This window comes from Pinus tabuliformis, chromosome 3_2 (genome assembly GCF_031772625.1).
Source record: "Pinus tabuliformis cultivar Carrire ecotype Pingquan chromosome 3_2, CPIR1, whole genome shotgun sequence".
NCBI lineage: Eukaryota > Viridiplantae > Streptophyta > Pinopsida > Pinales > Pinaceae > Pinus > Pinus tabuliformis.
In genome coordinates this window covers 14777250-14849338 of record NC_142302.1, presented here as the reverse complement: position 1 = coordinate 14849338, position 72089 = coordinate 14777250, and positions in this window count along the sequence as shown.

The window sequence follows — 72089 nt, the reverse complement described above, 5'->3', positions numbered from 1 at the left end:
ATATGTATAAATGGATCACTCATCCAAGAGATCCGGAGGTTGGAATTGGGTAATTTCCAAAGAGGTGTTGCCGGTTTCTCTTTGAAGACATTGTTGGGTGATCTTTCTTTGTGTGAGGTGAAGAGGGCTTTCAAGATGGGAGGATGGCGCTGGGTCAGACCAAGTGGTTGTAATCCTCTCTTCTATGAGTTTTACTAATAAATCTATTTGAGTTTTCCTCCATATTCTTGTGTATCTCTGAATATTATGTTTGTTATATGCATTTGTATGGTCAATATATATATGATCCTATATTGTTTACAGTGAAATATCTATATGTTTTGATGGTATTATGCTGCTGTGAATCTACAGGTACTCCTTGAAGCTGGACAAGTAAGGAAGCAGCGGTGAGATTCTTTCAAAGAGAAAAGAAAACAAGCAAGTAGCCAAGCGGAAGATTGAGGTTGGTACTCTCGGCTTCTTTCCCATCTATCTCTCGTAAAGGAAAAACAAGTGACTTTAATCTATTTGTTTCTAAGATAGCTACCCGTCTTAGTGGAACTAGTAGCTCTGAATAGAGACTAGATTTCCTGATAACAAAATGGCGACTCTGCTAGGGAGCGATTAGTTTGATTGCTTGTCTCTATTTGTTTGATTCATAAACCACAGACGGAGCCTGAAGTCAAGCCAGCTAGCCTCCGTTCTGCATTTGCTATGCAAGTGCAAAGTAGATCAATGCTGCTTCAGTCAATCTCCAGGTTTGTTTATGAACTGAACAATTGACTTGCAAACATCCTAAGTGCCCTAGAGGTAGCTTGAGTAACCTCATTAGATCAGCCCTATACTTTGTAGTTACTGACTATCATTTTCTCGGCCTAAATCCCTGGACTAAACTACAAACTGTGATAAAAAAACCAAGTTAAAGTCTCGTTCCTTGACCATCACACCCTATCCTTTAGGAAATCTAGATACATTGCACCTCCCATGTGCAGTAGGTGGGATGCATCCCTGTTTCCCTGTGTTACAGGTGCGATGATCAAACAAGACTAGATCTGCTTCCAGATTTTGGTTTTTTCTTCACTCTCTTCAGTTTTATTCAGGAGTTTTGTTGTCTGTGATCAGTAGACCACTGTTGAAACCCCCTTATTTGCATCATCCAACCTCTATTGTAAAAAGGATTGCGAATGTTTTTATGTATTGTGTGCCATTTACAGTTCTCTTTTACAAAGAAGTAGCTTAATCAAACTGTCGTATTTTGATTTGGAAGTGTCGCACAAGGATAATTTTAGGGGCGAATTTTCGCCCTTTGGCGAAATTAAGGGGTTTTAAATTTTTAGTGGGCGAATATTTTGTATCATAGTACATTTTTACAAATCACCTCAAATAGCCCACCTTATTTTAAGGGAGAGGGTAAAAAAGGTAAATTTAGCCCTTGAAATTAGGACTTACAACCTTCCATTCGCCCATTTTCAAGAATAGGTTTTATTTAAGTGAATCCTATGGGCCAAATACCATATTTATAAAAGAGGTATGGTAAATTAATAAAAATATAAATAAATGAGAGGTATGGTAAATAAATAAAACATTTTTTATATTTACTCCATAAGTCACCTTATATACATGTAAGGGTGTAAACAAATAAAAATATAAGTAAAGTGGAGGTATGGTAAATAAATAAAACGTCTTTTTATACTTACTCAAAAGGTATGGTAAATAAATAAAAATATAAATAAACTAGACATATCGTAAATAAATAAAACCTCTTTTTATATTTAGTCCATAACCCTCGTTCTATTTATAAAGGCTCAAGAAAGAGATTTTATTTAAAAAATAAAACATTTTTTTATATTTACTCCATAAGTCACCTTATATTTACGAACACTCAAAAAATGGGTTATATTTAGGTGAAACCTATGGCCAAAAAACTATGGGACAAATACCATGGACTAGATTGTTATTAATACCATGCAAAAAACCATTATTAACCCTAATACTAGAATTAATAAAAATAAAAATGGCACATGGTATTGACCCATGGTATTCACCAAAATGGCACATGGTATTGACCCATGGTATTCACCTAGAATGTAGCCTATTTAAATGGGGGAATTAAACCAGCATGTAGCCTATGCTAAGATTCACTAGGACTTTACAAAGTTTTATTATTTAGTGAAAGATCTTACAAGATTTTATAATTGAGTAAAATATTCGCCATGCCTGGTGAGAGATTCGCCAAAAAATTATATATACATATTATATTATTGATAAAATCGCCTTCCATTTTTCCTATATACCATGGAGATTCACCCATTTATTATATTTATAAATTTAGGGGGGGTTCTTAAAATTTTCCCTGGTGTCGCAAGTGTCGTTTTTAGTCAAAGAAAAGAATACTACTGTTCTTGATAGTTGATTGTACTGTTACTCTTGTATTTGATCTGAATTAGTAGTATTTCGAGTGTCAAAAGCAGTTTTCAATTCAAAATCGTAAAGTGTCGTCTTGCCTTCCTGTCATTTTTTAAAAAGAAAATCGTTAGTACTGTCGCTTTGAAAGAAGAAATAATTCAGATTTGTATTTAGCATTCTTTTTGTCATTCACACATTAAGAAAGCGGAAAACAAATACATGCACGTGCATTTGCATTTAGACTGCTTATTGATTTTGATTTAGGACAATGCATCTAGTGTGTGCTCTCTGCTTTATGTTGAAAGGATTTCATTTCTCTTTCCTTAGTAACTAGGATTTTCATTGCAAAAAGAAGATTAAACGACTGTTTATCATCTTAGATTTCATTTTAGGAATTGTATATCTACATCATGCGGTGAACCTGAAAGGCAAATTTCTTAAGAAAGATCAACTGTAAAATAAATTTAATGAACATAAAAATGCTTTGGAACCTAACGCACAACATCTAGAAGTCTAGGCTAGAGACATATTCCGGTGTCGTAAAGCTTGGTAACTGTCGCTTTCATCGTAGGTTGAGTGATTCCTCCTCTTTGAGACGATAAGTGCCAGTACGGACTTGTGCTCCCACGTACCGTCGAGTAATATTGGGAGACCACAATAGGCTATATCATTTATCCTTAGGAAGCTGTCTCTGCCACCCTATCGATCACAATGCACTGAACACAACATTCGGGAAGATTGACTGCCGTACCGTAAAAAGTATTATGCAGTTTTGTGATTGGTTTGGTAATCCCTCTATCGCGATTTCCAGAGTAGTCTCTTTCGTTCCTTTTCAGAATCCTTAAAGGAAAAGGTCCATCTGAGCACTTGTCACTTTAGGCTCATTAAAAATTGAAGGCGACTAGAGTCATCTTTAGCTTTTTCTCGACTCTTAAAAAGTGAAAAATCAAGTTGTGTCAAAGCGTCTAAAATTCATTTAATACGGAATAACATTTTCCCCTCTTATTTTGAGTTGATCAAATAAATCCACAATCGTGGAAGAAATTCAATCAAAACCCCATCGTTCGCGGAGACTGATGAGTCAACCATCTTTGACTCCAGAAACCAAACCATTCCAGGTCAAGCGAACTCGTTTAACTGGGTCAAAGTCTCCTGGTTTGTTTGAAACTTGTGTTTCAAAATCCTCTGAGACTCTAGTTACTCCAACGATTTCTGGTATCCATGCCTCTACAGAAGAAGTTTCGCAGTTACAAGAGGACATTAGAACTGATCCTAGTGTAACAGTAGACAATTCTATTCATGAACCAGCTCCATCTAGGGTTGATTCAGAAGGTTTTACCCCTCCAACATCTGTCGCTGCAGAATCTATACCTTCTACGACACCAGAAATATTTTACGGACCTGACGGTCTGCCTCTTCCACCTGGATTGATTGCTATAGAATAGATTATGAAGGATCTGCCATCCAGTATTCCATCGCATTTTGGGATTGAGATCCACCTATATCCTTCTACTTCATAATTTAGTGCCCCTTCATCGCAAGTTCTTGTAGAAGCGCTGGGAATTCTTTTGGATAGACTCGATATGTCTGGAAAAACATTGACATCTAGGACTGTCTCGTTCGATACAGTGGTAGCAGAACCTCCTGCCACCACTCCGACGATGTTCGTTGGTATACCATCTATCCCAACTAGCTCTCAACCGCTAGAAGGAGTCCACCCAGGGACTATTTCGACAGTATGGTCTGTTCCTGTTTGTTCATTCGGAATAGTATCTAGAATCTCTTACGGTGAATCTCAACAAATTGATCCTTCACATCATCAATTTGGGTAGTCTAGTCTCCAAAAGCCAATCATTCCCTTGAGCACTGGATTGCCACCATATGAGAGTTCACAACCGAATTCAGGTCTAATTGGAATCACATCCAACGGTTGGATGCCATTACTACCTCAACAACCAAGAGTTGTATACTCAATGCAACTGAGTCTCCCTGTGTCGAACATCCCCACTACACTAGCTATTGTGACATTGTCGCAAGTACAAGCATTGCCTGTTATATGCCAACCTCAAGTTTCTCAGGTCGTTATACAACAGCCTCTTGTCTCCATGACACAAACACAATCGCCAGTTAGTGGCTCCTTAACTGGAGCGACTTAGGCTCAAACGGGTACTATTACCCCTCATCTTGGTCAAATGTCTAGTATTGGGCAACAACAAATGGTTTCACAACCATGGCTAGTGCAATATCAACAACCGTAATTCCAACAAGCTTACCAAGGACCTGAGCAACAAAACTTTGCAGGTAATGGGTAGCCGTATATTCAAAACGGTTATAACCAATGGTCTCAAATTGGTTATGCCCAACCACCTTAGCAAAATTATCAACATCAAATCCATTATGCTGGTATGCAAAGACCCACTGCTCAGGCGATCCCATCCTATCCTGGGTATGCTTCGCCAAATCTGAATCAATAGTTGCCCTTCGTGGTGACCCTAGAGTTACCAGATCTAAATCAGCTAACGAATGATCCAATCCTTATGCCCTTTGGTGGCCGGCAATTCCACATAAAATTCCATCAGATATTCCTAAATTTAATGGAAATCTGGGTGAAGACCCATCAAATCATGTGATGACCTTTCATCTGTGGTGTTCATCGAACACTCTCAATGATGATTCGATTCAGCTTCGCCTTTTTTAGCGAATGTTAACTGGTCTAGCAGCAAAATGGTATATCGAGCTTCCTAGAGCTTCATTCGATAACTTCAGTGCCCTTGCCACAACCTTTTTAACCCATTTTCAATTACCAATAAGGTGTGAAACAAGGACAGAGCTTCTTACCAATTTCAAGCAAACGACGGCCACTCACATATCTGATCATATTCATGAATGGCGACGTCATCGTAGAATGGTGAAAACATATGTTCCTGATTAGCTGATAGCTAAATGGTTTATTAAGTCATTTTTACCTTCCATTATAGAAGATGTGGCAAAGGGAGGGGTCATCACTGAAGAGTAGGTTATTACTCATGCGCAATATCTAGACTTGATCTATACTCAGTCTGGAATGCTCTACGACAAACTCCCTGATGCTCCCAGACCGGTGTTTTCTATTCCTCCTCCTCCTAAATCAAACAAAGAGTCTCATGCTGACAATGGCATGATAGGTACAACGAGCACGAAATCGACAAAGGCTACATCTAAGAAAGCCCATAAGGTTTCTGATCAAAAGGAAAATGAAAAACTTCTTGCCTCGAAGGTTAATGCCATGTTGACCGACAAAGGCAAAGAACCAAAGAAACCAGGGTGCAAGAAGAAAGGGAAGAGCAAAAAGAAGAAACAAGATGATTCGTCTCCTAAAAAATCTTCTGCAAACCCTTCTGGGCAAAAGAAACCTACTCATCCATGCCTCATATGCAATGAGGATCATTGGATGAGAGACTGTCCATATAAAGCTGAAGTGAAGAAATTCTTTAAGAATTCAAAAACCTCAGCAGTATTGACTAATCCATTTCCAAAACCGGGAACCAATCTAGTTGCTAATGACAATGCTTCCCCATCCCAAGTCCTTATGTTCTCCATTTCAAAATAGCAAAATGATACTTTGATATCGACAAGGAATAAAGATTACAGGAATCCACAGCTGTCGAACAACAAGGCTACTAATCAACCTAGTATTTCGACAACAACTTCGACTGAAGTTGTGCCACCCATCATTCCTGAGCTAACGATAAAGTCGCCAAAGGGAGTTCTACACAAATCCACATTTAATCCTCATGCCAGAGCGGCACAGAATTATAATATAGTAGAGGACCTGGCCTAGTCACCATCCGCTATGTTGACACTTGAGGTACTGCAAAATTGCCCCCCCCAAAAGCAAGCTGTATTATCAGCAATAGGTGGGATTGACCCAATGGATTCCAATCTTGTGGCCTTTAATCATAAAGGATATGACCCGCAACTACCAGCTCAGCTCGCTTTCCTCATTCAAGTGAAATCCCTCAACAAAACTGTTCATCGAACAATTATTGATGAGGGGGCATCTACATGTATTATGTCAATGAGTTGCTGGAAAAATTTAGGATCACCACCCTTGTCGCAATCATCAACGACGTTAAAAGCATTCGATGGATGAACATACACTCCATACAGGATTTTGAGTAACTTACAAGTTGAACTGGGGGGAAAATCAGTAGAAATTGACGTCGAAGTTATTGATGGAAACCTCAATTACAATATCCTACTGGGAAGGCCTTGGATTTATGCTATGGCTGTAGTTGTGTCAACATACTTTAGAAAGATTGCATTTCCTTTTCAAGGAGGAATTACAATCTTTGATCAACAAACCTTCCTCCCCAACAGTTCACGAGTTACGGGAAGCATCCCAATGATCTATGGAAGCTCTCAATCGCTTCAAAATGTCAGAGTAGGCCTCCTAAAGGACATTGCCTTAATGGGTACTTTCGCCCTACCACCTCCGAGTAATCTGGCGGAAGTGACCATGGTGGGAACCTGCAATATGATATATTCTATATCTAAAAGATTCGAAATATTCCTGAACAAATATTGTAGCAATCAATTTTCTTGGCCTGGTGGGCAAACCCAAATCAACACTCATCGAGTGTTTGGATAGATAGGTCTAAGGAATATGTCACCTCTTCAGATCCTTGGTCACATGTACATTCTACAAACCAAGGAATCATTCAGTCAATGATGATAGGAGAGGAACCATGGGAATATTACCACCATCGTTCCCATCTTCCGGATAACCATGAAGATTATTCCAGCAACCTTAATCATCCTTCAGTTTTTGATTTTCTATGAAATATTGTAAATACGATGGATTATGAGGATAGTCCTTTTACTGTGTCAACCTCATTAAAAAATGAAACAACTGCCTTTCCAAATCGAGTCTTTGATTACAATCTCGTAAAATCTAAGTCGAGTCTTTCAAAGAGTTCGAAGGTAAACCTTCATTCCAACCATCGCGTTGAATGCAATGAAGCTTGGGGGGCATGCACCTCGATTTGCGTCATTATGCTGGGGGCATGCGAACTTATAACAAGCATAGTTTCTCGTTTCAAGATTGTGTAAACATGAAACCGAATCTGAGCATATGTTGTCACATGGTTCAATCTCATTAAAAAATGAACCAGGCCACGAGCAGTGTTACCGCAGGGTTCAAGCTTGTTAAAAAATAAACCCATCATGAGTAGCTTTACGCGAGGTTCAAGCTCGTTAAAAATTAAACCTAGCAATGAGCATATGTTCCACCAGAGTTTAAGCTCATTAAAAAATGAACCCACCTTTGATAAATAACCAGTGTGAATGATTATCATCAGCTTTTGAGCCTTGGTCGTGCTCTTACCATCACCTCCACTCTGTTTTAGCTGATCATTCACCTCCATTTGATTGTTTACTCCTTTTGAGGAACAACTGCAATGAGTGATCCTATTAGCCACCTTCTTTACGCTACCGTTATTGACAAAGTTCCAAAGCTTACCTGGAACCAGATGCTATCTAAAGACACCACTTGTTCCTCAAAAAATGAGTCTCCTTTAAGCTCTTTTCATCTAACTTGTAAAGTATGAAAATATTGCTGAGCAATTGGCCTCTCTAGCTCATTAAAGTGATTGGAAGTGCCATCACTCCTCTAGATTTTAATATTTTTGGACCTGAGGGATTATTACACAGAAAGATCAAGCATTTGTCTTGTTCGGCTCGTTAAAACAATCGAAAATTCATCCCTTTCGCATTGTTTTATACTTTTTCGTACTTAAGGCATTATATTACACAAAAGGAATATTGAAGTTTCCTTTCCATCTCTTTTTAGACTCTCTAAAATTGAAAAGGACCGAGTTATCCTTGTCGTTAAACTAATTAAAACAATAGCGACAAACTTGTCCATTCAGACAAGAGCGAGTTTCACTATCGCCGGGCTCATTAAAACATAGCGACAGGTTTGCCCGAAGGGAAAATTATAGAACAAGCATATGTTATCCTCCTCAAGCTTGACAAAAATAAAGAGGTACTGGTCAGAAATGACTGGGGAAAATTGGGAAGAAAACTTGAAGAAACTTTATTGGTAGCAAGTCGCTCTTGAACATGACACTTTCAATCCATCACCATGATTGAGTCAGGTTGGGTTATTCCGTTCACCGGTCGTGTCACCATTGGTCCACCATACCATCCACTTTTGGGGTTAACGCTACCAATCCATTTCAGTGTCGCCAATATGTTCAAGAGAAGTCGCTCAGAGAATTCACCTACCCAGCTTGTGTCTCATCTACTGCAATACCTTCACGCTTCATTCTTTCATGACCGCCACCCTGAACCTTGTATCATCAAATCATTTTCACCTCTAAAAAATCATTTGCTCCATTCCGTGTCATAGATGTGGGATCCATTAATGCCCTCCTACGACGAGTCACTTCTTGTCGACATCAGCGCATTATCCAAGAAGCCGACCTAGGAACAACCTTTTCAGTACTTTGAAGCTTGCATGCCTCAATGGCAAGTTTCTCACTTCCAGTGACAGGTTTACATTAATGGCCTTCGACCGAAAGATTTTGCGTGGTGTTCGACATTGACTCATGTATTCGAACCACGTGAATTGTACTGCAGTACCTTGAGGGTCATCATCATCATCGGTGATTCCTCTCGCACCTATTAACAGCTTAATCATTGGCTGGTAATCAGGCGATGTCTTTCCATGTTCGACCTCAGAACATCTATTCACATGGTTCGACTTGTACTTCAGGTGAAGATTGAATGAGTTTCGAAGACCCCAGATCTAATTTCATCTGTCTGGGCTGTGATATATTTAGGAGAATAAAGATGTCAAATGTACATCATTACTGCATAGATAATCATTCAAACTAAGGGATGATGGCTCTACCAATATCATCAATTTGAACACAGACGATTGTCTTTCCTATGTACATGAAAATGAATTTATCAAAGCTGAGCATGGAAATGCATGCCTCAACTAGATCATGAAAAATATTATGAAGATAATGTATTGTATTGTATCTTATTATAGGTCACCTTCCAGTGGGAAAAACTTCTGTTACACTAAAATTTGTCACCATGACTATTTGCAGTTAGTATGGCTCCATCAACTGTCATACTATCCACCTTGGAAAGCCTCATACCTCTGCTCTCCATGTCAAACTCCAAGAAAGAGAGAAAGTCATTAAAAATCTATATATCTCTGGGTACGCAGTTTCTCTTAGCCTTACCCGCGTGTATGCACCCCAAGTTCACAATCCCTGCGTACTTGTACGCTCTGTATGTAAAGCAATGGGTGCGTACTCCTGTAAAGGTCAAAAGGCGCAAGTTTCACTCCAAAAAAGTTACTTGTGGTCATTTCTAGAGCATTCTAGAAGCTTGTTTGACGTGTATGAAGCGCCTCCAGATGGTTCATGTATCCCTACCAAAGAGGAACTTATCCCATCAAGAGGGGAGCTATCCCATCCAAAGAGGGGCTTATCCCATTGATGGTGGACCTGAATAACTTCCTCTAGAGCACTATAAATACAGGCATTGGGCCGGAGGGAGGGGAGGTTGAAAGCTGAACATTCCTAAGGGTAGATGCTGCTGGAATTAGGACTTCCTTGTAGAAGCTTGTGAGGAGAGATTACCATCTTTGCTTGTTTCATTTGGAAGTGGGTGAGCTGATCAGAGTAAAGGAGAACTCTTGTGGACCCTGGGAAGGACCTGCACAACACCAAGGCTCAGGTTGTAATGGTTCCTTTTGTTACCTTTGAATACAAATTAGTCCATTCTTCTCAACAATTTGTTATTTATGAGTTGTTTCATATACTCCTTGGTCTATATGTTAAATATGTTTTATTTTATGTGATATTCAGGTGCTATTTAATCGTTTCATTGTTAGTGAATGTAGGTTTCGAAGGGAAGGAGGAGCTCATCCGGATCAACGAAGCTGGACTACTACAACAGCGTTGGGTTACAGGTAGGATCTAAACACTTGATTTCTCATATTGTAAAGGCATATTTAGTGAAGGATTGCTCTTATTTGTCTTGTTTGTCACTAGAAAGTCTTAGGCTTCTAGGGAGGTCGGTTGTGTCCGCACTAACGACTCTTTCCACATGACAAAATGGCGACTCCACTGGGGAATCCATGAATGTGTTTGAGTTCTTTTTGATTTGATATTTTGGTCTGAGAAAAATCGCTTATTTTCTGGTTTTTGGCTGTCTGACTGTGTATTTGGGTGGGTTAGCTTAGAGTTAAATTAGATTTTTATTTTTCTTAGCTTTGCCAGCAGTACGCAGCCTTTGAGTTAGGCACAGTGCATACTTTTACGCATTGCGTCTTTGTGCACAGGGCGTCCCCGCACCTGTGTAAACTGATCACCTGCGTACCCCTGTCAAATTTGACAAAATTTCAATTTTCTTCTTTTTTTCCTTTTACATTTTGTTTTTAATTTGTTTTTCTGCCCAGATCCACTGGTTACCTGCCATAAATCTTCACCTAAGCTTGTTTCATTGGCATTCCTGCTTTAAGCTTTCATCAATTGGGTGTTTTGAGTCTCTTTTTGAGAAATTCCTGATTTGGTTTCCTTTGGTCATTACTTGGACGTTTGTCTCAGTCTTTTCACAATTTTGCATCTTTTTGCTTTTGTTTTTGCAAAAAAATTTCCCCCTCATTCGCCGGGGGGGGGGGGCGCTAAATTGTGTATGAGTGTTAATCGCCTTTGAGTGTTTTTATTTTTGATCTTTGGAAATCTCACCCAATTTTCTCGACTTGCACTTGATTGGTTCTTAGAATCATCTTGTGTTTGAGAATTCTCTTGCATAGATCACATTTGCATAATTAGAATTCTCATTTTCAGAATATGAATGAAAAATGTGCATAGATTACATTTGCATACTTTTCAAGTGAATTGTGCATAGATTACAATTGCATAGTTTACATTCTGAAATATCAATCGTAGATTTAGATCAGCTTTCTTTGATTTGAATTTACACAAAAATAAAAATAAAAAAATGGTTTGGAATTGATTTGCATTAGTTTTTCTTGATAAAATTAATGCATTAGAGAATTTGTTATATTTTCTCTTAGTGATCAATTTTTTGCATTGTTGGAAGTGAATGGAAACTCTCTCCTTACTTTAGTTAGGATTCATCGAATTGAAAAGATTACATTATCATATTTGATTGCATTCAGTTGAGTCGGGTCATAACACCATTGGTTTCGTATCCATTTACCCATTTGAGTAACAACAGCCTTAATAACACAGCGCTTAATTAAAATTCATCTAGTAATTTTTACATTTCTAGGGCTCTAATACACCAACATAGCTTAGGCTAGTGTCTTGGAGTAGGAGAGTAATTAACTCTCCAAGACAGTAAAACCAAACAAGTAGCTCATCTTGTGGTAGGTGTTATAGACAATTTTGTGCCTTGCAGCATCAGGCATGAATTGTCAATAATCCAAGGGATCCAAAGTCCCTAAACATGATGTTCCTACCCCTAGAGGAACAAGGTCAGCAAACCAACAGCTCTCAGATCAGTTCTCCACCTGAAAACACTCAAAAACAAGCAATCCTGAAATCAAAGCAGGTGCTCCACTAGGATTTTGCGCTGAAACCCAACTCCTCCATGGTGTACCTGCGTTGCAAAGCAGGTAGAAAAAAGGCCACCTGCGCTGAGCGAGATGGGACAAGTGGCACACTGAGTCATTGCTCTGGAATCTTCCAAAAATGACACTTGGATCAGGGATTTCGCCTTGTGATGAGTCAAAGGCTCTGTTTCTCCAAGTGGAAGCAAGGTTCTCCAAGTGGACTCAAGAACTGAAGATCAACTGAAGAGAGAGAGGACACAAGGCAGCTACACATCAGTTGCAAGCTGACTCATCCTTTCTTAATTCATCTATATATTGAGCTCTCTCCTATGAGCTCAGGAGGCTGGAATTTTGTGCAAAGTAATGATATGTTGTTGGTTTCACTATAGAGCTATTGGGTGATTTCTTGAAGGAGGTGAAGAGGAGAAATTCTTTCTGCTGGGAGGTGTTGCTGGATTGGGGCCTTCAATGGTTGTAACACTCTCAGAACTTTACTTCTTCCATTAATAAAAGCTATTGAGGTTCTTCTATATGCACTTGTTTCAATGATGTATTGTGATAATTGTATATTTGATTTATGCTAATCCTTGAATCAGTTATGATTGCATGCTTCTTGTAGTTTCCTTCTTTGTTATTTTGCAGGATCTCATTGTAGCTGGGCCAGCAAAAGAGCAAGGAGCTGGGAGCAAGCAAGCAAAGAGAAGAGTTTGGATTCGACATTAAGCGCAAGACAACGGTTAGTGCATTTCTTCATTCTCTCTTGCTTTCATAAAGAAGTAAACCTTAAGTAGTTTTCTTTACAGTTGTTGCTGAGGTACTATCACCCTTAGAGTGGGATAGGGTCATCCGAATCAGATACTTTTCCCTACAACAAACTGGCGACTCCGCTGGGGATCGTATCTGTTTGATTGTTTGTAGTATTTTTCTATTCATTTCCTGAACAAAAGAGTACCAAATCGAAAAGCTTTTGACTATATCAAAAGCGAAGTAGAGGGCAGCTACTCTAGCTCATTTCTGAGCATGTTCATGATTTGGAGAGCTGATCTACAAGGATCCTTGTAAGCTCTTAGTGATAGCTTTTCATCTTCCTTGTCATCCCTTAGTGTGTGCTTGACTGATAGCTTCTGATTTGAGCAAAAACTGTGAATTTTTGAGAAAATTGTGACCCAAAAACTGAGAAAATGCAACTTTCGTTTTCCAAAGCAGGTAGTACACAGGCTACCTGCTTTGCAACGCAGGTCCCGAAGGGGCTACCTGCGCTGAGAGCCAGACTGGCTGTGCAGCACCTGCGTTGGCCCAAATTTGCCTTGTGCATTTGGGGTTTCCTCCCTTTTTCTTGCCTGTTTTCACTATAGATTTTGCAGCCAGTTACCAGTCTTGTACCTGTTCTGAAACCAACCTTACTTGCCATCATTCCGCCTCTGTTATATAACGAAATTGTACTTGTTCTTTTGTATTTCTTACATCATTTACAATTTCCCATAACGAAAGTGAACTAGTCTTGCTTTGGCCTCTTAGATCTGAACCTGTGTTAGGCATTTTGCTGGTCTAAAGAGTTAGCTTGTTTGCTGTCCATAGCTGATTAGTCTTTTTACTTTCGTCATTATGGTTTGATTTCATGTATTTCCAGTGATTAAACAAGTAAATCTTAAGGTGTCTTTTGATTTTGGACTAGCTTGTTTACTTTCGCTTTAAATCGAAATCAAAGTGATATAACAACTTTCTTTTTGTAATACATCAACATTAAGAAAGGGAAAAGAAAATACATGCATTGTGCATTTTGCATTTGACTGTTTGCATGCTGATTTAGGAAATTTTGCATTAGTGTGTGCTCTATGATCTGTGTGAAAAGATTTGCCTTTCTTCTCCTCAGTAGTTAAGATTTTCAAAGTTGAAAGATTGAAAAGTTTGCTTCTCATCTTAGACTGCATTCAGGAATTTGTTACATACATCTCGTGGTGATCCTTAAAGGCAAACTGCTAAGCAAGATCAACATTAAAATAAATCCAATTTACTTAACAACGCTTTGAAACATAACGCAAACACATAGAGGTCTAGGTAGAGACGTGTTCCGGCGTCGTTAAACGTAGTGACTGTCGATCTCTACGAAGGTGGGTGATTCCTCCTGAGAGTCGGTGGCACTAATACGGACTTGTGCTCCCACGTACCGTCGCGTATATATTGGGAGACCCCTATAGGAACAAAGCCTTTATCCATAGGAAGCCGTGTCGGCCGCCCTACTGATCGCGATGCAGTGAACACAGCATTCACGAAGATCGACCACCCGTACCGTAAAACGTATTCTGTGGTTTCGCGAAAAGTTTGGCACACCCTCTGCCTAGAACTCCAGAGTAGTTTCTTTTGGCCTTTTTCAAACTCTATAACTGAAAAAGTCCATCCGAGCATTTGTCACTTCGGGCTCGTTAAAACATCGAAGGAGACTAGAGTCATCTTTAGCTTTTCTCGACTCTTAAAACATGAAAAAGCAAAGTTGTGTCTAAAGCGTCGTTAATAAAATTTATTTTAATCGGAACATAATCACCTGTTATTCCCACGTTGATCTTTCAGTTGAAAAGTATGGAGCCCACCAACCAAGGAAGTCACCTTGGCGGAAGTCCCAATCCCTTCTCCTCTTGGGGAGATGTTGGTGCACCTCATATGGCCACATTGTCACTTCCAGGATTGACAATTGGCCTACCTGTATGGCTCTTTTCAACTAGTGTAGTTCAAATCGCCACTAATCCTGAGCAGTCGAATCAACAGTCAGACCAGTCTCGAGCTACCCACCAGCCTTCCACCTCTTACAATTCTTCCTCTGATCCTTCATCTTCGCAAGGTAGAGCCGGCAAAAGTCAGCCTCCCATGGAGAATAAGGAAAAGAAGAAGAGAGAAAAGAAGCAGAAGGGGCCTATGGCGAAGGCGACTGGGGGCAAGCAAAAGACATCTGACAAAAATCCACACACTGCACCGACCGGGCCTAAATCGCCATGTGTCATTTGCAAAGGGACCCACTTCCACCGTGATTGTCCTTGTATTCCCCGGACACTAAGGGACTGGTCCCCCAGGTTGCACAATCCGGTAGCATCAACCTCTGATAGACATGTTGATTGCATTCCGTCAACTAGCGAGAGTGAAGGACAAAGAGGGAGACCAAGATCACCCTGCAGACTGTGTGAAGGCGATCACGCCATCCACTGTTGTCCATTCTTAGATGAGGCGAAGAGAGTTTTGGAAGATCGTCCGGTATCACCGTTACGACTTCCTCCTGGATACCAAAAAATCGTGCCTAATCCCTCGATAGTTGAAAATCCAGCTGGCCCGCTCAAGTGGTCAGCTGAAGTGTCCGTCATTGAGAATGAACCTACTGAATCCAGACCAGACGAAAGTCTAAAGGTCAAAATGGCAGTTGACCCGGTTCTTCCTTCAGAGGTTTCATCCTCAAATGACACCGTCGTTGAAGATTCATCTTCGAATGACACCCTCACTGAAGAGAATAAGGATGACACCATCCAGATTCTTTTCATCAACACAGACTCTGATGAGCATCAGGGCAACGTGCCCATTCCTTTATCGCAGGAAGGAACATCGTCAGGGTCGTATCCGGTCGTGTATTCGGTCCCACCACCAAGCAACCTGGTTGTGTCCTTTGATTGGAATCAACTAGGCAGACCCCGGTTACCAGCCAGTATCCCATTCAGAATCATCGTCCAAATGTACAGAATGGTGATGGCTAGAACTATCATTGATGAAGGGGCTTCTGTGAGTATCCTTTCCTCTATTGCTTGGAAAGCACTGGGTTCCCCGACGCTTTTACCTGAGATGAGAAATCTATCAGGTTTTGATAAAGGAACCAGTCACCCGTTAGGGATTCTCCCCAATGTTCCCGTTACATTGAAGGGGAAGACAGTTCATATGAACGTCATGGTCGTCCAAGGACCCTTGGTGTATAACTTACTCCTTGGACGAGACTATATATATTGCATGGAGGCAATAGTGTCCTCACTCTTCAGAGTTATGTGTTTTCCGCACGAAGGAAGAATGGTCAAGCTCGTAGACCAACTTTCATTTCCAGGATCACGCATCGCAAATAGTCAAATACCATCCCTTAACGGTTTATTCACTCAAGGAATGCCTCCACCCCCGATTCTACTTCCCGATGAATGCGAGTGATTCGGAAAGATGTAACTGGGACCCAGGGGGCATGCACCCTGGCCTGCCTTGGGCAGAGGAAACCTTGGGCATAAAGTTGATTTCCGCAGAAGAATATGACTAGTCCGTACCCCGTCCGAAGGAAGGAAGAGAGGGTTGTTCTAGAATAAGATTCTTTTGTCAAAGTTATGTGAGTGAGATAATCAGCTTCTCGCTCCCCTTGTCTAGGTAAGTAGGCTCTCCTGAGGAAGGAGATCCATTTGTGGCAGCAAGTAGCCACCATCTTTGAAGGCAAGCCTCACCCATTAAAACATATGTTTTGAAGGATAAGTAGGGGCAGCCTCCAAAGAAAGAGATGAAATTGCTGCAACAAGTAGTCACCATCCTTAGCAACCTAATGATAGACATCGCCGAAAAGAGAGTTCAGTTTGCAGCAGCAAATAAAACCATTTTTCGGATAATAAGAAAGAGGCAGCGCCTCGAAATTATACTTTATACCTGGGGGCATGCAAACCTTTTGGAATACAAGCACGGGACGACTATTTATTTTTTAAATTTTTAGGTCCTCCCTTTAAACCTGTAGGTCTAACCCGTTAAACTCGTAGGATTAGCCGTTTCCAGCTTGCATAAAGAAATGATGTGGGGCAAAAGTCAAAACTTGCCAAATAGGAGCATAGCTTCGTGAGATAAATCTCCTTAAAAAAAAAATAGCTATCTCACCTGAGGCGTTTCTTGTATTATGACTGGTATATTCGAGCAGTTTTAGCACACAGTTCATGCTCGTTAAAAAATAAACGCAAGATCCGAGCAGTTTTAGCACATAGTTCATGCTCGTTAAAAAATAAACATAAGGTTGAGCAGTGTTCAAGCTCGTTAAAAAAAAACGAACCCAGCCCGGTAAATAACCTTGGTAAATGTGACCTTTGACAGCCATTTAAAAGCCCTTGGTCGTGTTCTTGCAGTCTCACCTCCATCCGTTCATTTGGCCAATCGTTCATCTCCATATGTTTGTTTACCCATTTTGAGGAATAGCTGCGAAGAGTGATTTCACTTAGCCATCCTTGTGACACTGCCGTGATTGGAAAATTCCAACCTGTACCTGGAATCTGTTGCTATCCCTGTTTATCACTCGTTCCTCAAAAGACGAGTCTTCTTTGAGCTCTTTTCTCCTGACTCGTAAAATATGAAAAGTTTGCCGAGTTTTGGCCTTCCAGCTCGTTAAACGACCGGAAGAGCTATCCCTCCTCTAGATTTTAATCTTTTTGGACCTGAGGGATTATTGCACAAAAAGATCGAGCGCTTGTTTTGTTCGGCTCGTTAAAGCAATCGAAAATTCATCCCTTCTGTATTGTTTTATACTTTTTCGGACTTAAGGGATTAGATGACGAAAAAGGAATTCAGGAGTTGACTTTATGTACCTTTTCAGACTCTCTAAAAATGAAAAGGACCGAGTTATCCTTGTCGTTAGACTCGTTAAATTCATTAAATAGCGACAAACTTGTCTTTAGACGAGAACGAGTTTCCCTATCGCTAGGCTCGTTAAAACATAGCGATGGGCTTGCCCGAAGGGCAGGTTATAGAACAAGCATATGTTATCCTCCTCAAGCTTGATAAAAATAAAGAGGTACTGGTCAGCAATGACTGGGGAAAAATTGGGAGAACCTCACAGCTTTAATGGTAGCAAGTCGCTCTTGAACATGACACTTTGTCCTCCGTATCGCATTGGGTTGGGTTGTTTCATTCACCGGTCTCATCACCATGGTCGTCGCCACACCATCCACATTTGGGGTAATGCTACCAATCCATCACATCAGTGTCGTTATATGTTCAAGAGATGTTGTTCTGCAAAGAGTCAACCGTGTCTCATCCACTGCCATACATTGTCCTTCATCCATTTCATGACCGCCACCCTGAATCATACATCACAGTTTATTTTCACCTCATCACAATCACTAGCTCCATTCCGTGTCATTGATGTGGGATTCATTAAGGCCCTCCTTTGACGGATCGCTCCTTGTCGACATCAGCTCATTATCCAAGGAGTTGATCTAGGAACAACCCCTTCAGTACTTTGAAGCTTGCATGCCTCAATGGCAAGTTTCTCACTTCCGGCGACAGGTATACATCAATGACCTTCGACCAGAAGATTTTGCATGGTGGTCGACGCCAAGTCCTTTATTCCCACCATGTGAATTGTACTGTTGTACCTTGAGGGTCATCATCCTTATCGGTGATTCCTCTCGCGCTTGTTAACGGTTTACATCATTGACCGGTAATCAAGCGATGTCTTTCCATGTTCGACTTCAAGAAATTCTCACATGGATCGACTTGTACATCGAGTGAAGATCGGAAGAGATTGAAGACCCCGGATCTAGTTTCATCCATCCGGGTTGCGATATATATTCAGGATATAAAGACATTTGATATGTACATCATTGCAGCAGATGATCATCCTTCTCAAAGGATGATAATTTCAGCAGAGAATTATCAGTCTACCATCAGACGATCGTCTGTTCTATGTACCAAAATGAATTTATAAAGCTGAGCATGGGAATGCCCGCCTCAGCTAGATCATGAAAAAGTATGAAAAATAATGTATTGTATTGTATCTTATTACAGGACACTTCTCAGCAGATTGAATGAACTTCGGATCCTCCTAATAAAGCATTTCACCCGATAAACAACCTCATACTTTAGGGGGCATCTGTTATAGACAATTTTGTGCCTTGCAGCATCAGGCATGAATTGTTAATAATCCAAGGGATCCAAAGTCCCTAAACATGATGTTCCTACCCCTAGAGGAACAAGGTCAGCAAACCAACAGCTCTCAGATCAGTTCTCCACCTGAAAACACTCAAAAACAAGCAATCCTGAAATCAAAGCAGGTGCTCCACTAGGCTTCTGCGCTGAAACCCAACTCCTCCATGGTGTACCTGTGTTGCAAAGCAGGTAGAACAAAGGCCACCTGCGCTGAGCGAGCTGGGACAAGTGGCACACTGAGTCATTGCTTTGGAATCTTCCAAAAATGACACTTGGATCAGGGATTTCGCCTTGTGATGAGTCAGAGGCTCTGTTTCTCCAAGTGGAAGCAAGGTTCTCCAAGTGGACTCAAGAACTGAAGATCAACTGAAGAGAGAGAGGACACAAGGCAGCTACACATCAGTTGCAAGCTGACTCATCCTTTCTCAATTCATCTATATATTGAGCTCTCTCCTATGAGCTCAGGAGGCTGGAATTTTGTGCAAAGTAATGATATGCTGTTGGTTTCACTATAGAGCTATTGGGTGATTGCTTGAAGGAGGTGAAGAGGAGAAATTCTTTCTGCTGGGAGGTGTTGCTGGATTGGGGCCTTCAATGGTTGTAACACTCTCAGAACTTTACTTCTTCCATTAATAAAAGCTATTGAGGTTCTTCTATATGCACTTGTTTCAATGATGTATTGTGATAATTGTATATTTGATTTATGCTAATCCTTGAATCAGTTATGATTGCATGCTTCTTGTAGTTTCCTTCTTTGTTATTTTGCAGGATCTCATTGTAGCTGGGCCAGCAAAAGAGCAAGGAGCTGGGAGCAAGCAAGCAAAGAGAAGAGTTTGGATTCGACATTAAGCGCAAGACAACGGTTAGTGCATTTCTTCATTCTCTCTTGCTTTCATAAAGAAGTAAACCTTAAGTAGTTTTCTTTACAGTTGTTGCTGAGGTACTATCACCCTTAGAGTGGGATAGGGTCATCCGAATCGGATACTTTTCCCTACAACAATAGGATAAATCCAACTGTTACATTTATGCTCTGGGAAAGCTCCTCTTAAAGGAGAAGCACGAGACCGTGTCCGAACCAGTGAGGGGATCAATCCTCCTTCATTGGGAAAGACGCCAGATACGCACGTATTACAAATGGTAAACCTCGGATTATTGTCGAGGAGCCTAGGGTCACTTGTCGGTAAACCTTGGATTATTGTCAAGGAGCCGGCAAGGGGATTGAGCTTGTTACTCTGCCCTTGCGTGCTATCGGGTCGTAGACTGTTCCCCCAGGTGTATTTGTTGCTGTTGGTGACCTTAGTGACCATTATCTTTAGGGTTCTACCCAAGGTGACGGTGGAGGGAAGATCCCACTGTACCTGGAGCAGACGTTTGCTAGACTCACTTGGATTTTCTGGGGGGTTCACTTCACTCGAGACGGTTAAAGTGGAGGAACTTGGTCCAATCTATTCATTAAGCAGGTTGCCGGGGTAACTGTTCCACCCGCCACTTCTATATTGAATTCTGCGATGTTGGATTTCATCACCAACTAGTGTTTTCGGTCCGGAAGGCTACTGTTTGTGTGTGGTTTGACTCCTAGATTTGATAGCGCGTGTTAATTTATTTGTTTTTACTTTTAGAGACCATAGGTGTGAATTGTGAATTTTAATTGTTAGGTGTGAATTTTGAATTGTTAATTTTAGTTTTAAAAATTGTTAATAAAATTCACTGAAGTTGAATATAATGGCAAATGTTCAGGAATTTACCAACCTAGGAACCCCTCCTAACGAGAATCCTAGTACTTTTCCTTACTTTGGAAATGTTGGTCCTCCTTATATGGCTACTTTTTCATTACTTGGATTTACAATAGGTTTACCGATATGGTTATTTTCAACTTCGTTGGCCCAAAATACTCCAATTGTTCCATCTCAACCGGATGCTTCACCTCAACAGAGTTCACCATCTCAACATCACCAACCTTCTGTTGACCCTTTACCTTCTTCGCCTAATTTTTCTTCCTCCATTTCTTCCTCTTCGCCTGGTAAAAGCCTTGATGCTAGTAACCAGGAGGCTAAGAAGAAGAAGAAAGGGAAGAAGAAGAAGAAGAAGAAGAAGCAAGATAAGAAAGAAGTCAACCAACTAACCGTGGCTGTAAGTGTTAGTTGTGTTGAGGAAAATTCCGACATGCATCATAAACCCAAATACCCTTGTAGGCTTTGTAAGGGTGACCACTTCCTTGTCAATTGTCCTGGTATTCCAAAGGTCTTGGAAGTATGGTCAGAAAAATCTCATCAACTTTCCGTTGATCCATCAACCAGTGATAGTCAGGTTCCTGGGAAAAAGGGTAAAGTTAGGTTTCCTTGTAAATTATGCAAAGGGAGTCATCAAACTCACATTTGCCCTCACATGGATGAAGCCTCAACATTGTTGGAAAACCTTACTGTTCCACAGCAAGAATTTCCAACTGGTTACCGTAAACTTTCTCCCAACCTACCGTCAACTGACGGAGTGATTGATCTAAATTCAAGTACAGTCGATCACACTCTCCCATTGGAGAGTGAAACTCATGTCACTCAGGTTGATGATCCATTAGTTGATCAAGTGGTCGATTCAATTTCACATTCGGTCGATCCCACTTTCCATTTAGAGAGTGAACTTCATACCACTCAGGTTCTTCTTGTTACATTAGATTCTTCTATGCCGGGGGGCATTTCACCTGTTTCTACAGAACCCCCTCCAAGTACTGAGGTCTTTTCCTTTGATTGGAATAGGCTGACAGAACCTCGTCTTCCTTCCTCCATCCCTTTCCAAATCATTGTCAAGGCTGGTAGTAGGGACATACATCGTACTTAGGTAGATGAAGGTGCTTCTGTCAGTATTTTATCCTCAAATGTTTGGAAAGCTTTGGGTTCCCCTCGGCTTGTGCCTATTATGCAGAATCTGAAATCTTTTAACAGAACCATTAGTGAACCTTTAGGGATCCTTCCTAAGTTTTCTATTACCTTGGAAGGTAAAACTGTCTGTATTGATCTTATGGTAGTTCGAGGTCCCTTGGATTTCAATTTACTCCTTGGGCGAGACTATGTTTATGCAATGAAAGCTGTCGTATTGACACTCTTTCGTGTGATGTCTTTCCCTCACAATGGCAGTATTGTGACTGTAGACCAGCTTTCGTTCCCTAGTCTTGTTTCAACTACCAATAATATGACACCCCTAAATGTTCCTGATTCTAAAGTGGTATCTACCCTGCCACGGGTTAATTATGTGGCAACTAGTCCCATGTTTTCAGTTACCGATGTAAGTGAGCCTCTCACTATTTGCTCATCTTCCTTTGATTTAGATCCGATAATTGACATGGAAAACTCTATGGGATTACTTGAACACGATGTTCTTATCCCTTTTGATTCCCTTGACATGTGTTCCTTCCAGAGAACTATTCTTCCTTCTGATGAAGATCTCTTGGAAGCCATGATCAAGGTATGTCCATTGACATGTCTTTCTTCCAGTTGGAAGCCATGAATCAGTGTGTGTGATGAAAGTTTCTTTTACTGTGTCAACCTCGTTAAAAAATGAATCAGTGTGTGTGAGGAAAGTTCCTTTTACTGTGAAAACCTCGTTAAAAAATGAATCAGTGTGTGTGAGGAAAGTTCCTTTTACTGTGTCAACCTCGTTAAAAAATGAATCAGTGTGTGTGAGGAAAGTTCCTTTTACTGTGTCAACCTCGTTAAAAAATGAATCAGTGTGTGTGAGGAAAGTTCCTTTTACTGTGTCAACCTCGTTAAAAAATGAATCAGTGTGTGTGAGGAAAGTTCCTTTTACTGTGTCAACCTCGTTAAAAAATGAATCAGTGTGTGTGAGGAAAGTTCCTTTTACTGTGTCAACCTCGTTAAAAAATGAATCAGTGTGTACGAGGAAAGTTCCTTTTACTATGTCGACCTCGTTAAAAAACGAATCAGTGAGTACGAGGAAATTTCCTTTTACTGTGTCAACCTCGTTAAAAAACAAATCAGTGAGTACGAGGATAGTTTTTTCCTGTATCAACCTCGTTAAAAAATGAAACAGGCTAGCATGAGGATAGTTCTTTTACTGAGTCAACCTCATTAAAAAATGAATCAGGTAGATTTTAGGATATGTAGGTAGATTGTAGAAAGTAGGGCTATGAGGATAGTTCCTGTTACTGAGTCAACCTCGTTAAAAAATGAATCAGGTATGAGGATAGTTCTTTTCTTGTGTCAGCCTCCTTAAAAATGAAACAACTCCCTTTTCCAGTTAAATATTGAAAGTAAACCTTCATTCCATCCATCTGGTCGAATGCAATGAAGCCTGGGGGGCATGTACCTCGCTTTGCATCATTATACTGGGGGCATGCGAACTTTTTGAGCATAGTTCCTTGTCTTGTGTCAAGCTCGTTAAAAGATAAAACAAGGGTAGGTTAAGTAGGTAGATTTTAGAGAGTAGTCATGAGCATAGTTCCTTGTCTTGTGTCAAGCTCGTTAAAAACTGAATCAAGGTTTTTAGAGTAGAGTTTTTGTTAGGTAGATTGTAGAGTAGTTATGAGCATAGTTCCTTATCTTGTGTCAAGCTCGTTTTAAAAATGAAACAAGGGTTTTGAGGATAGTTCTTTTCCTGTGTCAACCTCACTAAAAAATGAAACAACTCCCACAAGTCTTTCCAAGATCTTGAAAGTAAAGCTTCATTCCATCCACCTCATTGAATGCAATGAAGCTTGGGGGGCATGTACCTCGTTTTGCGTCATTATGCTGGGGGCATGTGAACTTGTAACAAGCATAGTTTTTCGTTTCAAGCTTGCATAAACATGAAACCGAATCTGAGCATAGTTCTTTTCTTGTGTCAAGCTCATTAAAAAATGAAACAAATCCTCCTCTACTTGAATCGAGAGTTTGACTAGATCTCGTAAATGTTAAGTTGTATATTTAGGTTAGTCATTTCAGTTTTTTGCATAATTTTCTTACAGTTTTAGGTCGAGTCTTTCAAATGATCTCGTACATGAACCTTCATTCCATCCAGCTTGTACTTAGTTGAATGAAATGAAGCTGGGGGGGGCATGCGCTCTAGCAGTTACGCTTAGGGGGCATCAAGCACAGTTTTCTCTCTGTTTCAAGCTTGTGTAAAAATGAAACTACTCTGAAGCATAGTTTTTCTCTGTTTCAAGATTTTGTAAAAATGAAACCTATCTCGAGTCAATTTCAGTTATTTTCAAGACTCGTTAAACTCATGAAAATACCGAGATTATTTTGCTATCTTTCATTCTCGTAAAACAAATGAAAATGTCGAGTTCTTTCCATCTCTTCCTGCTCGTAAATTAAATTGAAAGTCGGCCATATGAGTACATTTTTATCATTTTTTCAAACTCATTAAAACTTATGAAAAAGTGAAAACCATGAGTACATTTTTATCATTTTTTCGAACTCGTTAAAACTTACGAAAAAGTGAAACATCAGAGTCATCTTTTAAGCCCTTTTCTGACTCCTAAAACATGAAAAGATTGCCGAGCGTTTCTTTTACACTCGTTAAAACGGAATTAAAAGACGGTCCCCTTATAGCCCTTTTCTGACCGTAAAAACAGGAAAATATTTCCAGATTTTTGTCGTTTCAAATTCGATACTGGAAATAAAACGACGTGTCCTTGATCGCTTTTTACTTTCAGGTCAAAGACACTAATCATGAAAGTACTCCTTGGTCGCAAGACTAAGCGGTTCTCTCAAGTATTATTTTATACTTTTTCGGGCTTGGGAGACACAAATTTACGAAAAAGTTCAACCTGGAGTCTTCTTAAGTTTTTTCAGACTCTCTAAAAATGAAAAACGCCGAGTTTCTCCTATACTGGACTCGTTAAAATTCCACAGTAAAGGACGTGTTCGATTACAAACAGGAACGGACCACTCCTTCTTAGGGTTCGAATCAAAACTAAGTTGGACTCATCCGAAGGATGAGCTTATAATCAAGCATATGTTATCCTCCTCAAGCTTGTAAAAAATAAAGAGGTACTTGCCAGAAATGGTGGGGGAAAAGAGAGAAAAATGAGCCCATTTGTTATCCTTTGTCTTAGAAGAAGCCTTATTACCACTCTTGAGCACGACACTTTACATTCACCTGGGTTGGGAAATCCTTTGCCTCACAGTTGATCAAACCACATTGAAAGTTTTCAGCCGGGTATTAACTTTGGGTCAAATGTCACTAAGCCATCTATCGTGTCGTTATGTGTTCAAGAGGTCTCTGCAATAACCATTCATCTGCAAAATACCTGTCATCCATTTTGACCATCCTTGAGTCAGTCCTTACAGCTACATTTCTTCAACTTGATCTATGATTTCGTGTTGTGGGCTTACCAGCAACGGGTCGCTTTCTATCGACATCAGCACATTATCTAGAAAGATGACCTAGGAATTGTCAGTACCTTGAAGTCTGCATGCATCAATGGCAGGTTTCTCGCCTTTGACGACAGTTTACATCATTGACTTTCGATCGAAGGATTCCGTGAAATGTTCGATATCAACTCATTTATTCACATCTCATGGATTGTACTGGGTACTTTGAGAGCCATTGACATCACTGGTGGTTTCTCTCACGCTTGTTAACAGTTTACATCACTGACTGGTAATTAAGTGGATTCTACCATGTTCGACATCAACTCATTTATTCGCATGGATAGAATCGTACCTGTTCGGGAAGTAGAAATGAAGACCCTGGATCTAGTTACCACCATCCAGGCTGCGAGGAGTTTTGTATTCATTATACAGTAGACTAACTATAAACAGATGGTTGCGTCCATACTGTGTCTACAAAAGTCTATGATTATGATGTACTATAGAATCATTCCTGTATCAGAGCAGTAGATAGTCAATTAAAGTTTTCAATCTGAGTATGGGAATGCCTACCTCAGCGATGATATGATCATATATATGTATTTTGTGTTGAATACTTGCAGGTTCCGACTGGGCTCTCCACAAGATAATCCTTGAAATGATAAAGTACTTCACCCTTCCTAGAAAATATGAAACCCTAATCTACTTCAGGCTTTGCACTTTAGGGGGCAATCTGTTACACTAAAATTTGTCACCATGACTATTTGCAGTTAGTATGGCTCCATCAACTGTCATACTATCCTCCTTGGCAAGCCTCATACCTCTGCTCTCCATGTCAAACTCCAAGAAAGAGAGAAAGTCATTAAAAATCTATATATCTCTGGGTACGCAGTTTCTCTTAGCCTTACCCGTGTGTACGGACCCCAAGTTCACAATACCTGTGTACTTGTACGCTCTGTATGTAAAGCAATGGGTGCATACTCCTGTAAAGGTCAAAAGGCGCAAGTTTCACTCCAAGAAAGTTACTTGTGGTCATTTCTAGAGCATTGTAGAAGCTTGTTTGACGTGTATGAAGCGCCTCCAGATGGTTCATGTATCCCTACCAAAGAGGAACTTATCCCATCAAGAGGGGAGCTATCCCATACAAAGAGGGGCTTATCCCATTGATGGTGGACCTGAATAACTTCTTCTAGAGCACTATAAATACAGGCATTGGGCCAGAGGGAGGGGAGGTTGAAAGCTGAACATTCCTAAGGGTAGATGCTGCTAGAATTAGGACTTCGTTGTAGAAGCTTGTGAGGAGAGATTACCATATTTTCTTGTTTCATTTGGAAGTGGGTGAGCTGATCAGAGTAAAGGAGAACTCTTGTGGACCCTGGGAAGGACCTGCACAACACCAAGGCTCAGGTTGTAATGGTTCCTTTTGTTACTTTTAATACAAATTAGTCCATTCTTCTCAAAAATTTGTTATTTATGAGTTGTTTCATATACTCCTTGGTCTATATGTTAAATATGTTTTATTTTATGTGATATTCAGGTGCTATTTAATCGTTTGGTTGTTAGTGAATGCAGGTTTCGAAGGGAAGGAGGAGCTCATCCGGATCAACGAAGCTGGACTACTACAACATCGTTGGGTTACTGGTAGGATCTAAACACTTGATTTCTCATATTGTAAAGGCATATTTAGTTAAGGATTGCACTTATTTGTCTTGTTTGTCACTAGAAAGTCTTAGGCTTCTAGGGAGGTCGGTTGTGTCCGCACTAATGACTCTTTCCGCATGACAACTTCGGATCCTCATTATAAATCATTTCAACCAACATCAAAATATTTACGACCTCATGCTTTAGGGGGTAAGTGTTATAGACATATTTGGGCACTACAACCCCAATCACATATGTCCATAAACCAAGGGCTTCTAAGTCCCTAAAAGTGTTGTTTCATACCCTAAAGGAGCAAGTTCAGCTGATTACATCATCTCCCGGAAGTTCTCCCTGAAAAACTACTCAGAACTGGTCAAAACTGGATCATCTCACTTGCTCCATGGCTAGGGTGCGATGCATCTCACCTTGTACACACGGGAGGTATGATGCATATTGAAAATTCCTTCTATAGGGTGCGATGAGCGAGAATACACAAGTGGCAGAGAAAGTTTGCTAAGTGGATGATCAAGGAATCTTCTAGAAACTTCTCATATGACACTTGCCTCTCAGAATTCACCCAGGGATGAGTAAGTGATCAATGAAATCTCCAAGTGGAATCAAGAACTATCAGAGAGATGACACTAATCAAAATCCCAGAAGCTGACTCACCCCCCTACAAATATCTATAAATGGATCCCTCATCCAAGAGATTCGGAGGTTGGAATTGGGTAAGTTGAAAAGAGGTGCTGATGGATTCTCTTTGAAGACATTGTTGGGTGATCTTGCTTTGTGTGAGGTGAAGAGGGCTTTCAAGCTGGGAGGATGGCACTGGGCTAGACCAAGTGGTTGTAATCCTCTCTTCTATGACTTTTACTAATAAAGCTATTTGAGTTTTCCTCCATATTCTTATGTATCTCTAAATATTATGTTTGTTATATGAATTTGTATGGTCAATATATATCTGATCCTATATTGTTTACAGTGAAAGATCTCTATGCTTTGATGGTATTATGCTGCTGTGAATCTACAGGTACTCCTTGAAACTGGACAAGTAAGGAAGCAGTGGCGAGATTCTGTCAAAGGGGAAAGGAAACAAGCAAGGAGCCAAGCGGAAGACTGACGTTGGTACTCTCTGCTTCTTTCCCATCTCTCTCTCGCAAAGGAAAAACAAGTGACTTTAATCTATTTGTTTCTAAGATAACTACCTGTGTTAGTGGGACTAACAGCTCTGAATAGACACTAGATTTCCTGATAACACAATGGCACGCCCAAGGGCGGTAGCTCGTGTTCCAGCAAGAGAGGTTGTAGGGAGGGTTGTCCTTCATGATTTGGACATAGTAGAGACCCTAGTAGTATTGCAGGATCAGATCGAGGGTCTTACCCTTGGTATTTAGGATGTGAGGACTGACAAGTTACCTCTGAGGCTACAACGCCATACTACTGGTGTTCTGAGTTGATGGACTAGGCTCCTACGTATGATTGCATAGGCGGTGACATGTTATCACTAGCATCATTAGTATAGGATGCTTTTCTGCATTTACTTTTGAGTTTCTTGGTCGCATGACCGATTTTGCCTTGTACAAAAAACATTATGTGAAACTATAAACAGTTATATATTTTTTATTTTCGGAGTTTATTTTGGTTAAGTTATGTGATCGAGTTGCAAATGTTGATATGAAATGCTTTTCCTTACAAATTCTGCAAATGTTTGTCTAACACATTATTTGCTAATGAATTAGTTAAAGTGTTTAAGTTTCTGGAAATGTGTTGATATTGAATGGAATCAAACTGCCTTTCCAAAATCTTGACTCTTAGGAACATACAATAGATAGTTGGGTTCTGAACTGAATAGACGCTAGTAAGCTATAGAATAACGAGTTGCGAATCTAGTCTGACAACAAGTCGACGTATGCCATGTGAAATGGCATCAGAGTGAAGCTCTATCAACGCGATGTACTCAACGATGTTGTTCATTGATTGACCAATACATATCCCTATGAAACTCACTAACTCACCGCTTGGATCAAAGATGGCCTAGGCTGCAGAAGATAGGTTCTGCGTTCTATGACTAGCTCCGTCGGTGTACCCAATGAATGTTTCCAAAAAATCTTACATCTGCAATAAACGCAAAGTGGATTACTTAATCAAAATGACAAGTCTTGACGAAAACAAAAATGAAACAAAATCATATCTATAAAGAGATTACTAAACTTGATCAAGCATAGTATCACTTAAGATACAACCCGTTTCAGGGTTGCGATAGTGGAATTCCATCATAATCTACTAGCTTGTAGGCTCCTTTTGCTAATATCCATTTAACAATGTAGGGGGCCATCCATAATGATTGGAACTTACCTGCTCCCAATTTATCAAAATCCCAATCGTAGAGTAAGATCAGGTCACCTTCTGAGAAGACACAAGGCTTGACATTTTTGTCAAATTGCGCCTTGACACATTTCTTGTGTGCTTCGTCAGCCAACGCGACGTCACGATGGGTTTCATCCAAGTAGATTAGTTCCAAGAAACGAGCCACTTCCTATGAAGTTTCAGGAAGTAGATCAATTGCAAGCTTTAGAGATGAAATCTCACATTGAATTGGTAAGACAACTTCCAGGCCATACACCAACTGAAAAGGGGTAAATCCGGTTGCATTTCTCACCGAGGTCCTATATGCCCACAAAGCTGAGTACAGGATTAAATGCTAATCCCGTTTGTGGACTCCAATCTTTCCTTGATAGAATTTCCCGAATATTGATCTTGCCATCTCTACTAGGCTGAGATCCATCTCTACAAAGCTTACGGATATAATCTCTCACCGATTCACCCCCATGAGCAGATCCCGACAGTGAAAGAGGGGCACCACGCCTCGATAACCCCGTCAAAACGTAGATGTCCTCAACTATCAGGGGGATAGATTTACCTCTAATCTGGAATACCTGGTTGATCGGATCCCACGCATCAAGGAAATACTGCAACAAACTAATTTGTTTCCTCATGCTAGATATACGGAGGAATTTGAGCAAACCACAGTTTCACAATGTAGTAACAGTACACCGATCATGTAAGGAAACCATGTCTTCTTCTTCATGCTCGCGTTCACAACATGTGATGACCATCTTGATCCAACAAATATCTAGAGTCACAAAAAAAAGATGAATTAGGATCCAAATTTGAGGAAAAATAGGCAAAAATTTCATGAGAAATTGTTGTGCAAAGTTTCCCTTCTGTGTCTATCGCACCCTACCTTTGGACTAGGTGAGATGCATACTGACTAGCCAATGAACAACTCAGTATGCATCACACCTTTTGATATAGGGAAGGTGCTATGATGGGAGAACGATTTCTTCAAACCCCAGGGGCTCAGAAGGAAGGGAAAACTTGCTCAAAATTAGAAAAAGATGAAATTAAAATGAAGAGCTTAGGGTTAGCTCCTACCTGGTCTTGATGGCATGAAGAATAGTCCACCGAATCTTCTGGAATCAGCTGATGAAGTTTGAGGGAGAAAACCACTCCAGAGCTCCAAATCCCAAATTTGAAATGAAATGGTAAAAATGAGAGGTAAACTACCTTTTATGTTACTATTCACATACTTCAAGTAAAATGTTAGTTTTCAATTCATTTTTTCAGGCATATATATGTGTATTTCTAATAAATTTGATGGAGAAATTGAGCAGGTTGAACAATCGAAGAAAGAATCTAATGTGTTAAATGGTAAACGGAAAATCATTGACCAATATCAAAGAGCAATGTTCCTGCAAGGTTCAAGCTCATTAAAAAATCAACCTGCACTAAGCACATGCTGGCACAAGGTCCAAGCTCATTAAAAAATAAACCCACCTTAGGTAAATAACCTTTGTGATCGCTTTGTTATCAGCCCTTTTGAGCCTTGGTTGTGTTCCTTCTATAACCTCCATTTCATTTGGCCGACCATACACTTCCACTTGATTGTTTACCCTTTTGAGGAACATCTACGACGAGTGATTTTGATTGCCACCCTCTTCACACTGCCATGTTTTGAGAAGTTCCAAACTTACCTGGAACCAACTGCTACCCAAAAATACCACTCATTCCTAAAAAACGAGTCTCTTTTAAACTCGTCTTAGACTCGTTAAATATAAAAAGATTGTCAAGCTATTTGCCTTTCCAGCTCGTTAAATTAAAGGGAAGGCCATCCCTCTCATATATTTTAATCTTTTTGGACTTTAGGGATTATTAAACAAAAAGATCGAGCGCTTGTCTTTTTCAGCTCATTAAAGCTATCGAAAAGTCATCCGTTTCGTATTATTTTATACTTTTTTGAACTTAAGGGATTATGCCATGAAAAAGGACTGTTCGAGTCTCCTTTTCTCCCCTTTTCAAACTCTCTAAACATGAAAAGGACCGAGTTATATTTGTCGTTAAACTGGTTAAAACAATAGTGACAAACTTGTCCACCCAGGCAAGAACGAGTCTCACTGACGTTAGGCTCGCTAAAAAAAAAGCGACAGGTTTTCCTGAACGGCAAATTATAAACCAAGCATATGTTATCCTCCTCAAGCTTGTCGAAAATAAAGAGGTACTGGTTAGCAATGACTGGGGAAAAATGGGAAGAAAACTTGAAGAACTCTATTGGTAGCAGGTCGCTCTTGAACATGACACTTTCACTCCATCATCGTGATTGAGTTGGGTTGGGTTTTTCCATTCACCGTCACAATTGGTCCTCCGTACCATCCATGGAGTTAACGCTACCAAGTCCATGTCAGTGTCGCCAATACGTTAAAGCGAATTTATTCAGCGAATTTACCATCCAACAAATGCCTCATCCACTGCATTACATCCACTCTTCATTTTTCATGGCCGCCATTCCTGAACATTATATCATCAGATCATTTTCACCTCCACAAAAACCATTTGCTTCGTTTCGCGTCATAGATGTGGGATACGTCAAGGCCCTCATACGATAGGTCACTTCTTGTCAACATTAGCTCATTATCCAAGAAGTTGACTTAGAAGCAACCCTTTCAGTACTTTGAAGCTTGCATGCCTTAATAGCAAGTTTCTCACTTCTGGCAACAAGTTTACATCAATGACCTTCGACTAAAAAATTTTGTGTGGTGTTTGACATTGGCTAATATATTCACACCATGTGAATTGTACTGTAGTACCTTGAGGGTCATCATCATTATCGGTGACTCCTCTCATGTCTGTTAACAGCTTACATTATTGGTTGGTAATCAGGAGATGTCTTTCCATGTTCAACTTCAGAACATATTTTCACATGGATCGACTTGTACATCGGGCGAAGATTGAATGAGTTTTGAAGACCCTGGATCTAGTTTCATCCATCCAAGCTGCGATATAATTAGGAAAATAAAGACATCAATTGTACGTAGAAGCTGCATAGATGGTCATCTAAGCCAGGGAAGATGACTCTTCATGCGAAGAATCACCAGTCTGCAATAGCAGACAATTGTCTGTCCTATGTACATGAAAATGAATTTATAAAGCTAAGCATGGGAATGCCTGCCTCATCTAGATCGTGAAAATAATATGATGATGATGTATTGTATTGTATCTTATACATGTCACCTTCTAGTATGAATACCTCAGATCCTCATGATAAAGCATTTCACCCGACCTCAGAAGATTTACGACCTCATGATTTAGGGGGCAGTTGTTATAGACATATTTGGGCACTGCAACCCCAAACTCATATGTCCATAAACAAAGGGCTCCCTAAGATCCTAAAAGTGTTGTTTCATACCCTAAAGGATCATGGTCAATTGATTACATCATTTCCCAGAAGTTCCACCTGAAAAACTACTCAGAACTGGCCAACATTGGACCATACAGACTGCTCCATGGACAAGGTGCGATGCATAATGACTGCCAAATTGGCCAGGTTTGATGCATACTGAAATGGCCTTCTATGGGGTGCAATGAGCGATAATAGACAAATGGAAGAGATAGTTTGCAAGGTGGATGATCATGGAATCTTCCAGAAACTTCTCCTATGACACTTGCCTCTCTGAATTCACCCAGGGATGAGTAAGAGATCAATGAAATCTCTAAGTGGAACCAAGAACTATCAGTGGAATGACACTGATAAAAAAGATAGAGCTGACTCACACCCTTGCAAGACATCTATAAATGGATCCCTCATCTGAGAGATCCAGAGGTTGGAATTTTGTATTTTGTAAGGAAGTGTTGTTGGTTTGTTGGTGAGAAGACACATTGGATTGTTGGGTGATTTCCTTGTTCATGAGGTGAAGAGGGCTTCTACAACTGGGAGCATGATGCTGGATTAGAGAATTGGTTGTAATCCTCTCTTACATTACTGTTAATAAGGTTCTTTGAGTTTTCCTCCATATAATCGTGTATTTGTGAATCTTGTTTATGAATGCAATTGTATGGTCAATGTGTTTCTGATTCTTCATTGTTTATGATGTTTTGGATAGAGATGCTTTTATAGTTTGTTGTTTCTTTGACTCTACAGGTACTCTTTAAAGCGGTAAAAGTAAGAGAGGAGTGGAAAATTCTATCAAGGAAAGGAGAAATCAAGCTAGGATCAAAGTGGAAGATCCAGGTTGGTCCTCTTTTCTTCTCTTCCATCTATCACACTTAAAGGAACTATTAAAAAGATTTCATTGTTTGTTTCTAAGATAGCCACCGATCTTAGTAGGACTAGCAGTTCGAATCGACACTACTTTTCCCTACTATCTTCAAAGATTGCATAATAGCAGTAAGAAGTTGCCATGCTTTTCAAATTTTTGATCGCAAAACTAGATTACCATCTGCACCACTGCAACCAGTAGTTTCTATTGGGCCATTTTCTAAATGGGGCATAGATTTCATGACATGTAACCCCACCTCAGCTGGGGGGCATGGGTATATTATAGTCACTGTCAACTATTTTACAAAATGGGCCAAGGTGATGACTACATTAAACAACAACGGTGAAACGACTGCTCTTTTCCTTTTCAATCATGTAGTCTCTAGGTTTGGTGTTCCACAGGTTATAGTCACAGATCATGGATCGCATTTTCACAATCACATGATGGTTGAATTGACTGCCAAATTAGGACTGTCCCACGATAGTTCTACTCCATATTGTCCACAGGATAACAGATAGGTTGAAGAGATCAAAAAATTCCTCAAGCGCATGCTATAGAGAATGATTGGAGTCCACAAACGGGATTGACATTTAATCCTGTACTCAACTCTATGGAAATATAGGACCTCGGTGAGAAATGTGACTAGATTTATGCCTTTTCAGTTGGTGTATGGCCTGGAAGCTGTCTTACCAATTCAGTGTGAGATTTCATCTCTAAAGCTCGCAATTGATATACTTCCCGAAACTTCAGAGGAAGAGGCTCGTTTCTTGGAACTAATCTGCTTAGATGAAACCCATCGTGATTCTGCATTGGCTAACGAAGCACACAAGAAACGTGTCAAGGCACAATTTGACGAAAATGCAAGCCTCATGTCTTCTCAAAAGGTGACCTGGTCTTACTCTACAATCAGGACTCTGAAAAATTGGGAGCAGGTAAGTTCTAATCATTATGGATGGGCCCCTATATTGTTAAATGGGTATTAGCAAAAGGAGCCGATGAGCTAGTAGATTATGATGGAATTCCACTGTCGCAACCCTGAAACGGGTTGTATCTTAAGCGATACTATGTTTGATCAAGTGTAGTAATCTCTTTATAGATATGCTTTTGTTTCATTTTTGTTTTCATCAAGAGTTGTCATTTTTATTAAGTAATCCAGTTTTTGTTTATTGCAGATGTCAGTTTTTTGGAAACATTCATTGGGTACACCGACGGAGCTAGTCGTAGAATGCAGAACCTATCTTCTACAGCCTGCACCATCTTTGATCCAAGCAGGGAGTTAGTGAGTTTTAGAGGGATATGTTTTGGTCAATCAACGAACAACATCGCTAAGTACAGTGTGTTGATAGAGCTTCTCTCTGATGCGATTTCACATGGCATACGTCGACTTGTTGTCAGACTAAATTCGCAACCCGTCATTCTACAGCTTATTGGTGTCTATTCAGTTTGGAACCTAGCTATCTATCGTATGTTCCTAAGAGTCAAGATTTTGGAAAGGAAGTTTGATTCCATTCAATATCAACAAATTTGCATAAACTTAAACACTTTAACTGATTCATTAGCGAATCATGTGTTAGACAGACATTTGCAACATTTGTAAAGAAAAGCATTTCATATCAACATTTGCAACTGGATCACATAACCAAAATAAACTCCAAAAATAAAAAATATATAACCGTTTATAGTTTCACATAATGTTTTGTGTACAAGGAAAAATCGGTCATGCGACCGAGAAACTCAAAAGTAAATGCAGAAAATCATCCTATACTAATGATGCTGGTGATAACATGTCACTGCCTGTGCGATCATACGCAGGAGCCTAGTCCATCGACTCGGAACGCCAGTAGTATGGCACTGTAGCCTTAGAGGTAACTCATTGGTCCTCACAACCTGAATACCAAGGGTAAGACCCTCGATCTGATCCTGCAATACTGCCAGGGTCTCTACTATGTCTAGATCATGAAGGACAGCCCTCCCTATAGCCTCTCATGCTGGAACACCAGCTACCTCCCTTGGGTGTGCTACTGGTCGCACTGGCCCAACATCTGCACAAGTACATGAGTTTAATTAATCTTGATAAATCACAAAAACATTATAAAACTGATAAACAAAGATATGGTGAAGTTATCTTTACCTATCACACCCCTCTGCTCGCCAGCTGCAACGCCAAATCGAGGTCACCTTGGAAGTCCATCCTGACATATGGATACTCTGAGAATACTATCTCCTGATGGTCGAACCAGTCAAAGAAGGCATCAAAGAAAGTAATCTGTGGCTAACCAACATGTCTAGCCATGAGATCAACCCATCTCTGCATCCTGAGTTCCCTTGGTGTTGGCAATCCTAGTGAAATATGATGTGGCTGCATCAGTGGGATCCTCTCTAAAATGAAACAAAAATGAAACAAAATCATATTTATAAAGAGATTACTACACTTGATCAAGCATAGTATATCTTAAGATACAACCTGTTTCGGGGTTGCGACAGTGGAATTCCATCATAATCTACCAGCTCGTAGGCTCCTTTTGCTAATACCCATTTAACAATGTAGGGGCCCATCCATAATGATTGGAACTTACCTGCTCCCAATTTATCAGAGTCCTGATCATAGAGTAAGACCAGGTCACCTTCTGAGAAGACACGAGGATTGACTTTTTTTTCAAAATGCGCCTTGACATGTTTCTTGTGTGCTTCATTAGCCAGCGCGGCGTCATGACGGGTTTCATCCGAGAGGATTAGTTCCAAGAAACGAGCCTCTTCCTCTGAAGTTTGAGGAAGTAGATCGATTGCGAGCTTTAGAGATGAAATCTCACACTGAATTGGTAAGACAGCTTCCAAGCCATACACCAACTGAAAAGGCGTAAATCCAGTTGCATTTCTCACTGAGGTCCTATATGCCCACAGAGCTTAGTATAGGATTAAATGCCAATCCCGTTTGTGGATTCCAATAATTCTCTGCAGCATGTGCTTGAGGACTTCGTTGATTGCTTCAACCCATCCATTAGCCTATGGATAATATGGAGTAGAACTATCGTGGGAAAATCCTAATTTGGTAGTCAATTCAACCATCATGTGATTGTGAAAATGCGATCCATGATCTATGACTATAGCCTGTGGAACACTGAACCTGTTAGGGTCCCACCCTAACCCCCTTATTTATGTCATGGGATCACGTCATAGTCAAGAGTCAATAAAGCCCATATTAGTATTTGTAAGTGGTTAACCCGCAATTAATGACGGGACCACAGTTAGTTGCAAATGGGCGGTAGTATTAGATAGATGGTAAATGGGTGGTAGTATTAGATAGATGGTATTAATAAAACCCATGATATTGGCTCGTGGTATTGCATGTATGAGTCATATATAAAGGATAGAGACTCCCTGCGAGGAGCATTGTGTCTTGTTTTGTAATCGAGCTCTGCTCTATTGGAGGTTGCCCCCTCGAAGAGGCCTGTGAACATTTCTCTCTGAATAATAAAATCAATGCTATTCCATGTTCTGGGTATATTTTCTTCGCATATTCTGTGTTCTCGGTATCTTTTCTTCGCAAATTCTATGTTTGGGTATTGCTTTGCAGGTTAAGAGCATAACAAGTGGTATCAGAGCACTTTCCGGGGCTCGGTGGGATCTACAAATTTTAGCAAATTTTTTTTTGGCTAGAGACGTGTTCCGGCGTCTTTAAACCATGGGATCTGTCGTTAAGCGCATAAACCTGTGGAGTTGGGGAGGCATGCACGCAGGAAATACAAGAGGTGGTCACGTCTGTTGGACTCCCTTGTAACCCCTGTGGGTACCCCTTCGAGTAGTAGCGCATTAGACAGAACCGCGCACGGACTGTCTTCCACGTACCCTCTGGGTATATAGGAAGCCCCCTAGCTCCCTTGAAACCTCGCCATAGATAAACCTTCAGCCGTCTTGTGGCTACAGTACACCGAGAACAGCACTCGGAGAGATTACTCGCCTGTACGATAGGGTAGTCGGGTTGTACGGCTAAGGGTACGGTCGATCCTCCTTAGTTAGAGCCCTGAAACATTGGGTCGAGTACTACTCTCAGACCCTTATGTATATTGCGATCTGTAGCACCTGACACTCCCCAAGACCATAGTTCCCTTTCTATCGGGGGATCACACATCATCTATTCCAGATCAGTAGCAGCAGTTGTTCCACCATTCAGATCTCTCAGATCCACCAGATTGGATATTCCAGATCAGCAGAAGCAGTTGTTCCACCATTCAGATCTCTCAGATCCACCAGATCGGAGTAGTTGTGAAGGGTTCCTGTACCTAGATATAATTTTCGCAGGACTTTTGGCGGCATTGACATTTTGAGGATTTGGCGACTGCAGTATTGATCAGGAAGGAGTAAAACTCCGTTAGGAGTTTTCCCAAAAAAAAAAAAAAAAAGTCAGAGATCTTCCGGGGCGCTTATTGGTGACCTAGCCCATCAGTATCAGGATGACGAGCTGAGCAAGGTGGTACCATTCAATTTCTTAGTAAAAATTTTTAGGCGGTCCCAATTTTTCATCAGGTTGGTGTATGGTAGAAACTCGTGCTCAAGCGATGGCCAATGAAAGGATCGACAAACTTGTAAACCATGTGCACTCCCTCCAAACTGTGGTGAACAATATCGAACTTGAGCTTAAAGGAATGAGTAACCAGATACAACTTGAGCTTAAAGGAATAACTAACCAGATACATGATGCACTCCCAAAGGGCAAGGATCCAGCCTACGAGGAGGCGTATAATGGCCATGAATACCATGAGGGTGAGTCTAGCCACTCTCATCACGTCTGGCACTCCCATCCACCACCCAGTCAGTGACCTCCCAAGTTGGATATGCATAAATTTGACGGTTCTCACATGTCCGCATGGCTAGCACAAATGGAGCAGTATTTCCAATTGAATCATATCACAGATGAGGGGACTAAGCTTATGGTGGGCACCATGTACTTGGACAATGAACGATGGCAATGGAAGGAATGGCATCAGCGTTGCAATGGACATTTTCAGAATTGGGCCCAATTTGCCAAAACTCTTCGCAGTCGCTTTGAACAGGAAGACTCTTTTTTGGGGCGTCTCACTAAGCTTTGACAGACGGGGACAGTGGAGGAATATATTACTGCTTTTGAAGCCTTAGCCTTCCGCACTAAGGGTCTCACAGATGAGTTCTACATGGAATGCTTTATCAACGGTCTTAAAGAAGCCATCAAAGCTCAGGTTCTACTCCACCACCCTCCCACATGGACAGAGGCTTGCCAGGTAGCCCGTAAGGTGGAACGTGCATTAACAGCCCAATCCAGCCGCCCCAACTTCCCCGCTAAAGGTTGTCCCTCACAGGCTCCCAATATGACTCAGACACTTAAGATTCAAAAGGTGTCACCTACGGAAATGGCCGAAAGAAGGAAGCAAGGACTATGTTACTACTGTGATGAAAAATATTCCCCGGGTCATAAATGCAAAGAGCACAAGTTTTGTCAAATAGATGCCACTGACTACAGCTCCACCGAGGAAGATCCACCACTTGAGGAACCGGAGGCGATTGAAGAAGATAACCAAAAGGAGATTGTATCTGATGAACCAATTATTTCGCTAAATGCATTGGCAGGAATTTCTTCCCCTCAAACTCTCAAAATCAGGGGTTTTCTTAAACATCGCCCAGTAGTAGTCTCGATTGATAGTGGAAGTACCCATAATTTCATCCACCAAAAGATCGCTGAAGCAGCACATTGTTTCGTCCGGGCAGTTTCTAACTTCCAAGTCCAGATTGTAGATGGGGGCACAATGAAATGTGAAGGTCGCTGTGAAAATGTCAAAATTCAAATGGGGGATTATCAATTGAAAACCCACATGTTTGCAATACACATGGGGGGTTGCGACATTGTCCTAGGCGCGGAATGGCTCCGCACTCTTGGGCCAATCACAATGGATTTCCAGGAGTTATATATGAGTTTTAAGCAGAACAAATCCACACATACCCTCCGTGGACTACAGGCAGGAGCCCCCTCTATCATCAGCTCGCATAGGATGGAAAAATTGTTAAAAAAGGGCCATCATGGAGTGGTAGCTCAATTTAATGCCATCCAGGTAGTAGACACCATGTCTCCGCCAATTCATCCTGAGATGCAACAGATTTTAAATAAACATCGGACGGTCTTTGACAAGCCTCATGAGCTTCCACCCTCGTGAGGGGAACATGATCATAGCATCACATTGGTTCCAGGGGCCCAACCCCCAAATGTGCGGCCATACAGATATCTGTTCACCCAAAAGAATGAAATAGAAAAAATCATTAAGGAATTGTTGGAAGCAGGTGTCATTCGTCCCAGCATTAGTCCTTATTCATCTCCAGTGGTCATGGTCCTCAAGAAAGATGGGGAGTGGCGGATGTGTCTTGACTTCAGGGCCCTCAATAAGTTAACAGTCAAAGATAAATTTCCCATCCCAGTGGTTGACGATTTGTTGGACGAATTCAATGGGGCTCAATTCTTCACTAAGTTGGATCTTCGCTCAGGCTACCACCAAATTCGCATGAAGGAAGTCGAAATTCCCAAGACAGCTTTCAGAACTCATGAAGGCCATTATGAGTTCCCGGTCATGCCATTTGGTCTCTGTAATGCCCCCTCTACTTTTCAGAGCCTTATGAATCACCTCCTCAAACCATATCTCAGAAAATTTGTCCTTGTCTTCTTCGATGACATCCTCATCTATAGTGGCACTTGGGCGGCACATCTTCAGCATGTAGATCTACTCTTGCAACTACTCCGCACACATAAATTATTTGTCAAGATGTCTAAGTGTTCGTTTGGCATGGAAGAAGTTGAGTATTTGGGCCACATTGTGGGGCGTGAAGGTGTCAAGGTGGACCCAAAAAAGATCCAGGCAATGCAAGAATGGCCTCAACCTAAGACCTTGAAAAGCTTGAGAGGATTTTTGGGTCTCACAGGCTATTATCGTAAATTTGTCCGCAACTATGGCCGCATAGCGAAGCCCCTAACGCAACTCCTAAAGAAAAATTCCTTCTTCTGGAACGAAGAAGCACAACAGGCATTTACCGCTCTCAAAACCGCCATGTGTTCCACTCCTGTCTTAGCACTACCGGACTTCACCAAATCATTTGTCATTGAATGTGATGCTTCGGGAACAGGTATTGGAGCGGTCTTAATGCAGGAAGGGTGACCATTGGCCTTCACCAGCCAACAACTAAGTGGGAGGAATCTATGCCAATCTACCTACGAGAAGGAAATGATGGCCATCTTACATGCAGTCGAGACCTGGCAACCTTACTTGTTGGGGCGACGTTTCCAAGTCCGCACAGATCATCACAGTCTTAAATATTTTTTGGAGCAACGCCTATCTTCCCCACAACAAAATAAATGGTTAGCCAAAATGCTGGGATATGATTATGAGATCATTTACAAGAAAGGGAAAGACAACAGGGTAGCAGATGCATTGTCGCGCCAATTTGAGGAGGAAAGTACTATGCTCGCAATTTCCCTCCCCATTCTAGACTGGATTGAAGAGGCTCGCAGGGAATGGTTTTCACATCCCGGGCTTTCCCAACTCATTTCTCAATTCCAGGTAGATCCTAATTCTAGCAAGGGCTACTCGTGGCAGAATGATATTCTTCGCTACAAGGACAGAGTCGTAATATCACCAACATCCACCCTCAAAAGTCGCATTTTGGCAGAATTGCACTCATCTCCCATTGCAGGACATTCGGGCTTTCAGAAGACATATGCTCGCACCAGAAGATCATTTTTTTGGACCGGCATGAAACAGGACATCCTTACTTTCGTAGCAGAATGTGATGTCTGTCAACGCCACAAAGGGGAAACCGTCAACACACCAGGCACATTACAACCATTGCCCATTCCGGCGTCAATTTGGATGGAGGTCTCCATGGATTTCATTACAGGTCTTCCAAAGTCTGGGAACAAGTCAGTCATCATGGTGGTTGTGGACCGACTGTCGAAGTATGCTCATTCCTGCGCCCTACCCCAACCATTCACACCCACTTTGGTTGCTCAAACTTTCATGGATCAGATCTTCAAATTGCATGGCATGCCCACTTCTATTGTGTCCGACCACGACCCAATCTTCACTAGTAATTTTTGGCAGGAGCTCTTCAAAATACAAGGCACTCAACTCAAACTCAGTACTTCATATCATCCGCAAACATATGGTCAAACCGAAGCCATCAACAAATGTCTAGAAACCTACCTTAGGTGTTTCACTTCAGAAAAACAACACCTTTGGGTACAGTGGTTACCTCTGGCAGAATGGTGGTATAACACCAACTATCATGCCACCACCAAAATGACTCCCTATGAAGCAGTCTATGGAAAACTTCCGCCTTCCCCTACTTCTTATCTCATGGGGTGCTCCAAAGTACAAGCCGTGGATCAACTCCTACAACACCGCGCAACCATGCTTGCCCATCTGCGCGAGAATTTTCATCAAGCTCAAAACCGTATGAAGCAACAGGCTGACCAACATCGCTTAGAGCGCCAATTTCAAGAAGGGGATCAGGTCTTTTTGAGGCTGCAACCATATAAGCAAACATCACTCAAAGACAAGGGTTGTCAAAAGCTCTCTCCAAAATTCTACGGACCATACCAAGTACTTCAGCGCATTGGAGAAGTGGCTTACAAGTTGGCTTTGCCACCTACAGCAAAAATCCACCCAGTTTTCCATGTATCTTGCCTCAAGAAAGTGATTGGAAACAATTGCCGAGTTCAAACCAGTCTACCTGAATTGGACGAAGAAGGGTCAATCTGGCTTCAACCTGAACAGGTTCTAGACACACGAGACAAGCACCTGCGCGGCCGCATGCTTAAGGAGGTCCTCGTCAAATGGAAAGACACCTCTCCGGAAGATGCAACTTGGGAACCAGCCACTATTCTTCAGCGGTTTCTGCAGCTTCAGCCTTGAGGACAAGGCTAGTCTTAAGGGGGAGGGCATGTTAGGGTCCCACCCTGACCCCCTTATTTATGTCATGGGATCACGTCATAGTCAAGAGTCAATAAAGCCCATATTAATATTTGTAAGTGGTTAACCCGCAATTAATGACGGGACCACAGTTAGTTGCAAATGGGCGGTAGTATTAGATAGATGGTAAATGGGTGGTAGTATTAGATAGATGGTATTAATAAAACCCACGATATTGGCCCGTGGTATTGCATGTATGAGTCATATATAAAGGATAGAGACTCCCTGCGAGGAGCATTGTGTCTTGTTTTGTAATCGAGCTCTGCTCTATTGGAGGTTGCCCCCTCGAAGAGGCTTGTGAACATTTCTCTCTGAATAATAAAATCATTGCTATTCCGTGTTCTGGGTATATTTTCTTCGCATATTCTGTGTTCTCGGTATCTTTTCTTCGCAAATTCTATGTTTGGGTATTGCTTTGCAGGTTAAGAGCATAACAGAACCTAGAGACTACAGATTGAAAAAGAAAAGATAAGTTATTTCACCACTGTTGTTTAATGTAGGCATCTCCTCGGCCAATTTTGTAAAATAGTCAACAGCGACTATGATATACCCATGCCCCCTGGCCGAGGTGGGGTTACATGTCATGAATTCTATGCCCCATTTGGTAAATGGCCCAACAACAACTACTGGTTGCAGTGGTGCAGGTGGTAATCTGGTTTTCTAATAAAAAAATTTACAAGCATGGCAACTTCTTACTGCTATTATGCAATCTTTGAAGATAGTAGGCCAAAAGTAGCCAGCTCGCAAGATTTCCTGTGTAGTAGTGTAACCAGATAAATGCCCCCCACATGCGCCTAAATGACAGTCATTCATGACATTTTCGGCCTCCTCATGCATGAGGCACCTTTGCAGAACTGTATCAACACCACGATGGTAAAGTGTATCACCAAAAATCATGTAGTCTTCTGCTTGGTATTGAGTACATCGTTGTTTTGAGTGAGAGATGTTAGGCCTAAAGGTTTGGGTTTGGAGATAGATTAGTATATCTCCATACCACGGGTCGCTTGATGATATCATAAACAATGTTTCATCCACGACCGATTCTTTAGATGTTAAATCGTTGGACGACGATGGGAGGCCGCAAAGTAACTCAGTGAAGATTAGAGATTTATTTGATTTGTATTTGGTGAATTCCAAATCAAACTCTTGCAAAATGGCTATCCATTTTGAATACTTGCCCCCTAGCAACTAATGCGACAAGATGTAGGTCATAGGGTTGCAATCTGACAACATGGTAGTTTTGCGAAAGAGTATATTGTGTTGAAATCTCTGTACTGCTTGAATAGCTACCAAAGCCAGCTTTTCAACATAGGAGTACTTTCTTTCTGTATCATTTAAGTTGTGGCTTAAATAAGACATAGGATGTTCTATTCCATTGTCTTCTTGTACTAAAACCATTGCGATGGTTGTATCTGTGGCAGTGAGATACAAGTTAAATTCTTTTTGATAATCAGGAGCATACATTAAAGATGCTTTTACTAGGGAACTTTTCAAAGCATCAAAAGAAGCTTGCGCAACCTGATCCCAGTTGAAGGGTGCTTCTTTTTTCAAAAGACGTGTATAACCTTTAGCAAGTTGGGCATAATTTGGAATGAACCTCCTTCGAAAGTTTTCTTTCCCTTGGAGTCTCTGAATCTGAAGCAAATTTGAAGGTGGAGGCATGTCGATGATTCCCTGAACCTTACATGGGTCGAGTTGAATTCCATCCTTAGAAACTATGAATCCAAGTAACTGACCAAAACCAACACAAAACACACACTTGTGTGGATTGAGTTGTATCTTGTAGTTTTGGCAATGTAGAAATATAGCTCTCAAATGCTACAGATGATCAGTCCGCTTTCACAAATGAGCTGGTAAATCGTCGAGATACGATTGAACAATGTGTTTGATGTCATGGAAGGTGTAGTTCATTTCCCTCTGAAATGTTGCCCCTGTGTTCATCAAACCGAAAGATAGTTTACGATACGCGAATGTGCCCCATGGACATATAAATGCAGTCTTCGACTGGTCCTATGGGCGGATTTTGATTTGATTGTATTCGGAAAATCCATCCATAAATGCAAAGACTTCGCATCTGGCACGTTCATCAATTATCTGGTCAATGAAGGGTGTAGGGTAGTTGTCTTCGGGATAAGCTTGATTTACATCCTTGTAATCAACGCACACTCTAATCGTTCCTTGCTTTTTCATCACAGGAACAATATTCGATACCCAATCAGTGAGAGGAATGGGGTAAATGAAAACAACATGTAAAAAATTTTCAACTTCCGACTTAATGGTAGCAGCGTTCTTCGGGTGAACCAGTTGAATCCGTTGTCATACTGGTTTGACATCTGGATGCATCTTGATTTCATGTTCAATGATGCTTGAGTCAATGCCTGGCATTTCTTCATATGACCAAGCAAAGACATCTCTGAATTCAAGAAAGAGAACACAGTACATTTCCAGTTATGAAGGAGAACAAGATTTGCCACCATGAATATTCTCTACAACATTCAGTTTGCTCGAGATATTAATGGCAATAGTTTCTTCAATATTGGACAGATTTCACTCTGACTCCACCGTATTTATAGTATTTGATAGAAAATAAAAAACTGAAGGATGATTAAGGTCATTAGAGTAATCCTCGTTGTTATCTTGAGGTCTGGAACAATGGTGGTAATCTTCCCATGGTGTTTCTCCTATCATCATCGACTGAATAATTCCTTCGTCTGTAGAATGTACAGGAGACCAAGGATCAGAAGAGGTACCATACTCTAGAGACCTATCTATCCAAATGCTTGCCGAGTGTTAATTTGGGTTTACCACCCATGCCCAGAATATTGATTGCTACAAGAATTCTATGGGGCTTGTGGGCAACACTCGGTGATGATCCATGCTAACAAAATGTTTAGAATTCTTCTTAATATTTGACGATGTAGAAGATATCATGTGACAGGTTTCCATTGTGGCCACTTCTGCCAGATTACTCGGAGGCGGAAGGACAAAAGTACCCATTAAGGAAGGGTCTTTTAGGAGACCTACTCAGATATTTTGAGGCGATTGAGAGCTTCCATGGATCAAAGGAATGCTTCTAGTAACTTGAGAACTGTTGGGGAGGAAGGTTAGTTGGTCAATGATTTTGATTCTACCTTGAAAGGGGAATGCAATCTTTCTAAAATATGTTGACACAACAACAGCTATAGCATAATCCAGGGCCTACCCAGTAGGATGTTGTTGTCAAGGTTTTCATCGATGACCTCGACTTCAATCTCTACTATCTTTCCCCCCAGTTTGATTTGCAAGTTACTTAATATCCCATATGGTGTGTATGTTCTTCCATTGAATGTTTTTAATGTCATTGATGATCGTGACAAGGGTGGAGAGCCTAAAGTTTTCTAGCAACTCATTGACATAATACAGGTAGATGCTCCCTCGTCAATGATTGTTCGATGAACAGTTTTATTGAGGGCTTTTACCTGTATGAGGAAAGCGAGTTGTGTTGGTAACTGAGGTTTGTATCCTTTATGATTAAAGGCCACTAGATTGGAATCCTCTGGATTAATCCCACCTATCGTTGCTAACAAAGCCTGTTTTTAGGATGGGCAATTCTGCAGTACTTCAAGTGTCGACATAGCAGATGGAAATTGGGCCATATCTTCCACTATATTATAATTTTGTGCTGCTCGAGCACGAGGATTAAATGTCGATTTATGTACTACTCCCTTAGGCAGTTTTATTGTTAATTCAGGAATGATTGGTGGAACAACTTCTGATGAAGTTGTTGTCGAATTGTTGGGTTGATCTGTAGCCTTGTCGTTCAACGATTGTGGATTTCCATAATCTTTATTCCTTGTAGATATCAAAGCATCATTTTGCTGTTTTGAGATGGATAGCATAAGCACTTGGGATGGGGAAGCATGATCACTAGCAACTAGGTTAGTTTCTAGATTTGGAAATGGATCAGTTAATACCGCTGAGGTATTTGAAGTCTTTTTGAAAAACTTCTTGACTTCAGCTTGATGTGGACAATCTTTTGTGTAATGGTCCTCATCACATATGAAGCATGGTTGATTAGGTTTCTTCTTTCTAGTAGGGTTTCTAGAAGGTTTCTCAGGAGTCGAATCCTCCTATTCCTTCTTTTTGTTTGTCCCTTTCTTCTTGCCCCCTGGTTGCTTAGGATTTTTTCCTTTGTCAGTTGACACAACATTGACCTCCGAGGTGGGAGGTTCTTCATCTTATTTTTGACTAGAAACCGAACGGGCTTTTTAGATGTAGCCTTCGAGGTTTTCATTCTTGTCGTACCTATCACACCATCACCGACATGAGAGTCTTTGCTTGATTTAGGAGGGGGAGGAACGGAAAATTCCGATCTAGGAGTGTCAGGAATTTTGTCGTAGAGCATGCCAGACTGAGTATAGATCAAGTCTAAGTATTGTACATGAGCAATGACTTGCTCTTCAGTGACAACTCCTCCCTTGGCTACATCTTTTGTAATAGAGGGCAATAATGACTTTATAAACCATTCAGCTAAAAGATGATCAGGAACATACGTCTTCACCATTCTTCGACGACGTCGCCACTCATGAATATGATCATATATTGAGTGGTTGTTGTTTGTTTAAAGTTGGTAAGGAGTTCTATCCCTGTTTTGTACCTTATGGGTAACTAAAAATGGGTTAAAAAGGTAGTTTCAAGGGTGTTGAAGTTATCAAATGAAGCTCTAGGAAATTCTATATACCATTTAGTTGTCGGACCAGTTAACGTTCGTTGAAAAAGGTGAAGCCTAATCAAATCATCATTCAGGGTGTTGGATGAACACCACAAATGGAATGTCATTACATGATTCAATGGATCTTCACCCATATTTCCATTGAATTTAGGAATATCAGAGGGAAGTTTATGAGGAATCGCAGTCCACCAAGGGACGTAAGCAATTGGATCATTCGTCAGCTGGTTCAGATCTGGTAATTCTAGAGTTGCTACAAAAGGCAACTGTTGATTCAGGTTAGGTGAAGCATACCCAGGATAAGATGGAATCGCCTGAGCAGTAGGTCTTTTCATACCAGCATAATGTATTTTGATGCTAGTAGCTTTGATAAGGTTGATGGGCATAACCATTATAGCATGGTTGTTGATAACCTCTTTGGAAATGTGGTTGCATGTTACTTACAAAGCCCTGTTGCTCAGGTCCTTGGTATGATTTCTGGAATTGCGGTTATTGATATTGCACCAACCATGGTTGTTGAACCATTTGCTATTGTCCAATACTGGATGATTGACCAAGATGCAGAGTGATAGTACCTGTTTGAGCCCAAGTCGCTCCAGATAAGGAGGCACTAACCTGAGGTTGTGATTGAATTGCTAAGATGAGAGGTTGTTGTATTGCAACATGAGAGACTTGAGGTTAACATACAACAGGTAGTGCTTGTACTTGCGATACAGTCACAATAGCAGGTGTAGTGGGAATACTCAACATAGGTTGGACTGGTTACATTGAATATACAACCCTTGGTAGTTGAGCCAGTATTGGTACCCAACTACTGGATGTAATTCCAGTTTGACCTAAATTTTGTTGTAAACTCTCATATGGTTATTCTCCTGGAGGGAACAATGAATAGGCACACTACCCCCCATATGGTGGCAATCCAGTACTTAAAGGGTAGATTGGCCTTTGAAGACACATTGGATCAACTTGTTGAGTTTCAGCATAAGAAATACCAGATGAGATCTCGGACGAAGGAATAGGAACAGACCATGTCATCGAAACAGTCCCTGAGTGGACTTCGGCTTGTTGTTGATAACTAGTCAGGACAGATGGTATACCAGCAAACATTGTAGGAATGGTAGCAGGAAGCTCCGTCGTAGCTGTGCCGGTTGACACGATCCTAGATGTTGATGGTTGTTCTGACATATTTAGTCTATTAAAAATATTTCCTAGCGATTCGACAAGAACTTGTGATGAAGGATGATTACAAGGACTAACTTCTGTAATAGAATGATGTAGGTGGATCCCAGTTCCAAAATGCACTGGAGTACTGGGTGGAAGATCCTCTACTATCTCTTCTATAGCAATCAATCCAGGTGGAAGAGGTAGACCGTCAGGTCCATAAAATATTTTTGGAGCCAAAGAAAGTGTAGCTTCTGCAGTAACAAATATTGGAGGGGTGACACCTTCTGAATTCTGGAACTCAACTTCCAGATGTTTAGGAAAGTGAAATTCAGTTTCTGGATCAGTCCTAGGTGGAGCTGTTTCAGGAATAGAGGTGTCTACCATTACACTAGGATCAGTTCTAATGTCCTCTTGTAACTGCGGAACTTTCTCTGTAAAGGCAGATGTACCAGAGATAATTGGAGTAACTGTAGTCTCTGACGATGTTGAAACACAAGTTTCAAATAAATCAGGTGAATTGGACTCAGTTAAACGAGACTGTTTTTCCCGAGATGGTTTCGTTTCTAGGGTCAAAAATAATTGACTCGTTAGCCTCAAAGAATGACGGGGTTTTGATTGATTTTATTCCATGATTGTAGATTACTTGATCAACTCAAAAATTAAAGGGGAAAAAGTTATTCCGATTTAAATGAATTTTAAGACACTTTGAAGCAACTTGCTTTTTCAATTTTTAAGAGTCGAGAAGCTAAAGGTGACTCAAGTCGCCTTCGATTTTTAATGAGCTTAAAGTGACAAGTGCTCAGATGGACTTTTTCTTTTAAGGAGTTGAAAGGGAACGAAAGTGACTACTCTAGAAATCTAGATAGAGGGTTTGCCAAACTAAATGTAAAACTGCAAAATACACCTTGGTGATAAATGATAGAGAAATTACCAAGGACTTATGTATGGCAGTCAATCTTCTTGAATGTTGTGTTCAATGCATTACGATCAATAGGGCGGCAGACACGGCTTCCTAAGGATAAAGGATATCAGCCTATTGTGGTCTCCCAATATATACTTGACGGTATGGGGAGCAGAGTCCATACTAGCACTTGTCGTATCAAAGAGGAGGAATCACCCAACCTTCGATGAAAACGAAAGTTACTAGGTTTTACGACGCCGGAACATGTCTCTAGACTAGACTTCTAGATGTGTTGCGTTAGGTTCCAAAGCATTTTTATGTTCATTGAGGTTTATTTTAGAGTTGATATTGCTTATAAGTTTGTCTTTCAAGGTTCAACTCATGATGTAGATGTGAAATTCCTAAATATGCAATCTAAAATGATAAACAGTGATTTATGTTCTTTTAGCAATGAAAATCCTAGCTACAAAGGAAAGAAGATAACTATTTTTCTTTCAGCAGAGAACATAGAGCACACACTAAATGCACTTTCCTAAATCAAATTTCGCATGCAGTCAAAATGCAGATGCACATGCATGTATTTGTTTTCCACTTTCTTAATGTGTGAATGCCAAAAAGAAAGCTAAGTACAGATCTGAACTATTTTTTTCAAAGCGGCATTTCTAACACTCACTTTTCAAAATGAAAGGAAGACTAAGACGACACTTTTCGATTTCGAATTGAAAACTGGTTTTCGACACTTCAAATACTAATAACTCAAATCAAATACAATGAAAAAAGTACAATCAACTATCTATAAGAGGAAGACTTTACGACACTCTTCTTTTAATTCAAAATGACAATTACAACACTTTCATCAAAAAACGATAGTTCGATTATGCTACTTTCGTCAAAGGAAGACTGTAAATGATTGACAAATACACAAAAAAATTTAAAATTCCTAACTAATGGAGGCTGAAATTAGTGAAGGAAGAAGGTTTTAGCAAGAAGGTATTGATCATGTACATCAAAACTACTAAATAAAGTTGTTAACAAGGAGGAAAAAACCAACTTTCAGAGAAAAAAGCAGTATCACTCAATCATCGCACTTGCAACACAGGGAAACAGGGATGAATCTCACCTGCAACACATGGGAGGTGTGATGCACCCAAGTTGTACAGTTACAGACAGTGTGATGGACCAGGGAGCGAAACTGAGCTTGGTTTTTGCTCAAAATTTGTAGCCAAGTTCAGTGATTTACGCTGAGTAATGATGGACAGTAAAAACAAAGAATAAGGGTAAGATCTGATGAGGTTCTGAGCTACCACAAGGGCACTTAGAATGCTTTGTAATTCAGATGTTCAGTTCATAAACCAACCTGGAGATTTACTAAAGCAACATTCATTTACTTCGAAATTGCATAGCAAAGGTGTTTTGAAGGCTAGCTGGATAACTTCAGGCTCCGTCTGTAGTTTATAAAGAAAACAATAAAAAAACAAAACAAACGATTCGGTCCCCAGCGGAGTCGCCATTTTGTTTTAGGCAAAACTAGTGTCGATTCGAGCTGATAGTCCCACTAAGATGGGTAGCTATCTTAGAAACAAACAATGAAAGCTTTTTAAGAGTTCCTTTAAGTGTGATAGATGGAAGAGAGGACCAACCTAGATCTTCTGCTTTGATCCTAGCTTGATTTCTCCTTCCTTGATATAATTTTCCACTCCTCCCCTACTTGTCCCGCTTCAAAGAGTACCTGTAGAGTCAAAGTAATAGCAAACTATCAAAGCATCTCTATCGAAAACATCATAAACATTGCAGAATCAGAGACATATTGACCATACAATTGCATTCATAAACAAGATTCACAAATACACAATTATATGGAGGAAAACTCAAAGAACTTTATTAATAGTAATGTAAGAGAGGATTAAAACCTAGCTGTCTGATCCAACATCATCCTCCCAGTTGTAGAAGCCCTCTTCACCTTATGAACAAGCAAATCACCCAATAATGCAATGTCTCTTTTCACCAACAAACCAACAACACTTCCTTACAAAATACAAAATTCCAGCCTCTAGATCTCTCAGATGAGGGATCCATTTATAAATATCTTGCAAGGTTGTGAGTCAGCTCTGGGTTTTGATTAGTGTCATTCCACCGACAGTTCTTGGTTCCACTTGGAGATTTCATTGAACTCTTACTCATCCCTGAGCGAATTCAGAGAGGAAAGTGTCATAGGAGAAGTTTCTGGAAGATTCCATGATCATCCACCTTGCAAATTGTCTCTGCCATTTGTCTATTCTAGCTCATCACACCCCACAGAAGGCCATTTTAGTATGCATCGCACCTGACCACCTTGTCCATGGATCAATCTGTATGGTCCAGTTTTTGCCAATTTTGAGTAGTTTTTAAGGTGGAACTTCTAGGAAATGATGTAATCAGTTGACCATGATCCTTTAGGGTATGAAACAACACTTTTAGGATATTAAGAAGCACTTATTTTATGGACATATGAGTTTGGGGTTGCAGTGCCCAAATATGTCTATAACAACAGGTTTCCTACCAATCCCAATATGGACCTTTCCAACAACCATGGAAACAAGTTTTTTAGGGTCCAACCATAACCCATTATTTATGTAATAAGCCCAATGGGCCAAGTCATAGTCATAGTTATTTATAGAGTAAATAAATCCCTCATTAATAATTGTAATTGGTTGACCCACATTAGAGAAAAGGGACCACAGTTAGTTGTAAATGGGCCATAGTTAATAAATAAAGTGGTTAACCCATGTTATATAAGGGACCACTAGTATTTAGGGTTTTGGATTTCATTTAGCTATAAATAGTCTTAGTTAGTAAAGGAAAGATCATCGAGTCTTATTGTAATAGAGCTATGCTCTACTAGAGGTTGTCCCCTCAAAGAGGAAAGTGAACATTGAATCTATTTATGAATATTAAAATACTTGTTGTTTTTCTCATTTTATTCTGTGTTCTGGGCTATATTTCTTGGCATTTCTGGTATTCTAGAATTTCTCATAGGTTAAGAGCATAACAAGTGGTATCAAATTACTTTCCAAGGTTGGTTGTACCTCCAATTTTCATGGAATTTTTTTAAGCCTCGAGACATGTTCCGACATCTTTAAAACACAAGATATGGTCTTGAGCACATCAACCTATGGATTCAGCGAGGCATGCATGAAGGAACTACAAGAGGTGGTCATGTTTGTTGGACTCCCATGTAACCCCTATGGGTACCCTTTTGAGTAGTAGCACATTAGATAGAACCCCACGTGGATGCACTTCCACGTACCCTTGGGTATATCGAAAGTCCCCTAAGCTCACCTGAAACCTAGCCTTAGATAAGTTGTTGGCCATCTTGCTCCTACAATATACTGAGAACAACACTCAGGGAGATTACTCACGCATATGATAGGGTAGTTAGGTAGTACAGCTAAGGGTGCGATCAATCCTCCTTAGTTAGCGCTCTGAAAAAATTGGGTTGAGTACTATTGTTGGAACCCTATGTATATTTTGATCTCTAGCACCTGCCACTTGTTTTTGAAAATAGTTCCCTTTGCTATCTGGAGATATCCCACTAACTTATCTTCTAGATTAGATCCAACAGTTGGGGTTCTGCCGTTGTAGTGCAAATCAGATCCAGCAATTGGGGTTTTACCGATGCCATACAAATCAGATCCAATAGTTGGTTTCTGCCACCACCGGGAAACTCACATTCAGAAGTCGGGGTTTCATAGTGCTGATCAGATTCTTTGTGCAGTGAGGCATTCTTCTACTACAATCTGAGCCCTATTTTTGGAGGACATTGGGCAGAATCAAGTTTTCTCAAATTCGACCATTTTAGTATTGATTAGTGGGGAGTAAAACTCCTTTCAAAGTAAAAAAAAAAAAGAAATCCTAATACCATCTCGGGACACTTGCAAGAGACTCATCCCATAATATTCAGGATGATGAGCTGATCACAGTTGTACCATTCACTTTTTAGCTTCAATTTTTCGATGGTCCCAAATTTTCCCAAAGTGACTTCAAGTGACTTTTGCCAATGGATTCCTGAGCTCACCCTCTTTCCATGAAGACTAATATTAATTAGTTGACTGGGGTTTGTGTATGGTAGGTACGATATCTCACGTCATGGCCTATGAGAATATTGAGAGCCTTGAAAAAAGGTTGGATGAGTTCCAAGGAAATATGGAGCAAATTGCCTCACAGCTTTCATAGCTCACCAATATGATGCAGAGACCTCATTAGAAGGATCATAGTGTGGATGAAAACCTTGAAGGAGAATCTATCCATCACATTCACTTCCATGGAAATCACCAACATTCCCACCCTTAGCTACCCAAGTTGGACATGTACAAATTTGATGGCTCTAATCCTGTAGTATGGGTAGCACAAATGGAACAATATTTCTCCCTTAATGATATCTATGAAGATCACACTAAACTACATGTGAGAGCCCTTTACATGGACCAAGAGAGATGGAAATGGATGTAGTGGAATAAAAAATGTTATCCCAGGAACATAACTTGGCACATGTTCTCAAAAGAAGTATGTGATCGATTTGATAGGGAATCTATTGTTTTGGGTCATCTCACTAAGCTCTGATGGATAGGCACAATAAAATACTACATTCCAGCCTTTGAGACATTGGCCATCAGAACTGTCAGTCGAGGAGATGACTTCTACTTGGAGTGTTTCATCAGTGGTCTCAAAGAAGCCATCCAACCCCAGGTCCGGATGCACCACCCACCTACGTGGATGGACGCCTACAAGAAGGTCATTGAGGCGGATATCACCTTAGTTGGCTAATCTACTCATACAAACTTCATCGCCAAGGGGTGTCCCACCCAGGCTCAGGGCCCTACCCAAACACTGAAGGTTCAAAAGGTGTCTCCAACAGAAATGGCTAAAAGAAGAAAACAAGGATTATGTTACTACTATGATGAAAAATACTCCCTGAGGCATAAATGTAAGGAACTGAAATTCTTTCAAATTGATGCTACTGATAAAAACTCATCTAAGGAAGGCCCACCCCTTGGGGACCCCAAGGAAAAAGCTGAGGAAATCCAACTTGACAATGATCTCACAACTATGCCAGATGAACCAGATATCTCACTACATGCTTTGGGGGCATTTCTTCGCCTCGAAATATCAAAATCCGAGGCTTTCTTAAACATCGACCATTAGTGGTATTGATTGATAGTGTTAGTACTCCTAACTCTATCCATAAGCGAGTTGTCAAACTTGTTCATTTTTTTCTGTTGGCAGTCTCTAATTTCCAAATCCTTATCACTAATGGGGGACTATGAAATGTGAAGGTCGTTGTGAAAATATTAAAATTTAGATGTGAGACTACCACCTAAAGACCCACATGTTTTCTATTGAAATGGGTGGTTGTGACATTGTCTTGGGTGTTGAATTGCTTCACACATTGGGTCCAATCACAATGGATTTCTAGTAGTTATATATGAGCTTTAAGTAGAATGACCATATTCATACATTACGTGTACTCCAGGAAGGTGCTCCTACTATCATCACCTCACATCCAATGGAAAATATTTTGAAAAAGGGCCATCACAGAGTCATCGCCTAATTTAATTCCATCAATACCTTTGAATCCACTACTCCTAATATTCATCCTAAGATGAAACATGTCTTAGACCACCACCACTAGGTATTTGACAAACCTAAAGAGATTCCACCCTCTAGTGGTGAACATGAACATAGCATCCCTTTGGTCCCAGGGCCCAACCGCCTAATGTGTGCCCATACCGATATCCTTTTGCCGAAAATAATGAAATTGAAAAAATAATCAAGGAACTCCTCGAAGCCGGTGTTATTCATCCCATCATCAGTTTGTATTCATCACTAGTGGTCACAGTGCTAAAGAGAGATGGAGAATGGTGCATGTGTCTGAACTTTTAGGCCCTCAACAAGTTCACTGTCAAAGACAAATTTCCTATTTCAGTTGTTTATGATCTTCTTGATGAAGTACATGGTGCTCAATTCTTTACTAAGCTAGATCTTTGTTCTAGTTCTCACCAAATATGCATGAAGGAAGTAGACATTCCCAAGACTTCCTTCCGAACTCATGAAGGCCATTATGAAATCCTAGTCATGCCATTTGGTCTTTGTAATGCTCCATCTACTTTTCAAAGTCTCATGAACCACCCAGTGAAACCATATCTCTGAAAAATTTTCCTTGTCTTCTTTGATGACATTATCTTCTATAGCTTAACCTGGGACAAACAGCTTCAACATGTAGACCTGATCTTGCAACTGCTCTGGAATCACCAATTATTTGTCAAATTGTCCAAGTTATATTTTTGCATGGATGAAGTGGAGTATTTTGGACACATTGTGGGTTGTGAAGGAGTGAGGTTTGATCCAGAAAAGGTACATGCAATGCAATATTGGTCCCAACCAAAAACCTTAAAGAGTTTGAGGGGATTCTTGGGTCTCACTAGCTACTATCAAAAATTTACCTGTAATTGTGGTCGCATTGCTAGACCCCTCACTAATCATCTCAAGAAAAATCATTTTTCTAGACTGATGCAGCTCAGCAGGCATTCGTGGCTCTCAAATAGGCCATGTTCTCCACTCCCCTATTGGCCCTACCATACTTCACAAAATATTTTGTGACTGAATCTAATGCTTTTGGCAGTGGTATTGGAGTTGTATTAATGTAGGAAGGTTGACAGCCACAACCATCAAAGCCTAAAACATTTTTTGGAGCAACTTCTATCATCACCACAACGAAACAAATGGCTAGCCAAAATGTTGGGATATGATTATGAGATAAATTACAAGAAAGGGCATGACAATGTAGTAGTTGATGGTTTATAACGCCAATTTAAGGATGAAATCACCCTGCTATCAATCTCTCTTCCCATACTAGATTGGATTGAAGAGGCCTGCAAGGAATGGTTCTCACACCCCTCTCTCTCCCAACTTATTAATAACTTCAGAGAAGATCCTAATTCCTCAACTGACTACTCTTTCAAGGATGATATTATTCGCTACAAGGATCACGTAGTTATATCACCGAAATCCACCCTCAAAACCCACATTTTGGAAGAGTTGCACTCATCTCCAACTGTAGGGAATTTAGGCTTTCAGAAGACTTATGCTCATGCTCATCATTCTTTCTTTTGGACTGGCATGAAAAATGACATTCTTACTTTTGTAGCTGAATGTGATGTGTGTCAATAAAACAAAGGAGAAACAATCAAGTTATCGAGAACCTTACAGCCATTTCCACTCCCTGCCTCTATCTAGAAATATGTTTCCATGGATTTCATCATTGGTCTCCCAAAGTCGGGTAACAAATCCCTCATTATGGTGGTTGTGGATAGACTTTCCAAATATGCTCATTTGTGCGCTCTTCCCCACCCATTTACCCCCACTTTGGTGGCTCAAGCTTTCATGGACTATATCTTCAAACTACATGGCATGCCAACTTCCATTGTGTCTGATCGTGACCCCACCTTCACCAGAAAATTTGGCAAGAATTGTTCAGGCTACAAGGCACACAACTCCAACTAAGTACCACATATCATCCCCAAACCAATGGTCAAATAGAAGAAGTCAACAAATGTTTGGAGACATACCTAAGGTGCTTCACTTTAGAAAAGCAACATCAATGGGTACATTGGCTACCTTTAGCTAAATGGTGGTATAATACAAACTATCATGAAGCCACCAAGATGACTCCATACAAGGCTATGTATGGTTAAGTCCCACCTTCACCTATTTCTTATATCCCTGGATGTTCTAAGGTGCAGGAAGTTGATCAAATCCTACAGAACCATGCCACCATGATAGCTCATCTCAAAGATAATCTACATCAAGCTCAGAATCAAATGAAGCAACAGGCAAACCAACATCATTCCAAGTGCACATTTCAAGAAGGGGATCAGGTATTCCTATGAATGCAACCATATAAGAAAAAATCTCTTAAACAAAAGGGTTGCGAGAAACTAGCAACAAAATTATATGGACCTTATCAGATACTTCAGTGCATGGGAGAAGTCGCCTACAAACATGCCTTTCTGCCAACTTCAAAAATCCATCTGCTCTTCCATGCATCATGCCTCAAGAAAGTGGTGGGGAATAATTGCATAATTCAAAGTAGTTTCCTCGAATTGGATGAGGAAGGTCTGGCTCCAACCAAAAGAAGCCCTTGATACCCATGAATGACATCTTCACCACCACATGATCAAGGAAGTCCTTGTCATGTGGAAAGACACCTCTCCAAAAGATGTGACCTAGGAACCAACCACTATTCTTCAGTAGTTTCTGCAGCTTTAGCCTTGAGGACAAGGCTACTTTTGATGGGGGAGGGAATGTTAGGGTCCAACCATAACCCCTTTATTTATGTAATAATCCCAATGGGCCAAGTCATATTCATAGTTGGTTAGAGAGTAAATAAATATTGCATTAATAATTGTAAGTGGTTGACCCGCATTAGAGAAAGGGGACCAAAGTTAGTTGTAAACGGGCCATAGTTAATAAATAAAGTGGTTAACCCATTTTATTCAAGGGACCACTGGTAGTTAGGGTTTTGGATGTCATTTAGCTATAAATAGTCTTAGTTAGTAAAGGAAAGATCATCGAGGCTTATTGTAATAGAGCTCTGCTCTACTAGAGATTGTCCCCTCGAAGAGGCAAGTGAACATTGAATCTATTTATGAATATTAAAATACTTGTTGTTTTTCTAATTTTAGTCTGTGTTTTGGGGTATATTTCTTTGCATTTTGGTATTCTGGAATTTCCCATATGTCAAGAGCATAACAAAGTTCCTATTCAACCTCAGCAGGGACCTTACTCATATTCACAACAACATATTTCCTACCAATACCAATAGGAAACTTACGAACAACCATTTCCACAATCGCAACATATGCAATATGGACCTTACCAACAACAATATGGTTAGTTTTCTTCACAAAGTCCATACATCCAATATGGTCACTAGACTCAATATGGTCAACCTCTTTATGGTTAACCTCTTTATGGTCAACCTCAATATAATCAACCTCCATATGGTCAACCTCCATATGGTCAACATCCTTATGGTCAACTGCCTTATGGACAAAATTGACCATAGTGGGGGTATACGCAAACTCAACAAGGTTGGAATACTCATTTTGGTACATACCAAAGACCATATACCCCATACAATCCATAACAGCCAATTTTGGCAATGTTAGAATTACCAAATGTGTCAAGGCTTATGAATGACCCAGTAATTCACTCACAGTATTGGCCTCCGATACCAACTAAAATGCCTAGTGGTTGCCCAAAATTCAAAGATAAATCTGGAGAAGACCCCCAAGCACATGTTATGACTTACCACCTTTGGTTTTCCCCTAATGCTTGGGTTGATGATTCTATCTGATTACATATTTTCCAATGCACTTTAATGGGAACTATTGCTAAATGGTACATCGAGCTCCCACCTGATACGCAAGATTTCAATACTTTGGCCATGGATTCCCTCACCCATTTCCAATTTCCTATTTGGTATGAGACTAGAACCCATCTCTTAATGTCTTTGCAACAGACAAATTCTACTCATATCTCTAATCATATCCGTGAATGGAAACATAGGCAGTGTCTCACCAAATTCGATATCCTGAATCAACTTTTGATTGAATGATTTACTAAATCATTCATCCCTCCTATTGCTAAAGACACATCCAGGGGTGGCTGTGTGACTAGGGAACAAGCCAATGCCCATGACCAATATCTAGATTTGGTTTATTCATAATCTGGCACATTATATAAAATCTTATCTGGTTCCCAGCGACTTTGGACTATCCCTACATCTTCCAAACCCATAAATTCACCACCTAGCGATGGTATCAATGGATCTATGGCTCAGCGGTCTAGTATTACTCTGGATACTTCTTTGAAACCTAAATCTACTATGGTCATTGCAACTTCCAACACTATTGATAACCCTAAGAATCCTGGTAAAGCCAATGAGGTAAATTTTTTCTAGTCTACTGTAGTAGATAACTGATAAAATAGAAAGAAGAAGGGTGAAGGAAAATTTAAACAAGTTACCCCTAAACAAGATTCCCCAAAATCATCAGCTGGTGATTTATTTAAGCAAAAGCCTAAATATCCTTGCCTTTTTTGTGAGGAAGATCATTACACTAAGGATTGCCCTTGACGTGTTGAAGTAAGTATTCTTTTGAAAGGCACCACAGGGATGCCAGTTGTGCTGAAGGAACCTTTCCTATCTTAGTAGACACAACTAGTAGACCAACCCCGTGCTCAAACCTCTGGAAGCTCTCAAGTGGTCATGAGTGGCTCAAAACTGATTTCCGTAGCCATGAGGTCAAAATATTATCCACCTCCTGAGAAAAATGTGGTGGAGAAATATACCATTGATGTACCCTCTTCCTCCACTTTACCCAATTCTAGTCCTCTCCATATTGAGAAACCTGGCATTGATTCCATAATCCGACCACCCACTAAGGGTTTTCTTCAAAAATCGTCCTATAATTTGAATGCAAAAGCTTCCCAACACTACAATACTGTAGACGACTTGGCTCAAGCACGCTCGACGACATCAGCCTTGGAAGTCCTTCAAACATTTCCATCACAACAAAAGGCTTTGTTATCCTCAATTTGAGGAATTAATCCCACGTATTCTAGTTGGATTATTTTTTATCTTAAAAACCATGTTCCTCGCCTACCACCTCAACTTGCTTTTCTCATACAAGTTTTTGTTATGGGAAAAGCTATCCACTAGACTGTTGTTGATGAAGGAGCCTCCACATGCATCATGCCCATATCATGTTGGAAAGCCATTGGTTCCCCTCCTCTAAACCAGTCTTCAAACACTTTAGAATCTTTTGATGGTTTAGGTTTCCGCCCATATGATATTCTCAACTCCTTACCCATTCAGCTAGAAGGAAAAACGATCAATTTAGAGGTAGGGGTTGTTGATTCTAATCTCAATTACAACCTTCTACTTGGTTGGTGCTGGAGTCATGCAATGTTTTGTGTGGTTTTTTCCCTTTTCCGTGTGCTTCGTTTTCCCCACTAAGGGAAAATAGTAAGAGTTTATCAATTGACCTTATTTTCCTCTAACTCTTCCATAGGTAATGTGCCTTATGTTGGGAAAACCAAAATTCCTTACAAAAATGTCGATGAAGCTCTTTTCAAAGGCTCTACCTTAATGGGAACTTTTTCCCTTCCTCTTCCCTCCAATGTTGCCTCAATTAACATGATCTCATCTAATAATGACCCATGGATCATCCCTAGTTCTGACCAGATCAATAATTTTGGCGACACCATGCCACTTAGACCAGTTGAGAAAAATTATCAAACTGTCCTTTTTGCTTACGTGACTTCATATGAAACTCATGATTGATTGAGTTTTTTTCTAGACTCGTATCTAATAACTCGTTAGATTCATTCTTTTGATTCTGACAATCCTTCGAATGAGACGTTCCTTACTAATGAAAGAATTGATGAAGTCATGTCTCTTGAATGAACCCCTTTGAATGATATTCATCATCATTTCTCTTTTCTTCCTAGCCTTGGATCAATTCCTACTTGTCTAGGTAACTTATGTTCCACTGAAATGACTACTCTGTTTCAGACACCCATCTTGGTTCACAAGGTGTTGTCTGAAGGAAATTTAGGGAACATTTAGGCATCCATTCCCATTGACATCTTGGTCAAACTTGTGATGGTTGAAAACATTCACATAGGGAATTCTTATTCTCCCAATGAGATTAAGATCTACACAACCGTTCTCAAAGAATGTCATGATGTCTTTGCCTGGACTTACAAAGAGATGACTAGCATCGATCCAAGTATTATGGTACATGATATTCCTACATACCCAGATACTAAACCTATAAGAAAACATATTTTTCTAGTGCACCCAAGGAACGCAGCTGCCGTTAAGGCTGAAGTTGAAGAAATTCTCAGAGTTGGCTTTATTCACCCTATACCACTGACATATTAGGTTTCCAATATCATTCTAGTAACTAAAAAACAAGGAACCATATGAGTCTGTGTTGACTATAGAGATATTAATCGAGCCTATCCTAAGGAAAATAACCCTACTCCCTTTATCGATCAGATAATTGAGAAATATGTGGGGAGTGAAATTTTCTCCTTTATGGATGGATTCTTTGGATATGATCAGATTAATATCCTTCCTGTTGATCAACATAAGACTACCCTTATATGTCCTTAGGGGACTTTTTCCTACAAAGATCTTCCTTTTGGCCTAAAAAATGCTGGTGAAACCTTCCAATGGGCCATGTCTTATGATTTTCATGATATCAAAAATATTATCCAGCCATATCTTGACGATTTACCCACACACTCACTTAAACTTCAAGACCATCCAGCTCACCTCTGGGAAATTTTTCTTCGCTACTGGCACTACAATATCTAGTTGAATCCTCATATTTTTGTCTTTTGCATTGAATTTGGTCGTCTCTTAGGCTTCATAGTCTCCAAAGAAGGCATCCACGTTGATCCTCTCAAAGTGGTGGCCATTGTCAATTTTCTACTTCCATCTTCCATACATCAGCTTCAGAGTTTGCAGGGAAAGGAAACATTTCTTCATCGCTCTGTCCCAAATTATGTCAATCTTACCAAGGGTTTTACTTTTCTTCTGAAGAAAGGAGTCCCATTCATTTGAGATGACATTGCACATAAGTCCTTTGATGCTTTACAGGAAACACTCATTAGCGCACCTTTCTTTCATTTTCTGAATTACCATCTCGATTATCTCATGTACTTAGTCGTCGCTGACAATACCATTGGTATGTTTTTGGTTTAGGATGATGATGATGAAACTGAGAATGTTATATACTACTTGAGTTTTAACATATTTGATGTTGAGACTTGGTATGCTCATATTGAGAAGTTGGCATTGTCAGTAGTTCATGTTGTCCAACGTTTTCGTCATTATATTCTCTTATGTAAAACTATAGTGATATATGATTGCAACCCTATGACTTATAGTCTATCTCATTAATTTCTTGGGTTCAAACACTCCAAATCTATTGTCATCCTGTAGGATTTTGACTTAGAGTTCACTAAATCTAAGTCAAAGAAATCATTTCTTTTTGCTAAATTAATTTGTGACCTTCCCTCTCCAAACACGACTGTTGTATCTAATGAGTTGATTCGTGATGAATATCTCTTCCTTATTAGCACCCATGATCCATTTTATGGAGATATCATCATATATCTCCAAACTAATACCTTTATATTAGAGTTATCTCTCTTTGAACAATGTTGAGTCCAGTACCAGTCCCAACCCTATCGCATTATTAGGGAGACCTTATACTACTTTAGTGTGGATTCAATCCTTCGATGGTGTCTAACACATGGGGAAGTTGAGAAAGGTTTAAATTATTACCACTCTAGAGCTTGTGGCGGTCATATGTCAGGATATTCCATCCTTCGTGCCGGTTATTTTTTGCCCTCTATTTTCAAAGATTGCATTCTTGCAGTCCAAAAGTGTCATGCTTGCCAGATCTACAACTGAAAACAACAAACTCCACCTACTCCTTTACACCCAGTTATCACCGTTGGCCCATTTTCTAAATGGGGCATTTATTTTATGACTTGTAACCCTCACTCAGTCGGGGGGCATGGATACATCATCGTAGTTGTAGATTATTTCACAAAATGGGCTGAGGCGATGCCTACCTATAATGTTGATGGTGAAATTGCGGCTTTGTTTCTATTTAACCATGTCATAGCTCAATTTGGTGTACTGCAAACAATAGTCACCAACCATGGCTCCCATTTTTGAAATCACATGATGACAGAACTCACTGCTCAGTTGGGCTTACATCATGATAACTCAAATCTGTATTACCCATAGGCCAATGGCCAAGTTGAAGTTGTTAACAAAGTTTTTCTTACGATGCTTCAACAAACCATTGGGATGCACAAAAATAACTGGCATCTCATGCTTTTTTCGGCATTATGGGCATATCAAATCGCTACCAAAATGACAACCAGATCCCCACATTTTCAATTGGTTTATGGTTTGGAAGCCACCCTGCCTATCAAATGTGAAATACCATCTTTAAAACTAGTTGTCAAATTACTCCCTGGTACTTCACCTAAGGAATAATGGTTACTTTATTTAGAACGTCTTCACAAGACTCATTGGATTGCCACATTAGTAACTGATACTCATAAAAGATGAGTTAATGATCAATATGACAAAATTGTGACCCCTCATGCATATGCAGAAGGTGACTTAATCCTATTATATGATCAAGCTAATGATAAATTAGGAGTTGGGAAATTCAAACGTATGTGGCATGGACCCTATATCGTTAAATGTGTGTTACAAAAGGGTGCATACAAGTTAGTTGACTATGATGGCAATCAGTTGTCTGAACCCCACAGTGCGCTCTACCTCAAAAAATATTATGCCTAGATTTTGCCTAGATGCCTTGTACATTATTTTGTGTTTCATTAGTGTGCATTCTTTAGGTGTGAATGTTTTCATTTCTGCGAACATGTTTTCCCTTCTTACAGTGTGTTCCACTTGGTTTGAAAATGTCAACAAACGTTATTCCTCATGCCAGTGTCACTGATGGTGATTTCCGTGGTACACAAAATCTCTCTTTTGCTACGTGGGCACTCTATGTTCCTAATGGTGAGTTAGTGAGTTTACAGGGAATATTCCTTGGTTGTAAAACTAATAATATTGTTGAATATAGTGCGGTTGTTGAACTATTGTTGGAAGCTATTTCTCTTGGTATTAGGGAATTAGTTGTTAAACTTGACTCACAACTCATTGTATTACAGTTAAACGGGCATTATTCTATCAAAAACCCTAATATTTTAAGGATGTACTTACGTGTTCGTCTCTTGGAAATAAATTTTGATTACATTACCTATCAACATATTCTAAGATATCTAAATACATTAACAAACACATTGGAAAATCATGTTTTAGATAGACATCTGCAACATATGTAAAAAGAAAACCTTCACATAGTAGGAATAGTAGATACAATAGGTAAAACATGTATGTATATATATATATATAGAGAGAGAGAGAGAGAGTCTGCAAAATTTTTGTTACATCAAAAAATCAAAATCTATGTTCTAAGACATATGGCTTCCCGAGCCTACATAAGTGCATAAAATAAAAACTAGAGATATAGAAATTCACTGACATGGTGGTCATGATAACACGAAACAACTCTGATAACTTGATTCAATAACTGATGGAATCTCATTGATACTCCTACTATATGCCTGTGATATCGCAGTGGCACCTCATCAATAGTCACATACTCTAGAATTCCTCTTGTTAAGGCTTCCAGGTTGTGTTCCACCTCTACTATGGGATCGACACCCTCCTCATAGGGTGCATCCTCAATTTTCTGTGCCACCCTCCTAGCTATCAGAGAAACCCCCTGAGGTCTCTCTAGTCTCTAGTAAAACAAAGAAGATCAGAAAACTTGGAAAACCCTAAAAATATTTTTTTACCTGGATCAGTCCACTGTGTGCGAGGTGGAAGTAGGAGGTCAGGATCTCCCCAGAAATATGTACTAGCATAGGCCCAATCGTCTACCATAATGAGATGATTTTGTAGCCATCCAATGAACACTGGGGGAAAATACATCTGCTAACCACCTCCATGATGAGGCATTAGACCACCCCACCTCAACAGTCGTCGATCCTTGGGTTGTGGAGCCTCTACCTCTAGTCAATGATACCTAAATAATGGTACCCATTGTTGAAAATAGCAACAAGCAATGCTATAAATAGCATTTTAGGTACCAGTGTTAAAAATAGAAACAAGGAATGATAAAATAGAAATGCTACAAATATCATTGCTATAAATAGCATTTTAGGATAGATTCCAATTTTAATTAGTCCCTGAATTAAAATTGGGAATTAAAATTCAAATTTAGTCTCACTAGCTGTTTGAAAAATAATTAATTAATTCATCTTGAGTTAATTAGTTGGAAAAAATCAAACATGAAGTCCTTGTGAAGACATGCAACAATTATCCATTTGATTGAGGAAGTTATCCCTTAATTAAGGAGATAAGGATAAGTTGTATTTGAGTTGTAATTAGTTAGCTCAGTTAACTGAGTTAAGTCTAGTTAAATTAGTTCCAAATAGTTGGAGGAACTAATTGTGAGTTCAGTCAGTTAATCCATGCATGCATGCAACTAGTGTTGTCGAGATAATTGAATATTCTCTCATAAATAACTCATGCATGTCAGCTCAGACAGAGACCCAGTTGAGATTAAAGGAAGGGACGGTGTACTATCAATTGGAGGAATTTTCCTATAAAGGAAACTCATCCATGTAGAAGGAATTCACTCCTTCAAGATTGTGCAGTTATTTCATAGGTCAGTGAGTAGTGTGTGAGGTAATTACACACAGGTGGAAGCTTGAGGACTCAGGAGAAACTGTGCAAGGAAATAGGAGGCTTGGAGGGTAGAGGAGAAGGTTTGTGAGAATCCTTTGATTATCTATGAGCAACAGTGAGGGATTGTACTAAGAGCTAGACAGCTTGTGAGCTAAAGATTTTTGTAATCCTAAGATATTTCCACTTGTATGATAATACAGAGATTTGGGTTTTTTGCTGAGGCTTTCCCTAGAGTATTCTTCTATGTTTCATGTGTATGATTTCTTCTTCTCTGTTATATGAGTTCTGATTGATCTAGCTCAAATTGATTAAGCTTCCACAAAGTTTGATTGTAGAAGTAGATCTAGTATTTTGCTTTAGTATATTTCATTATCAGGTGATCTACAGTGGGAATTTCTACATGGTATCAGAGCAAAGGTGATCAAAGCGGAGAACAATATACTAGAGGAGATTTCAAAGTTTTAAGTTTTGGGCCGCAAGTTTTCAGAGAAGATCTGAAAAAAAATTTTGAAAATTTTTTACAAACAAATAGAATATCCGGATTCCTTATGGAAAAAGACCCAAATTCAAAAAAAAAAATTGGCTGAATTGGAGTTCGGATGAGGGAGATATCGTTGATTTAAAATCAGCTCTTTTTCCAAAAAATTTCATGACGGTGGAAAAGATGAAACAGATTGGTGTGCTAACCAAGAACCTGTATGCACTTGAGGTACAAGATGCATGCAAAGCCTTGAGGAGAAAGGAAAAGGTTAGATACTTGGTGGTTGAGAGGGAAAGTAAATTACCTCTCAACATGCAGCGCCGGAAGAAGTCTCAGACAATTGTGGAGGAGCCACAATTGGTGAAGCAGCTTCAAGAGGTTGTGGAGCAGCCACAACTGGAGAAGCCGAGAGGAGACTGAGTGGAGGCATCCACTAATGTAGAGACCTCCAGTGTTGGGTCCCTATAATACTTGTGATTACCCCATTACTATTTTAGTTGAATCCCTTATTAATATTGTTGTGCCTCCATTGTCCCCATATTGTTATTACTGTGCCCCACAGAATCCCTCTATTGTTATTTTTGTGGCTTTATATTATTATTGTTAGGTCGGCTTGCTTATATTGTGACTACTTAGACTCCTATATATAGAAAGGAGGTTTTGTCATTTGAATCATTCAAGAATTTTTCATTTATGTAATGTAAAGGAGGTTGCCCCCTCGAAGAGGCTGAATTTTAAGGCGTTGATCTATCTTTTCTATCTTTTCTTGAGCTGGTTTCATAACATTTGGTCTCAGAGCTTTGGATTCTAGGGTTTCACTGCTCCAAACAGGTCATCGTGGAATTTTCACTATAACTTTTGTTCTGCAATGTTTCAAAAGCTAAAAAAAAAACCCATTTGAGAAGAAATCACACTGAATCTCGGGTCCGAATTTTAGAGCTTTTCGCACTAGATTTGCGGAGATATGATCTGAGGAAGTTGGTCTTTTTGCAAACTCCTGAATTACATTCCCTAATAAGTGACCTGGGGAAAATTGACATAACTTTCTCTCTGAGCATCGGATTGAAATTTCGTAAGAAGGTACAAAAAGAGGACAGACTGTAGTTTCTTGTATATATTTTTTAGAGCCAAAGGTCGAAACAGTGACTCGTGGCATGTCGTACAACTTCACTCTACTAAACTAGTCTAGAATCAGGTCATCTTGGGAGATTGTGTATAACTCTTCCTTGGAGAATCCACTTTGCATCAGACTGGTGGCATTGGAAAGAGGACACAGAGGGCTACTACAGGTTGCAATTTCAGAACTGGATGATCTGAAATTGCAGAGATACATTAGATTCAATATCAAGCTTCTACAAAGTGAAAAAAGGTGTGTAGTTTTTTTTTTAATTTTTGCATAAGCTTGGTTTGAAAAATTAGTTTGAATCGGTGATTGATGCCCCGAGGAAAAAAAATGCAAACACCTAGCAAGAAACCTGAAAGCTCTAGCATGACTCATGAAGAAGAGGAAGAAATGCAACATGATATATCAAAATTACGAGACCAAGTGCAACAAGTGTCACTTGCACAAAAAGCAATAGAATCTAAGATGGATGGTTTAAGGAAAGATGTAGAAGCTAAGATGGATGGTTTAAAGAAAGGTGTAGAAGCTAAGATGGATAGTTTAAATAGAGGCGTAGAAGCTAAGATGGATGGCATAGAAGCTAAGATGAATGGCATGGATGCTAAAATTGATGGCATGGATGATAAGATGGAAGAATTGAAGATAAATATGAATAAGTTGCTACACGAAATGGTCACTAATGGTGAAAGGGTAGTAAAGGAAACTCATGATGAGAAAAAAAGAAATGTTAATCATGATTCCATAGACTCTAATGTGGGATTAAAGACCCACCATATTCCAAAAATCGATATGAGGAAGTTTGATGGCAAGGATCCCGCAACATGGATATTATAGATGGAGCAATTTTTTGATCTCAATAATGTGCAAAACACACAAAAGGTACATATTGCAACTTTATATTTGGAACCAAATCAGTTTGTATGGTATCAATGGCTTTTCTCTCATAAACAAATTATCACTTGGGAATTTTTATGGAAGAATTGATAGCACATTATGAGGATACAAAATGCAACAATTTGTTTAGCCAATTGATAAGTCTCAAACAAAAGGGTTCAATAATGGAACACATTGAGGAGTTCCAAAAATTGAACATTAGGTTAAAAAATATTCCAGAGGAGCATAGGATTGATGTGTTCATAGGGACTTTAAAGGATAATATCCAACATGATGTTCACCTTTGGAAACCTGATTCATTAGAGAAGGCATTCAGGTTAGCAAGAAAAATGGAAAGAAAAATTATGGCAACCAGGAAGCATACCACTCACAACTATAAAGATGGAAGTGTCGTTGCCCCTAGTCTTCCACAACCTATAAGGTTGACACCACAACAATTGGAAGAAAAAAGAGAAAAAGGGCTTTGTTACAGTTGTGATAGAAAATACACTAAAGGTCATAAGTGTGCTAAGAAGAAATTATTCTACATAGATTGTGAAGAGGAAGAAGAAAAGGAGTAAGAAAGGTCAAAAGAAGATGATATACTCCAGGAATAAAGCCTAGATAAAGAAGAAATGAATCCGACCATATCTTGTAATGCATTGGCAGGAATTACCACTCAAACCATCAAGATAGAAGGACAAATCAAGAAGAAAAAGGTAATAGTGTTGATTGATTCAGGAAGTACCCACAATTTTATTCATTGTAAGGTAGCAAAAGAATTGAATTACTTCTTATATCCAGCACCAGAGTGTCAAGTGATGTTTGCAAATGGAGGAATAATAAATTTCTCTGGAAAGTGCCATAATATCCATGGGAGAATATGTATTGACTAGCCCAATGATTTCCATTCCAATGGGAGGTGCTGATGTTGTACTAGGAATCCAATGGCTACAATCCTTGGGTACAATAGCTTTTAATTTTCAAGAACTTTTCATGAAATTTTCTGTGGAAGGAAAGGAAGTTGAATTAAGGGGTATTGCAGGGAAACCAGGAAAGATAATCAGCTCTAACGGTATGACAAAGCTTCTAAAAAAGGGACAAAGAGGTGTAATTGCACAATTATGTTCGCTAGATGTTTCCACATTGGAATCATCTATTTCTCCAAATCTCCAAAAAGTCTTGGACAATCATTCCAAGGTATTTGAGACTCTTAAAGGTCTCCCACCTATTCATGATCATGATCATGCTATTCATCTGATTCCAGGAAGTGTTCCTCCAAACATCAAGCTGTACAGATATCCCTATGCCCAAAAGAGTGAAATTGAATGTATGGTTGCAGAAATTCTAGAGGCTGGTATAATTCAACCGAGTCAAATTTTTTTCTCTGCTCTAGTAGTATTGGTGCACAAGAAGGATGGATCATGGCGCATGTGTCTAGATTATAGGGAGCTTAACAAGCTCACTATTAAAGATAAGTTTCCCATTCCTGTCATTGATGAATTACTGGATGAATTGCATGGATCAATTTACTTCACCAAGTTGGATCTTCGTTCAGGATATCATCAAATCAGAATGAAGACTGAAGACATTCCAAAAACAACATTTAGAACTCATGAGGGTCATTATGAATTTTTGGTCATGCCTTTTGGCCTTACCAATGCACCTCCAACATTTCAAGGTTTGATGAATTCCATTTTCAAACCATTCCTTAGAAAATTTGTGTTAGTATTTTTGATGATATACTAATCTACAACAAGTCTTGGAAGGATCATGTTGAACATGTTGACAAGGTGCTACAACTATTGGAGGAGAAACAATTATATGCAAAAAGATCCAAATGTTTCTTTGGACTACAAGAGGTGGAATATCTGGGTCATATTGTATCTCATGAAGGAGTTAAGGTAGACCCTAGAAAAATTAAAGCCATTACGGAATGGAAAATCCCCACATCCATAAAGCATCAGCAAGGATTTCTCGGGTTGATAGGGTATTATCGCAAGTTTGTTAAGAATTATGGGAGAATAGCAGCACCTCTAACAACATTATTGAAGAAAGATGCATTTTCATGGACTCCAGAAGCAACAAAGTCCTTCGAGCATCTTAAAGAGGCAATGTGCGAAGCACCGGTCTTAGCTACACCAAACTTCACAAAAACCTTTAATGTGGAATGTGATACTTCAGGAAATGGAATTGGTGATGTTTTAATGCAAAATGAAAGACCCATTGCTTTTGAAAGCCGTCCAATCAAGGGAAAGTTTTTACACAAAGCTATTTATGAGAAGGAAATGTTGGCAATACTCCATGCACTTAAGAAATGGTGACCCTACCTAATGGTAAGACACTTCAAAGTAAAAACGGATCATGATAGCCTTAAATACTTTTTAGAACAAAGATTATCCTCTGAAGAGCAACAAAAGTGGGTCACAAAGATGTTGGGTTATGACTTTGAAATCATCTACAAAAAAGGGAAGCAAAATGTGGTGGCAGATGCACTCTCAAGAAAAGATGAGGATGTGAAAGCATTGTTGTGCGTCATTTCTATTATCCAACCAGATTGGATAAACGAAGCAAGGGAGGAATAGAAGAATGACGAAGAAGTGTGGGCACTTATTCAAAAGTTACAACAAGACTCCAGTACGTCTGATACATTTAGTTGGCAAAATGATTCGTTATGGTACAAAGATCGCTTATACCTCTGTAATAATTCCCAGCTAAAACAAAAGATTTTTATGGAATTGCACACTTCTCCCTTAGGAGGGCACTCAGGATTTTTAAAAACTTACCACAGGGTTAAGAAGGAATTTTTTTTGGAAGGCCTTAAATTAGATATTCAAATGTTTGTGGCAGAATGTTTGGTTTGCCAATGAAATAAAGTTGAAACAATTAAGACACCGAGTTTCCTCCAACTCTTAAAGGATAACCTCGTGTTGGCACAAAATAGAATGAAACAACAGGTAGATCAACATCACAACGAAAGAAGTTTTGATGTAGGTGATTTGGTATTCCTATGGCTACAACCATATAAGCAAATGTCCCTCAAGCAAGATAAGAAGGAAGGTGTTGCAAAAGATTGGTACTATGGCATACAAATTGGAGTTTCTTGCAGCTTCTCAATTGCACCCAGTTTTCCATGTTTCATGTTTAAAGAAGGTTATAGGTGACAAGCTCCCAGTTCAAACAGTATTGCCAGAACTTGACGAGGAAGGAAAAAATATATTGGAACCAGAAGCAGTCACAGAAACAAGAACTCGAGAGTTACGAAATCGATCAATTTTGGAGTATCTTATCAAGTGGAAGAACTTATCCGCTGAACATTCCACATGGGAGGATGATAATTTTATACAGAAGCATCCAGAACTACTCAAGCATTGAGGACAACACTTTTTGAAGTAGAGGGGCATGTTGGGTCCCTATAATACTAGTGATTACCCCATTACTATTGTAGTTTTATTAATATTGTTGTGCCCCTATTGTCCCCATATTGTTATTATTGTGCCCCATAGAATCCCTCTATTGTTATTTTTATGGCTTTATATTATTATTGTTAGGTTAGTTGGGTTATATTGTGACTCCTTAGACTCCTATATATAGAAAGGAGGTTTTGTCATTTGAATCATTCAAGAATTGTTCATTTATGTAATGTAAAGGAGGTTGCCCCCTCGAAGAGGCTGAATTCTAAGGCATTGATCTATCTTTTCTATCTTTTCTTGAGCTGGTTTCATAACATCCAGTAGGGGGAAATTTCGAGCCAGGTGGGTTCTATGGGGTAAAATGCATGGGATGAAAACTACCCTCGAAAGTCTTCCCGGGACTTTCGACAAACCATAAGGTTATCTGCAAAAGCTACCTATTACACACATGTTCATCTATTAGACATATATTGACAAAGTATGGAAAGAGGATCACCTTTTGTTCTTTCTATATTCGCTTGGGGATCTCCGTGCAGTAAGAAGAACTCCTCCTAACTGGCTCAAAGACGATTCCTGCCCAAAAGAACAAAGCAAACCAATCACAACATACACTTCTGACAATTAATGTAA